General features: G+C 38.7%; 1 protein-coding gene across 3 annotated transcripts; it reads right to left on the bottom strand.

Moving 5' to 3' along the window:
• Positions 1–57,166: 57,166 nt before the first annotated feature.
• LOC122005843 (pentatricopeptide repeat-containing protein At4g39530-like) lies at positions 57,167–69,542 on the bottom strand. 3 transcript variants are annotated; one of them, XM_042561066.1, is made up of 6 exons: positions 69,308–69,542; positions 67,879–67,945; positions 65,179–67,772; positions 64,931–65,025; positions 64,751–64,819; positions 57,167–57,308 (listed from the first exon to the last, which is right to left on the bottom strand). In XM_042561066.1, the coding sequence occupies exons 2-3, from the start codon at positions 67,889–67,891 to the stop codon at positions 65,323–65,325; spliced, it is 2,463 nt and encodes an 820-aa protein (XP_042417000.1). In that variant the 5' UTR covers positions 67,892–67,945; positions 69,308–69,542; the 3' UTR covers positions 57,167–57,308; positions 64,751–64,819; positions 64,931–65,025; positions 65,179–65,322. The 3 variants fall into 3 exon arrangements, with proteins under 3 accessions (XP_042417000.1, XP_042417001.1, XP_042416999.1); XM_042561067.1 differs by lacking the exon at positions 57,167–57,308 and adding an exon at positions 64,384–64,650; XM_042561065.1 differs by lacking the exon at positions 57,167–57,308 and adding an exon at positions 64,384–64,647.
• Between the last annotated feature and the right edge of the window lie 2,547 nt (positions 69,543–72,089).

The raw sequence follows: 72,089 nt of genomic DNA, 5'->3' as shown, positions 1-72,089 counted from the left end.
TAGATGCGCCTTGGACCAGAGCTTGGAGGCGTCTTGGAGTGACTTGGAGGCGCCTTCGAGTGGATGAGGTACGACCTATTCTGTGCTGATCCACGCAGGCGACTCGGGAGGCTTGGAGGCGCCTTGGATGGTGATTGAGGCGCCTCTAACAATGTATAAAAGGAGCTCTCGAGGCAGCAGTCAGATTAACGAATTCCAAGTGCTTCTACTACAACGTGCTGCTCCAAAAGACGCCCTGAAGTGCTGTCACAAGTCTCCGACGACCCTGAGCTCCGAAATTACGATTCTGTCGTCGGTATAATTCTTTTATTGTCATTGCACTTATTGTAATACATCTTTATACAAATCTTTACGCGATATAGTTGTTGCCCACAAAAAGCGATCAACAATCGCGGACCTTAGAGTAGGAGTCGCCCTAGACTCCGAACCAAGTAAAATCTTGGTGTCCTTTGTCTTTTCTGTGTGCTCGGTTTATTATTTCTGCTGCGCTTTCTCGAACGATTTCCGAATTATGAAACACGAATAAGCCACGAGTGCTATTCACCCTCCCCCCTCTAGCATGATCTCGATCCAACACCAAGTCCTTCTTTCTTCCAAGACTTTCGGCCACCAAGGGATCAAAGCTAGGAACACTACCTCTTGTTCTTCTTTCTTCCTTGCAACCCGCCAGCCACAAGATGGTTGAAGCCTCTTGATGTCGCCGACCTTAGGTGAGAAAGCAAAGGGAGAATAAAAATATGAGAGGGCCAACCACAAGGAGAATAGAAGAGGAATAAAAATTGTGTAGATGATTATTTCCTCTAATGCACCATCTATCCTCTTTTATAATCATTGGTAATGGCTAAAAAGGAAAGATTTTAATAATAATTAAAATCTCTCTTTTAAATTTCCTATTGTGGATGGTTACAAAAGGAAAATTTTAAAATTAAAAATTCCCTTTTAAAACATGGTAGATGACTACAAAAAGGAAATATTTTTAAAATTAAAACCTTTCTTTTAAATCATGGTTACAAAAAAAGAAAGTTTTAACAAAAATAAAATCTCTCTTTTAAACCATTGTATATGGCTACAAAAGGAAAGATTTTTTAAATTTAAAACTCTCTTTTAAAACTATGTGGATGACTTCAAAAAAGGAAAGTTTTTAAAATTTAAAATATCTCTTTTAAAGCATTGTAGATGGCTACAAAAAAAGATATTTAAAAAAAATTAAACATCCACTTTTAAACCCATCTTGGTCGGCCCCTTGCTTGGGCACCAAGCAAGGGGTGGTCAGCCCCTTGCTTGGGCACCAAGCAAGGATGTGGCCAGCCATAAGGATGACTACAACAGGGACCTAGAGGAGGAATTGGTTTTGACCTCCTGATGAGCTTGAGTTTTCTGTGTTCGACCCAAACACCCAACTCAAGTTCATCAATAATAACTCATACCACTAAAGAGTTATTACTGAACTACCGTACCAATCCCATATTACATTATGGGCTCCTTATCATGAGTGTGTTAATCTCCCTGTGTTTAAGATATCGAATGTCCATTAATTAAATGAGTTACTGACAACTCACTTAATTAACATCTAGCTCCAAGAGTAGTACCACTCAACTTTATTGTCATGTCGAAACTAAGTCCACCTGTAGGGTTTACATGACAATCTTTATGAACTCCTCAAGGGGACATCATCATCCTAATAAATATAACATAATTTCCTTCTATAATCAACAACACAACATATAAATAATATTATTTCCCAACTTATCGGGCCTATTGATTTAACGAATAAATCTTACCCTTCGATAAATTAAAGAAATAAATACTAAGTACATGTGCTTGTTATTATATCAGGATTAAGAGTATGCACATCCATAATAACAGAGATTCTGTTCTTTTATGCAGTCAGTATAAAAGGAACAACATCAAATGGTCCTGCTTTATACACACATAGTGTACTAGTGTAATTTTATAGTCAAGATAAATTAGCACCAAATTACACTACAATCATTCAATGGTTTGTCCTAATTCATCTTAGTTGCGAGCTTCTATTTATAATTTATAAGGAACTGATAACATGATCTTCTGTGTGACACCACACACCATGTTATCTACAATATAAATTAAATGGACAACTGCATTTAACTAAATGCAGACATTTGACCAATATGATTCTCATTTCAAAATAAATGTTTATACAAAAAGTTAGGCTTTTAGTATACATTCTAACAATCTCCCACTTATACTAAAAGACTATGTTGTCATATATGCTGCCATACATCTGATCCTCATCCCCTCAACATGCCCATCAAAAGCTCTCGCCGAAAGGGCCTTAGTGAAAGGATCTGCCAGGTTATCTTCTGATGCAATCTTGGCGACAATAACTTCTCCTTGCTTTACGATGTCTCATATCAGGTGGTACTTGCGCTCAATGTGTTTACTTACCTTATGGGCTCATGGTTCCTTTGAGTTTACCACTACACCACTATTATCACAATAAATTATGATAATTTTGGGCAAACCAGGAATCATATCTAAGTCAATCAAGAAGTTTCTGAGCCATACAACTTCTTTGGTTGCCTCAGAGGCTGCCACATACTCAGCTTTCATGGTGGAGTCCGAAACGTATTTATGCTTAACACTCCTTCATGTTATGGCTCCACCTCCCAAAGTAAACACATACCCTGAGGTCGACTTACTATTGCCCCTATCTGATTGGAAGTTAGAATCCGTGTAACCTACAGGGAGCAAATCATCTTACTGGTAAACTAGCATATAACCTCTAGTCATTTTCAGGTACTTCAATATATGCTTTACGGCAGTCCAATGTCCTTGTCCTAGGTTATTTTGATATCTGCTAACCATGCCCACGACAAAACAGATATCCGATCTCGTACATAGCATCACATACATTAGGCTTCCTACAACCGAAGCATAAGGAACTGTCTTCATGTCCTCTATTTCCTTGGATGTTTTAGGAAACATCTCTTTAGATAAAGGTACTCCATGCCGAAAAGGTAGAAAACCTTTCTTGGAGTTTTGCATGCTAAAACGAGCTAGAATAGTATCGATGTATGAAGCTTGGGATAAGCACAACATTCTTTTCTTACGATCATTTATTACTTTGATCCCAAGAATATGTCGACATTCTCCCAAATCCTTTATATCAAACTGCTTGGACAACCATACCCTTACGTATGACAACACTTTGACATTGTTACCAATGAGCAAAATGTCATCTACGTATAGTACAAGAAATACCACCACATTTCCGTCACTCTTCTTGTATACACAAGACTCATCCGAACACTGAATAAATCCATAAGACTGGATCACTTCATTAAGCCGGATGTTCCAAGATCTCGAAGCTTGCTTCAGTCCATAGATAGACCGATTGAGCTTACATACAAGATGCTCTTTACCCTTCGCAATGAATTCCTCTGGTTGCTTCATATGGGTATTTTCTTCAAGACTTCCATTAAGGAAAGCTATCTTGACATCAATTTGCCAAATCTCATAATCTATATGAGCGACAATAGATAAAAGAATCCGGATAGACTTAAGCATGGCTACCAGCGAAAAGGTTTCCTCATAATCGATTCTCTCTTTCTGAGTATACCCTTTTGCAACAAACATTGCTTTGAAGGTTTCCACCTTCCCGTCTGTCCCTCTTTTTCTTTTGTAGACTCATTTACATCTAATGACTTTTACACCATTTGGTGGTTCTACAAGCTCCCAGACCTAATTAGAGTACATACATTCTATTTCAGAGTTCATTGCACTTTGCCAAGATGTTGCATCTTTATCTTGGAGTGCTTCATCATATGTCCAGAGATCAAGTTCATGTTCACCAGGGATCAAGTCTGAAGATTTTCCAAAAAACATGAATCTATCAGGTTGCCTAACAACTCTCCCACTACGACGAGACACTACTTGTAATTGTGCATCATTTGTGACACATGTTGCAGTTTCTTGTGGTATCTCATCTTGTACCGTTGGTACTAAAGTAAACGTGTCTTCTCTTATTTCCTCAAGAATAATTTTACTCATGGGCTTATGGTTCATTACATAGTTCTCTTCTAAAAATCGGGCATTGGTGTTAACAATGACCTTTTGATCTTTAGGACTATAAAATAAACCACCTTTCGTTCCTTTAGGATAACCCATAAACAAGCGAACTTCTGTATGTGATTCGAACTTATCAGCATCTCCCTTCAGCACATGTGTTGGACTACCCCAAATCCGAATATAGTTCAGACTAGCCTTACGCCCTTTCCACAATTCTGTGGGAGTAAAGGTTACTGACTTAGAAGGTACCAAGTTCAGAATGTACACTGCTGTTTCCAGAGCATATCCCCAAAATGAATTTGGTAATTCTGAATAACTCATCATTGATCTAACCATTTCCATAAGAGTCTTGTTCCTTCGTTCTGCCACACCATTCTGTTGGGGTGTACTAAGTGCAGACAATTGGGATTGAATCCCGGCCTCTGATAAGTGACTCCTAAACTCTCTTAAGAGGTACTCGCCACCATGATCAGACCGTAGTGTCTTGATACCTTTACCATGACGTTTCTCCACATCAGCCTTGTATTCTTTGAACTTATCAAAGCACTCAGACTTGCGGCGCATCAAGTAAATATACTCATATCTCAAATAGTCGTCTATGAAAGAGACAAAATATTCGAAACCACCTCTTACCTGGATAGTAATAGGTCCACACAAATCAGAATGAACCAATTCCAACGTATTTTGATTCTATACCCCTTGGCCTTAAAAGGTCTCCTGGTTATTTTTCCTTCTAAGCAAGATTCGCAGGTTGAAAAATTTTCCACCACTAATGAACTCAAAGGTCCATCGGCTATTAGCCTTTGAATCCTACTCAAGTTAATATGACTAAGCCTTAGATGTCAAAGATATGTTTGGTTTATTTCCGAAGGTTGCTTTCTTTTATTAGAATTAGAAGATGTGTTATTAATTTTTTTTTTTTTATCGTAGGAGTTATTGGATTTAGAGTATACAAATTGTCAACCAACATACCAGAACAGATAACTGCCCTATTTTTCTTGACAACTACTTTGTCATCAAAAGAAACAGAATATCCATCCATAAATAGTTTAGAAACTGAAATCAAGTTCTTTCTAAAACATGGTACATAAAGACAATTTCTCAAAATCAATATTTTATTTCTATCAAAAGATAAATAAACATCTCCCACTGCAACAACCGCTACTTTTGAAGTATTGCCCATGTAGACGGTAATCTCCCCTTTATGTAGTTGTCGAGTTTTCTGGAACCCCTACAATGAATTGTAGACATGATCAGTGGCTCCTATATTTACACACCAGGTACCGGTAGATAACACAACAAAACATGTTTCAACCACTAGAGAATAAGATATACATTTATTGTTCTCCTTTCTGCGAGGGCAGTCCACTTTCTAATATCCAGACTGCTTGCATGTGAAGCACTTGCCCTTCGGCTTCTTCACACCTATATGCGGCCCAGTCCCTAGAGATCGATTCACTTTCTTCGTTGAACCAATTTGTTTCTTTTTCTTCTTTCCGCCTTTCGGCTTAGAAGCAGAAACATTTTCAACAATGTGAATTTGAGAACGTTGACAAAATATCCCTTCTGCTGCTTGAATTTCTGTCAGAAGTTCCGCCAACAAATAAACCCTTTTGTTTATGTTGTAGTTCAGATGGAACTGCTCAAAACTTTTAGACAGCGTTTGGAGAATGATATCGACCTGGGTTTCCCCAACGATTTCTGCTTCAAGGACTTCCATCTCATTCAAAAGAGCCATCATTTTGAATATATAATCCCTTACGGCTGTCCCCTCAGTCATGGTGGTTGTCATCAAGTTTCTCATAGCCTCCTGCCTAGCAGCCCGATTCTGGTGTCTGAAGAGTTCCTTGAGATTGCGCATCATGTCATAAGCGGTAGGCTTGGCATGATGTTGATGTTGCAACACATTTAACATAGAAGCCAAAATGTAGCACCGCGCCATCTCATCTGCCCTGACCTATTTCTTATGATTCTGAATCTCCTCTTCACTAGAATCGCTATTAGGCAGGCTTGGATAGATCTCAAAAAGTACGAACTTGTAACCTTAAGCAGTTAAGACAATGTCCAAGTTTCGTTTCCAATCAATGTAATTGGGACCAGTAAGTTTGTTTTCTTTCAATATAACAACAAGAGGATTGAAAGTCATTTCAAATCCTAAGAATCACAAAATATTTGGTCAAAATTTTAGAATTTAAAATAATATTGATTGCTCAAACAATATCATTTAAATTCACCAACACCTCAAAACACCATGAATTTTGTATGCCACGATAGTGTGGACGTATACAAATTCAAACATTTGTAAGAGGGGATTTTACCCATTAATTTTATTATCTTGTCAACCTAACTTTATGATAAATAAAATTAATAGTTGATTTTTCTTCGGTCACACAAATAATAGCAGTGGCTCTGATGGAGAGGATACTATTAAATGCGCCTAAGTGTATACCATTACTTGATATTTAGTCCATTAAATAGGATTGTGCCCTTTCAGATGGAGAAGATCACACAAACCTAAATAATTTCCTATAATCATCCATAAAGGGAGTTTGATCTAGTGATCCGCAAACAAATTCATCTGATGTGGAGGAAGACACTCAAAGCCAACGCGCAAGTTTGAATACATCACTTACAAACCAGTAATGGAGACCGTAGAATTTAAATAATTCCTCTCCCACTTAGTTATTTAAAACGAGGAATTTTAACATGCACACACACACAACACATATAAACAGCATAAAAGGCAATAAATATAAAAATAAAATTTCAACTATTATGGCATCATCCATAGTTGTCCTCCGTGTGCCACTAACCCTAGCCGCCGCCAATGGGACATGTCGCCGCGTCTATCTTGCTTCCTTTTCCGCTGCGCCTCTGGTGGTCAAATAGCACCACGCCTCGCAAGGATACGATCCGCGACAAAAATAAAATTTTACATTTATCGATCCTATATTCCACAAGGGAATATACATGTAATCTAAATCAAACAGAATGTAAAATCTTAAAACTAATACAACTCCTGCTGTATTTAATAATTATAATCATGCACACGCATAAAATGCCCTCGACATGCCCGAGGGTCCAAATCACACACAAGCACAATAGGGTCATAATAGTTGGAACTAGGATGCTTGTAACCACAGAGTTAATATATTTGCACATCCTACTATTATCCTGCATAAATTTATGTATGAAAAGTGCATAATTTAACTGAAAACCAAACACACAGAGGCAGAAAACTAGCTCCGATACCAATTGTTGGCGCTACTTAGAATTTCGTTATGTTTCCCCTGTACAAAAATTTGTACAAGAACAGAACTTTTCCTAACAACCCATGTGCTTTTCAGAAGTTAAACCTGGATTGCAAACGAAACTTAACTTTATTAATCTAAGTTCAACCCATGTGTTCATCAGAAGTTAAACCATATTACAGAAGTTGATTAAATATCTATTTCAAAGATTGGTTTCCAGGTCATTGGCGAGGCATTCGACCTTCTTGGGTATGGGATCATCCACCACTTCCTAGTCAAAGTATTTCAAAGAAATTGAATATTTAAACTCCTTACAATAAACCCTAGGTTAAACTACAGAGACCTCAATCAAAACACAAGATCGCTAGCCTCTTGTGTTGGTACTTCAGGATCCATACAAAGGAAAAATAAATTAGTACACAGCGGAAACAATTAGCTAGTTATACCTTTCTTTGTAGCTTAAAGACCTTTTGATCTTCCGCTGTATTCCTCTCCTCCTCTTGGAAACCGTGTGGGCGATGATCTACCAAGACGTAAAAACCACCCAAGTCCTTCTTTCTTCCAAGACTTTCGGCCACCAAGGGATCAAAGCTAGGAACACCACCTCTTGTTCTTCTTTCTTCCTTGCAACCCGCCGACCACAAGATGGTTGAAGCATCTTGATGCCGCCGGCCTTAGGTGAGAAAGCAAAGGGAGAATAAGAATATGAGAGGGTCGGCCACAAGGAGAATAGAAGAAAAATAGAAATTGTGTAGATGATTATTTCCTCTAAGGCACCATCTATGCTCTTTTATAATCCTTGGTAATGGCTAAAAAGGAAAGATTTTAACAACAATTAAAATCTCTCTTTTAAATTTCCTATTGTGGATGACTACAAAAGGAATGTTTTAAAATTAAAAATCTCCTTTTTAAACATTGTAGATGACTACAAAAAAGAAAGATTTTTAAAGTTAAAACATTTCTTTTAAATCATCGTTACAAAAAAGGAAAGTTTTAACAAAAATAAAATCTCTCTTTTAAATCATTGTAGATGACTACAAAAGGAAAGATTTTTAAAACCATGTGAATGGCTTCAAAAAAGGAAAGTTTTTAAAACTTAAAACTCTCTTTTAAAACATTGTAGATGGCTACAAAAAGAAAGATTTTTTAAAAAAAATTAAAAATCCACTTTTAAACTCATCTTCGCTGGCCCCTTGCTTGGGCACCAAACAAGGATGTGACCGGCTATAAGGATGACTTGGGTAGATGTGAGACTTTATACATAGAGGCTACAACAAGGACCTAGAGGAGGAATTGGTTTTGACCTCCTGATGAGCTTGAGCTTCCTGTGTTCGACTCGAGCACTCAACTCAACTTCATCAATAATAACTCATACCACTAAATAGTTATTATTGAACTACTGTACCAATCTCATATTACATTATAGGCTCCTTCTTATCATGAGTGCGTTATGTTGGTTAGTCCTAGGAAGATCGTACCGGTTCCACTGTAAAAAAAATTTGTACAAGTGTTGAACCTTTCCTAACAACCTATTGTGTTCTTTAAAAATTAAATTCGGAATCGCAAACGGAACTTAACATTATTGATTCCAAATTTAACTTATCTGTTCTTAATGGTTTAGATTTGAATCGCAAACGAAACTTAACATTACTGATCCAAATCCACTCATATTATAAATTTAATTAAATATCAATTTCGGAAATTGGCTCCCAAGTCAAACATGACGAGGCACATGACCTTGGGTATGGGAACATCCACCACTGCCTCGACAAAGCCTCTTAACGAAATTCAAGATTGAATTTCCTAAAATAACATTAGGTTTAACCAAAAAGAACAATCGAATCACAAGATCGAAAAAATAAAATAAAAGAAACACAACTTCGAATATCTAATCCGAAAATCTAGAATCATATACCTCTTGTGTTTGGAATTTATACAAAGAAAAACTAGTATGATGCGGAAAATAATTACTAGTTATACATTTCTTTGTATGCAATGACCTCTTGATCTTCTACCGTATTCCTCTTCTTATCTCGGACGTTTTTGTAACGACCACCCTTCTTATTACTACTACTCTCTAAGGATGACCGTTACTTAACTACTAACTCTACTTAACTGGTATGATTAAAAATCACATGGAAACCCTACCGAAAAATTTCGACAGAATCTCCCCTGTACCGGTGACCTTAAACTGACATACATAACATAATATACACAGCCACAAGCGGCTGGAACACATATCAAACACACAAAAGGAATAACATCACCACGCAGTTTAATGAAATCAAATCATGCAAGTAATGAATAGCGGAAACAAAATAAAAACATACAATTAACTAACAGCGGAAGACTAAATGACTCATCTAATACATTCTTAATAAATGACAATCTTAATAAATTCTTAAACTAAGTCCCAAGGCTTCCATAGTCCTGGCATCACACATCATCCGCGCCACCTTGTCGCCTTCCTTTCTATATCTTTTCCTTTCCTGTATCTGCAGTAAGAGGAAGTGTAGTCTATAAGCAAAATTTGCTTAGTAAGCGCTATCTAACTCACAAAATCTCGATATGCATGAGGATATACTGAAATCTAAAACTGAATGCTCAAAAGGAAATCTACTCATGCTCATCTACTAGTGAAAGAAACATACTGAAAGGCTAAACATGTAAAGTAAATCTATACAATCATGCTAGCATAAAGAACTAAACTTACTGAATTCTAAATACCTTCTGAATCTTATTTCACTTGCTTAAAGACTTATTCTTTAATACTTTATACTTATGTAAAACTTGCTTTACTTGTTCAAAAACTTATACTTATAATACTTCAAAATAGTAATCAACTTCTTCTTGGGCCCAGGCATAGTACCATCTTATGCGCGTTCCCTGATAGGTTGGGGTAGCGAGCCACCAATCCTAAAAGAGCAGACCTCGGTCTACCAGGGCCAAGACCTCGGAATTGGACACCTGGATTTGTTTAACGACAACCTCGGAAGTCGGGTACTAGCCTCTTCTTAAAAGTAAAATACTTATACTCTTAATTACTTCTTCTTTAAATGCCTCGGCATTTTAATAGGCACCTTGTGTGCCAAAAATCCCTAAAATCTTGACTTTGGGATCTACTTAAGGCCTCGGCCTTTTCTTTCTTTTCTTTATCTTTCTTATACTTTTCTTTATCTTTCTTATACTTTTCTTAAACCCAAAATACTGTTAGGGTATCTTTCGTATGCATCTATGAATGAAACTAACTATGTAACACATAATCATGCATAGCATACAAAAGAAATCTGCACATACAATAGTTATCAAAAATCTGCACTAATACTCAACAGAAATCTGCATACTAGCTCAATAAAAATCTGCATAATAGCTTAACAGAAATCTGCATACTAGCTTAACAAAATTTGCATACTAAAAATTCTGCATATTCAAGCTAACAACAACTCTGCATTTAAGCTTAATAACAATCTGCTCTTGTAAAATCTGCACTTGTGTATTTAATAAAATCTGCACTTAATGAAATCTGCACTTAAGAAAAGAAATCTGCACTTGGACAATTGGAATTGACTGATCTACTTAATAAGAATCTGCACTGCTCTTCTTAATAAAAATCTAGTAACAAAAAGGGCCTACTGATTACTTCCTAAAACTAAGACGGTTCATGTCAAATGCCTAGCACAAACAAAACTAAAACCTGCTGAAACTTAAACTGATGTAAAACTTAATCTTACTTTACTTGCAATTACCCATAAGTCTCTAAAAAAAACTAATAGGGCACCCAACTACTTAAATAATATCACTTTCCTAGTTAGGATAACTATCCAGAAAAGAGGATATTTCATCATCTCACATGAACCTTTCCATATCCTTATTCAGTAGACATGACCCACACATATCATATTTTGCACCCAACTTATAAGAATGCTGGTAAGAAACAACTAAATGCTTGCATGCATGGGGGAGAGCTACAGGAAGAGAATTCAGGACCTATACATTTATCAATGCGAGGTTCACAAGAACTAAACTAACCTGGAAAACTTAAATCCCATCAAACTCATGTTAGTGTATTTAATACTAAAGCTCCACAGCTAAACCATAGAGGTTAGAAGAAAACCGAATTCTGTACCTTGCACTTATTTGAAACCAATTCTACAACTAGCACCTGATTGCCCTCACTGAAGTATAAGAGCACCACAAAAATATATTCACGATCCTGCTACCTTCTCACAGAACAAAATCTAAAGCCCACATGAGAATCAAAATCGCATTGAACTCGTATTACCACCTACCTGACCAAACCCATCACAAGCTACGATAATCCCAAATGATAGACAATAGAAGAACACATGAACTAAGATCTCAATCTTCTAATCTGCTTCGGAAAAACAAGAAGAAATCATGAATCCGAATCTTCAAATCACGGCAGCAAGGAAAGAAAATCTCGGAGCTATCCTACTGCAGGTGAGTAGCAACTTACCATGGCGTTCTTGGACTTACAACCGAAGCAAAGGCCCTAGGGTTTCCGGAGAAGTCGAGCTCTCGGTCTCTTCTTGTGCTCACGGCTCCGCCTCGACGAGGAAACCTGGTACTGATGAAGAACCTCCGGAGAATCCCCTCGCCGGCCGCCGGAAGCATACCCTAGCTGCTGCTGCGTTTTCGCCGAGAAGAGGTCGACGCCGCGTGAGAAAGAGGGGAGGAGAAGTTTAGGGCACGGGAAAATAATACCTCCCCTTTCTCTCATAACTTATCTCCCTTTTATAACTTAACTATATTACAGGTTCTTATCTGTTCACGAAATAATCGCGGAACAGTTGGTCCGTTGGGTTTTGCTCGAAACCGCGGGTCTGGGCTTCGATTCTCAGCCGCACCCGTTTTTCTCCAATTTATTTTAAATGTTCCAATTACAACTTAAATAAATTCGCTTCCCTTCTTAATAACAAAACAACCGTAGACCAGCTGGTTGGCTGAGTTTGGTTAAGATCTGGTTCGGGTCCGAGGTCTTGAGTTCAAAACCCAGCTTCAACACTCTTTTTTTAAACTTCTTCCTCTTGGTAAAAATACCAAACGAACTCCAAAAATTACATAAAAATACTCTATAAATTCCTAAAAATCTCTAGAATTTTTCTAAAACATTTCTAAATTTTAATAAGGTCTTTTAGAACTCTAAATCATGAAATTTGGGGTGTTACAGTTTTATGGGCAACGATCTACCGAGTTGAGAACCACCCAAGCCCTTCTTCTTCCTCACCAAGGATGTAGAGGTTCGACCACCACCACCAAGCTCCAAGGGATGCAAGAAACAAAGTCTCCTTTCTCTCCTTCTTCTCCTAGCTAGAACCCACCACCAACAAGAGCTCCAAGAGAGGGATGAAACCGGCCACTAAAAAAAGAAGAGAAGAGGAGAAGAAGAAGCTCTAGGGTCGGCCACCACAAAGGAAGAGAGGGAGAAAAATAGAATAGAGTTGTTCGCCATGAAGACACCCCTACCCCCTCTTTTATAATCTTTGGTCTTGGCAAATAAGGAAAATTTAAATAAAAACTTCCTTATTACTTTGCCATGAAAAGGAAAATTTAATTAATTAAAACCAATTTCCTTTTCTTAAATCAAGTGGCCAGCTGCCTCATAGTTCCAAGCAAGGAAAGTTTTAACAAAAAATTTAAAACTTCCTAATTTGTTTCCAGAAATTTTAAAATAAAAATTTTTCTAAGAATTTTTCCTTCATGGTTGGTTATAAAAGGAATTTTATCAATTAAAGTTTCTCTATTAAAACATGTGGATGATTTCCAAAAAGGAAAGTTATCTTTAAAATTAAATCTCCTTATAATCTACAAATAAGGAAAGATATCAAATCTTTTTTAATCTTTTGTAGAAACTTATAAAAGGAAATATTTAATTTTAAACTCTTTTATTAAATCATGAACATGGTTACAAAAAAGGAAAGTTTTATCAAAATTAAAATCTTCCTTTCAATCTATAAATAAGGAAAAATATCAAATCTTTTCTTAATTTTTTGTAGAAACATATAAAAGGAAAGATTTAAATTTTAAACTCTCTTTTAAAACCATGGAATCCACATAAGAAAATTTTAAAAAATAAAATCCTTTTAATTTTATTATGGCCGACCACCTAAGCTTGGACTCAAGCTAGGGCCGGCCACCACTTGGTTCATCCAAGGATTAACTTGGCCGGCCCCTTGCTTGGGCTCCAAGCAAGGCTTGGTCGGTCACCTTAGGATGTGTATAAAGGTGAGTATAGGTGAGTATAATACTTTATAAATAAGAGGCTACAATAGGGGCCGAGAGAAGGAATTGGTTTTGGTCTCTCGATGAAATTAAGCTTCCCGTGTTCGCCCCGAACACCCAACTTAATTTTATCAATAATAATTCATACCACTAAAGAATTATTATTGAACTACCACACCAATCCCAAATTAAATTTTGGGCTCCTTCTTATTATGAGTGTGTTAGTCTCGACAACTCATTTTAATTAATGTCTTAGTCCAAGAGTAGTACCACTCAACTTTATCGTTATGTCGGACTAAGTCCACCTGCAAGATTTAATATGACAATCCTTATGACCTCCTCTTGGGGACATTATCAACCTAGATTACTAGGACACAGTTTCCTTCTATAATCAACAACACATACTATAAGTAATATCATTTCCCAACTTATCGGACCTATTGATTTATCGAGCTAAATCTCACCCTTTGACAAGTCAAAGAAATAAATATTAAATATATGTGCTTGTTATTATATTAAGATTAAGAGCACACACTTCCATAATAACTAAGGTGTTGTTCTTTTATCAAGTCAGTATAAAAAGAACTTACCTTAAATGATCATGTTCAATACACTCAAAGTGTACTAGTATAATTTATCAGTCAAGATAAACTAACACCTAATTACACTACGACTATTCAAATAGTTTGTTCCTTTCCATCTTAGTCGCGAGCTACTGTTTATAATTTATAAAGAACCGATAACATGATCTTCTGTGTGTGACACCACACACCATGTTATCTACAATATAAATTAATTGAACAACTACACTTAACATAAATGTAGACATTTTTGACCAATGTGATCATTTATTCCAAAATAAATGTTTACAAAAGCTAGGCTTTTAGTATACACTCTAATACGTTAATCTTCCTGTGTTTAAGATATCGAATGTCCATTAATTAAATGAGTTACTGACAACTAACTTAATTAACATTTAGCTCCAAGAGTAGTACCACTCAACTTTATTGTCATGTCGGAACTAAGTCCACCTGTAAGGTTTACATGACAATCTTTATGAGCTCCTCAAGGGGACATCATCATCCTAATAAATAGGACACAATTTCCTTCTATAATCAACAACATAACATATAAATAATATTATTTCCCAACTTATCGGGCCTATTGATTTAACGAATAAATCTCATCCTTCGATAAATTAAAGAAATAAATACTAAATACATGTGCTTGTTATTATATCAGGATTAAGAGTACGTACATCCATAATAACAGAGATTTTTCTGTTCTTTTATGCAGTTAGTATAAAAGGAACAACCTCAAATGGTCCCGCTCTATACACACATAATGTACTAGTATAATTTTATAGTCAAGATAAATTAGTACCAAATTATACTACAATCATTCCAATGGTTTGTCCCAATCCATCTTGGTTGTGAGCTTCTATTTATAATTTATAAGGAACTGATAACAATGATCTTCTGTGTGACACCACACACCATGTTATCTACAATATAAATTAAATGGACAACTACATTTAACTAAATGCAGACATTTGACCAATATGATTCTCATTTCAAAATAAATGTTTATACAAAAGCTAGGATTTTAGTATACATTCTAACAAAGAGTGCAACCAAGTTCTTGCTTTATCTTTTATACCGAAAGGGAATGCTAACAATCGAATAACACTGATAGAGACTCCCTCACAACTCACCATATTGCAATAATCTTGAAATGTCTCAAGATGTACACAAGGGTTTTCTGAAATTTCCCCCCTAAATTTATGACCTTGTATCATGAAAATTAATGTTGAATCTAGTTGAAAATTTTCTACTTCGATATGAGGTTGCATAATGGGAGATATTATTCTTGCAGATATGGGTATAAAAAAATTCTTTTAAAGACTTGTTTGGCATTTTAATGCTCATTGTATCTTATAACAAAATTATTATAAACAACAAGAAAGAAAATACAAAATTAATAAAGAAAAGAAAAAAATCTAGATTAACTAAATTACTAGTTAACTAATGTCAATCGAAAATAATTCCCGATAACGATGTCAAAAACTTGATGTGTCAATTCACAAGTACACAGTTTGCCGTCAAGTAATAAAAATATCGATCACACAGGGATTGTTGATTAAATACTATTGAGTTTGCAAAACAAGTTATCTAGACAATCGAAAATTGGTTTGTCACGAATGCTTGAGCAAAAGAAAGAGAGAATGAGCGCAAGTAAGAGAAATGGAGAAGGAGAAGTTGAATTTGTGGGGAGATTCTAAGATTACGATTTCACTATGATGCTAGTTATTGTCCCTATGAATTGTTCATCTCTTGAACTCCGTGCCTATGTTGTTGTAGGAATTATGACCAGAGTCTAGCACAACCCCACGAAGGTCGCACTAGAGAATTTACACCAAGTTCCAACGTCATTAAGTAAAGAAATAGCTCTAGAAAGTCTGATTAAAGAGATACCCTAGGGCCTTCGATCACACAATCACTAGAGTTATCTCATTTACTTCCTAACGTTAAATTAATACTATTAAATAAAGAGATAACCTAGAAAATTTGGTTAAAGAGATACCTTCTGTTACAGGGTCACCCAGTCATATAATTACTAAATTACACAAGTCATTTCCTAACATTAATTTAGGGGAAAACTCATTAAACTCTAATTAACGTCCCTTATAAATAATTGACCTTCTTTTCAAGGTGATATTCTAGAAAGTCCGATTAAAAGGATACTTTCTGTCACAAGATCCCCCAATCATACAATCCAAAGCACCTTCTCTACACGGTAATCGATCCCCTACATTTAAATGTATTGACCACACACACATTCGGTCAAATACATACAAGGCACAACACAATAAAATAAGTTATAAACATATCATTGAACGAGGAAATAACCAAATACATAGTTCATACATCAACATCACATTGCAATTACCCCCTATATCCCAGATCGGAAGAATCTACTTCATTACAAATGAATAACAATCAAGAGACAAGAAGTATAACATCCTATAATCCAAAACACAAGATAAAGAAGAAAGGAATACTTATCAATTCGTTGTTGGTCTTTTTGGATGAATGAAATCTTTACTCCAAAAGTGAGCGGATCATCAAGATCGAAGAGGATAGAGGCTCTAAGGCTCCCCTTGGAGGGGAGAACCCTTCCCCAAGGAGGAGTGAAATCTCAAACCAAAGATGTGTGAAAGGGGGAGAAATTTCCTTATATAGGAGGGGCACATGACTCCCTTGCTTTCTCCACCACACGATCGTGCCAAGGGGCACGACCATGGCATGTGCCCCATAGCCAGAGAGGCACGACTATCCCTCTTGGCACAGTGGGGCCGTGTGGTCACCTGGAAAGTAAGGGGCGTGGTCAAGCCATGTCCTTATCGGAGGGAAGGCATGATCGAGTTGTTTGACACGATATGACAAATAAATTATTTGAGAGATAACCTTATCAATTTTTTTGAGAATTTTAAGAAATTTTTCGAGATTTAAATGAAGTCCATATAACATGTTTTAGGGTATGAATGTATTAAGCTAGGAGAAAGCATGTTTGGATTAACTATTTAAGTTTGAGTTGATTGAGGAATTAACTTAGAATTTAATTAAATTTAACCTAAGTGAGAGATATAAAACTTAAGTTTTATTATCTCTTCATTATTTCCTCACCCGATCCTCTTCTCCTCACTCGATGTCGACCTTGTCTTCCTCCCTTTCATCGTTAGCAATCTCCCCATCCGATCCTGATCTCTTCCTCCCCCCCCACCCATCGCCGACCTTACCCAACACCCCACGCCTCTGTTCATCGCAACGCCTCTGCCCCTTCGATCGCCGCCGTGGACATTCTATCATCGAGAGTCACCGTCGCCTGAAGAGGGAATCAACGCAAAGGAAGACAAGACTATCCTTCCCTTAGCTTGAGGACCCAGCGGAGTAAGGGTTGTTACACCACTAGAGTGGTCTATGCTGGCGGAGCCCTAGATCTCTTCCCCTATCGCACGAATCCCTTGGCTAGAGTGGGATCATAGCCATCATATCTAGATCTCGGCTGTAGTAAGCATTGTCCAACGGCCAGCAACAACCACGACACACCCCTGCACCCTGAGCTATCCCTTCACTGATCACCAGGGGTGTTTTCTTGCCCTGCTACCACTTTAGAGGTAATCGGCTAATCCTAGTAGACAATTTGTGTATAGGGTCTATACTAGGTGTTGATTTGTGGTTGTTTTTGTTGATGCTTTTGGAATTAATGGTCAAACATAAGTTTTGATGAATGACAAGTGAATTAAAGTTAGATGTGTTGTGGTATATCTTTCTACTAAGTGTGCAGGACTTGACTGGTCTGATAACAAGTTGAAATCTAGCAAGGTCTGAAGGACCTGATAGTTCGTGAAGTTCAGATAGGTCAAAAAGTGACTTGATATCTCGCGAAAAGTTCGGCTGGGTCCGCGGAATCTAATAGCTGGCCAAAGTCCAGTTGGATTTGCAGACCTAACAACTGGTGGGAAGACATGATAGACCGTAAGGAAATCAAGTGATTCTGCATGTTAAGGTAAGTCATTGAAGGAGAGAGTTCAAGTGAGGACAAGTCTCAATTAAGGACTTTAGATGCAGGTCCAATTTAGGTTCATTTTAGAAACATAAATTGTGACCGTGACTAGATCCTGGTCTCAGGAAGACAGAGTCTAATTAATACTATTGTTTTATAATTGTACTAACTTTGTTTTGCAAATTAGATATTTTTCTTGTTGAACTAATATGTTTTGTAGGAGTAAAAATAACAAGAAACCTCGAGTGAATAGTACTAAGGTGCCTCCTGGGCTGTTGGAAGCGCCTCGGAGGCTTGGTCGAAGTTCCCACGCAGAAGGGCGCAGAGCGCCTTCCATGCGGATGAAAGCGCCTTAAAGCTTGGCGCTAAAGGCGCCTCAGAGAGACTTGAAAGCGGTTTCGATCGGATAATGCAAAAGACCTCGGCAATGATAAGAAGCGACTTTATCGAGATAAAGTTTTGAGGGTTGAAGGCGCCTCCAGTGGAATTGGAGGCACCTCCAATGCTCAATAAAAGAGAGTCTTAGCCAATGCTCTCAACACAACTCTTCTATAAGCTTTTACGCAATCATTCGACGTTCCGACCGCTCCAACTTCGTGCTGCTGTTCTGCTACGATGCTGCTGCACTCGACTACTGCTAAGAAGTCGTCCAACACCGAGCTCAATCCAATTATCTTCAAAAATGTTGGGTAACAAAAATATTTTTTTTGTACTTAATTACTGCATAAAGAAAAGTGTAGTGTGTTACACTTATCCTCATCTTTTTTATACTCGATTCCCTCTTCTGACAATTCCAGAAGAGGATTATAGTGGACTGTCTGTTGATATAGTCAGAGGGATCGTGTGTCTTGGAGTAGGAGTCATCGAAGGCTCCGAACCAAGTGACTCCTTGAGTTATTGTATTCGTTCTCTTTTTTCGTTTCTGCTTCTATCTTTCCACTGCGTACTCGTTTTTGTAAAATAAAAAAATAGACTTTAAAATACACATGATTCTCTCCCTCTCATGTGCACTTCAATCCTACAAGTGGTAGTAAAACAAAGTTTGCTCTGAATTAGTGCAACCACCAATCAAGCAAGGGGTTTTTTCTTATTCATTTTCGATTTTGAGATTTTCAATTATATCTGAACTGGTACAATTACCCTTTCACATAAATTTTCCTTCGCTTATATTTTTGCTCGAAGTTGGTGCAACACCACTCGAGCTCTATATTTTTTTTGCTCTCTTACACTACTAATCCAAGACCAAGTCTTCGTACTTCTTTCTAATTTTTTGTTTGTGTAAGAATACCTTTTAAATGGCACAAAGCGAGGTCTATAACACTGCTCGTCCACTGCTATACAACAAAAATGACTTCTCCTACTAGAAAAAGAGGATGGAGGTCTATCTGAAAACTGACATCGACCAATGGTTCTCAATTCTACAAGGGTACAAGGAATCAATCAATGAAGCAACTAAAATGCCCCTCAACCTAAAGAACTAGAAAAAGAATGAAGAAAAAGGCACAAATTTACAACAAGGCTGTAAATACTCTTCTATGCAAACTGACGAGGAAAGAACTCAACCGAGTTAGAACATTCAAGAACGCTAAGGAACTCTAGGACAAACTAATCGAGTTGTATAAGGCACCACCGATGCAAAGGTAACAAAGTGAGATTTACTATTAAATAATTTATTTAATATTAAAATGCAGAATGGAGAAATAGCAACTCAGTTACATGCACGAATCAAGGACATTCTAAACGGACTCCACCTTATCAGCCATTAACTGGAGAACATGGATGTAATAAGTGTTAGTATTAACCCTAGTACTAATTATGAGATGATTATTATTAATAAATGACAAAGTTGATTATTATATTTATTTCAATTCAGTGCCGAATGAATAAGTATAATAATATCTTAGAGTAGGAGGTTCTAATCTACAACATATCAATTGGTTGAATTGATAGTGAGATATTGTAGATATACATAAAACACTACTCTTAACTATTCCTAGTCAAGCATTAATATGCAAGGACAATATTAATACGTTGAGACTAACATGTAGGTCAACAGATGACTTAACCTCACAAGTCATGGATATAAGATATTAGGTTGACATATAGGTATATATTAGAGAATATATACTGAATGACCCGCCATGAGAATATTTCATAGATCGTTATATGAGTGTCATAAACATTCTCATGTGACTATTGGTATGAATAGTCCTTAGACTTGAAGTCACTATGGTTCCCTATATAAGGAGTTGTGTACTTTGGTATCGGCAAACATCACATGTAACAAGGTGAACTATAAAGTCGATCACTGGATATACAATAAGTTATGCGGAGAGATATGAGTGATGTAAATGGGATCTATCCCTTCCATATAACGGAAGTAATATCTGTGGGCCCCTTGATTAGTAGGACACAAGAAAGCATGATCATGCTCAAATGAGTCAATATGCGATATTGAGCTTATTTGATTGAGTGTGTCTACTTAAAGATCAAGAAACACAAAAATTGATAAGAGGATGACACGTTCTATGCCTCATTAATCAATTTAGATATCAAGGATAGAAGAATTGAGTCATACAAGATAATAAACACGGAAATGTTAGGTCAGATCTCAACATTCTCGTCATTTGGGCAGCAATGATGCATTGCTAGATGTCACTCATTGCTTATGTATCTAAAATGATTTTAGATACATTGACAATGTTACGAGAGCCTATTGGGTCACACACAAAAAACATGTTGATTTGGAGAGGGATCATGGGGTTAAGTTTAATCCAAATTATACACATTGAGTTACACTCGAATGAATTCGAATTAGACTTATTGAGTAATGGGTTAGACTCATTGATTTATTGGGTTAATGGCTTATTGGGTTAATGGTTAATCCAATATTCTAAATCCAACCCATTAAAATTAATGAATATAAATAGAGATTAATATATCATTAATCAAAGGACGATCAAGAGACAAAAATATTTTTATATTCATTAAATGAATACAAAAGTCATTTGTAAAAATAATCTTTAGGTGAATTAACCTTTTTGGTAAAGTAATATTTTGGTGAAATAACCTATTTGTTAAAGTAACCCTTTTGTGAAGTCACCTTATATAGATGAAGTGACTTTTTGGGTGATGTGTTCTTCTTGGTTTTTGCTCTTCTTCCTTCTTCCACTTTTGGCTGAAACTTCCACAAGAGGTTGCTAGCACAACCTTTGATTATTTTTTTCTCCATTTCGTGAGTTCGTGAGATGGACGAAGAATGTGTTCGTGTGAATACTGTAGAGGTGCAGACGTGTTGATCGTGCTGAGATCTACATCCTAAAGAAACGTTGCTATCGGGATTATGAAGGGCACGCAACAAAGGTATATATCTTTTAACAAAACTTAGTATATGGTTTCATTTGCATGGATCTTCTGGATAGGAACTTATTTTTCCACTGTACTTTTCGGTGTGTTTAGCGCTATAGTTCCTTACAGTGGTATCAGAGCTACTTGCAAAGGCATATACTAAGTTGTAGTAGATTTTGATATGCAATATAGAAATGCATGAGATTTTACTATAATTTACGTGATTATAAGTAAGATTTAGGCCAACAGTCTCGGCTAGAGTTTTGTGGGTAGCAAGGTGGCGGACATGGCAGCAACTCACCCCGCAAGGGGTGCTGCCTCCTTAACCCCCGCCCGCTAACCGGCTAGTAGGATTGTCTTGGCATTGCGACTCATAAGGCTTTATTTAAATCATAGTAGGTTTATGCCATAAAATATTGTGAATGTTATGTGACATGGTGCATAGTTATGACCCTTAACCTCGATGTAATTGGATGTGTGTTGTAATTCATAATACGACCTGCATGTTGTGCCTCTCTCTTTTCTTTCTTGTTGTAAATTTAGACTACCCTCGAATGTAATTCGAAGTTTCTTTAGGTTTTGTAATGTACAAATTAGAAAAGAACAAGCCTACTGGACGACGGTGAAAAGGGATAAGGACAACAACACACGACGACCTTGGAAGCACTTGGAGAAGATGCTCTAACCTACGTTGACCTTATGATCTTCTCATTGGTTTGAGAGGATCATAGAAAATTGGGTCATAACCATGTCATGTTTTATTTGATGCATATATGTGATGTATGTCATGATATGTTATGCAATGCATGCGTAGTTTAATCATGATTAGGTCTCTTTTTTATATATGCCTATCAAAATTTGGTACTCACTTCTAGCTCGATCAATTGTAGTCAGGTTTTGCCAAAGCAAAGTGACTCGATTTATCTTGCTAGAGTGCGATAGGACAATTGTGATGTTCGACTATTAAACTTTGGGTGTGACTTAACTAAGTTGAGAACTTAGAGGCATATCACATATGATGAAATTCAAATTATACTAATCTTGGGTGATTAACCAAAACTAACTAAAGATGAGTTATAATATAGATTTCATAAGATGGGCAAATGAACAAATAATCTTGTTCACCCAATGATACAAGAGTTACATATGATGTAATTGGTAAACGTTGTCTACCTATGTTACACTAAGTCTTGGGTGATTAGCCAAAACTAACTCAAGATGAGGTATAATATGGATCTTGTCCCACATGAATGTCAACGCGATTGGACTTGGAGCTAGTTGTGTGGGTAACACCACATCCATGGCTTGCTCCTACCAAAGCTTTACAATTCAGTGGGAGAATCATTTAATTAAAGGACAAATTAAATGACCTAAATATGATACTTATTTCTACATTTTATTGTTGTAGATCATCATGTCGTCAAATACGTCAAATACTCTCTCTCTAAGATCTGTCCTTGATAAGGACAAGCTCAATGGAGCTAACTTCCTGGACTGATACAGAAATCTAAGAATAGTTCTCAAGCAAGAAAGAAAGTTGTACGTCCTAGAGCAACCTATTCTTGAAGCACCCCCACGACTGCCACTAGAGCTGATAAGGATGCTTATAAGAAGCATCAAGATGATGCATTAGATGTATCATGTCTTATGCTTGCCACCATAAACTCTAAGCTTCAGAAGCAACATGAGAACATGGATGCTTATGATATGGTTGAACATCTTAGACAACTATATCAAGGACAAGCAAGACATGAGAGATTTGAGATCTCCAAGGCTCTATTTCAATGCAAAATGCAAAAAGGAAGTCTCGTAGGGCCTTATGTGCTCAAAATGATCGGGTATGTGGAGAACCTACAACAATTGGGATTTCCACTAGGCCAAGAATTAGTCACTGACCTTATTTTGCAATCATTGCCTAAAAGCTACAATCAATTTGTCATGAATTATAACATGAATGAAATTGATAAGTCATTGCCTGAGATGTTGAGCATGTTGAGAACTGCTGAACTCAACCTTAAGAAGGTAAAACCTAGCACCATTTTGATGATGCCAAAGGGCAAAGGCAAGTGGAAGCCTAAATATAAGGATAAGACCCAAGCCAAAGGCAAGGGCAAGGCTCATGCATTGAAACCCAAAGGTGGGGTTGAAGGAACCTGCTTCCACTATGGTGAAAACGAACACTGGAAGCGGAACTGCAAGTTGTACCTAGAGGAAGTGAAACGGAAGAGAAGTGAGACTTCTACCTCAGTTATATATGTTATAGAAGTCAATTTATCTATTTCTTCTTCATGGTATTAGATACCGGATGTGCATCTCACATTTGTACTAATGTGCAGGGGCTGAGAAATAGTAGATCTTTGATAAAGGGTGAAGTGGACCTATGAGTAGATAATGGTGCAAGAGTTGCTGCTAAGTTGTAGGAATATATTCCTTATTTTGCCCATTGGGCTTGTTTTAGAACTTGAAGAGTGTTGTTATGTGCCTGTCTTAACTAAGAACATCATCACTATTTCTTGTTTGGACAAGAAAAGATTCTCATTTGTAATAAAGGACAAATGTTGTTCCATTTATTTCAATGAAATGTTCTATTGTAGTGCATATCTCGTGAATGGACTCTATGTTCTAGACTTTGGCAACCCAATCTATAACATAAATATCAAACGGTTCAAATCTAATGATTTGAATCAAACATATCTCTGACATTATCGCTTAGATCACATAAATGAGAGTCGCATATCCCAATTCCATAGGATGGACTTTTGGACTCATTTGATTTTGAATCATATGAGGTATGTGAATCTTGTTTTTAAGGCAAGATGATAAAACACCATTTAGTGGACATAGTGAAAGAGCTAATGACTTGTTAGGACTCATACATACTGATGTATGTGGCCCTTTTAGAATAGCAACTAAAGGAGACTATCATTACTTCATTATTTTCACTAATGATATTAGTAGATATGGCTACGTATATATGATAAGACATAAGTCAGAATCCTTTGAAAACTTCAAAGAATTCAAGAATAAAGTACAAAACCAACTTGATAAACGTATTAAGATGCTTCGATCAGATAGAGGTAGGGAATACCTTAGCCAAGAGTTTCATGACCATCTCATTGAGTGTGAGATCATATCTCAACTTACTCCACCTGCCATACCACAATGGAATGATGTATCAAAAAGGATAAATCATACTTTATTGGATATGGTACGATCGATGATGAGTCAAATAGAACTTCCTACTTCCTTCTGGGGGCATGCTCTAGAGAAGGCCACTTTCACACTTAACCGCATTCCATCTAAGGTTGTCATAAAGACACCATAGATGATATGAACTGGGAAGAGTCCCAAGATGTCTTTCATGAAGATTTGGGGATGTGAGACTTACGTTCGACGATAAGTCTCAGATAAACTAGGACACAAATCAAACAAATGCTATTTTGTAAAATATCCTAAGGAAATAAAAGGATACTACTTTTATAATCTCGCACAAGGCAAGGTGTTTGTTGTCAAAACTGGTGTCTTTCTAGAAAGGGAATTTGTTTCTAGAAAAACTAGTGAGAGTAAAGTCGATCTTGAAGAAATTCAAAATGCACAAACTAGCACTGACACCTTGATGGAAACTGAACAAGAACCACAAGATGTTGTGAATCATGATGTTGTTACATCACAAGAAGTTGTGGAGCAACAACTTGTTCAAGTAGCACAAGCTCTACGCAGATCTGATAAGACCCGTCGTCAAACTGAGAGATTTTTTTTTCTCTTGTCTGACAACGGTGATGTAGTGCTAGTTGGTCTCAACGAGCCTACATCTTATCAGGAAGTTGTACAGGGCCCAAATTATGAGAAATGGCTAGAGACTATGAGATCCGAAATGGAATCTATGTACACTAACCAAGTATGGACTTTGATTGATCCACCTAAAGGGATCAAACTCATTGGATGTAAGTGGGTTTTCAAAATGAAGACTGACATGGATGGACATGTGCATACCTATAAAGGTAGATTGGTGGCTAAAGGATTCAAGCAGATTTATAGTATAGAATATGATGAAACCTTTTCACTAGTTGTGATGCTAAAGTCCATTCGGATCATGCTTGCTATTGCTGCTTACTATGATTAAGAGATCTAGTAAATGGATGTGAAAATCATATTTTTTAATGGAAATCTACTCAAGGATGTGTACATGACACAACCTGAGGGTTTTGTAAATCCAGAGCATGCTAGAAAAGTATATAAGTTACAACGATCTATATATAGATTAAAGCAAGCTTCTAGAAGCTGGAATCTTCGATTCGATGATGCAATCAAAGCGTTTGGTTTCATCAAGAATGAAGATGAACCTTGTGTCTACAAAAAGATTAGTGGGAACACAGTCATTTTTCTCATATTGTATGAAGATGACATACTTCTCATTGAAAATGATATCCCTACTCTTCAATCAGTGAAGACTTAGCTTGGGAATTGTTTCTCAATGAAGGACTTAGGTGAAGCAGCCTACATTTTAGGCATCACGATCTATAGAGATAGATCTAAGAAATTACTTGGTCTAAGTCAGAGTACATATATTGATAAAGTGTTTAAATGTTTTGCCATACAGAATTCCAAAAAGGGATTTCTACCGATGTCACATGGTGTGAGTCTTCCGAAAACTCAATGTCCTTCTTCTAAGGAAGAGAGGGACCGCATTGATCAGATTCCTTATGCATCTGCTATAGGATCTATCATGTACGCCATACTTTGTACTCGCCCAGATGTATCGTATGTATAAAGCATGACGAGCAGATACCAGTCAGATCCAGGTGAAGGTTACTGGACATCAGTTAAGAATATTCTTAAGTACTTTAGAAGAACTCAAGATTATTTATTGATCTTTGGAGGCGATGAAGAGTTTATTGTAAAGGGTTACACCAATGCTAGCTTCCAAACAGATAAGGATGATTACAGATCGCAGTCAGGGTATGTATTTTGCTTAAATGGTAATGCTGTGAGCTAGAAAAGTTCAAAGCAAGACACAATTGTTGATTCTACAACAGAGGCCGAGCTGCTTCAGCTATAGCAAAGGAGGCAGTTTGGATTAGAAAGTTTATTGCCGAGCTTGGCATTGTTCCTATTATAACGAATCCAATAGACCTCTATTGTGATAACAATGGGGCTATTCCACAGGCTAAGGAACCTCGCTCTCATCAGAGATCCAAACATATACTACGGTGATTCCATCTCACTCAAGAGATTATCGATAGAGGAGATATGAGGATATGCAGAGTACCGACCGATGCTAACCTTGCGGATCCCTTGACCAAGGCTTTGACACAGAGGAAGCACGATTGCCATACTAGGTCACTGGATATTAGATATTTCAGTGATTGACACTAGTGCTAGTGGGAGATTGTTAGTATTAGCCCTAGTACCAATTATGAGATGATTGTAAAGGACTCCTTTTGTATCATATTTCATTATTAATAAAAGGTAAAGTTGATTATTATATTTATTTCAATTAAGTGCCGAATGAATAAGTATAATAATGTCCTAGAGTAGGAGGTTCTAACTACAACATATCAATTGGTTGAATTAATAGTGAGATATTGTAGATATACATAGAACACTATTCTTAACTATTCCTAGTCAAGCATTAATATGCAAGGACAATAGTAATGTTTTGAGACTAGCATGTACGTCAACGGATGACTTAATCTCACAAATCATGAATATAAGATATTAGGTTGACACATGGGTATATATTAGAGAATATATACTGAATGACCCGCCATGAAAATGTTTCATGGATCATTATATGAGTGTCATAAACATTCTCATATGACTATTGGCATGAATAGTCCTTAGACCTGAAGTCACTATGGTTCCCTACATAAGAAGTTGTATACTTTGGTATCGACAAACGTCACTTGTAACAAGGTGCACTATAAAGTCAATCACTGGGTATACAATAAGTTATGCAAAGGGATGTGAGTGATGTAAATGAGATCTATCCCTTCCATATAACAGAAGTGATATATGTGGGTCCCTTGATTAGTAGGACACAAGAAAGCATGACCATGCTCAAATGAGTCAATATGCGATATTGAGAATATTTAATTGAGTGTGTCTACTTACAGATCAAGAAACACAAAAATTGATAAGAGGATGACATGTTCTATGCCTCATTAATCAATCTAGATATCAAGGATAGAACGACTGAGTCATACAAGATAATAGGCATGGAAAGGTTAGGTCGGATCTCGACATTCTCGTCGCTTGGATAGCAATGATGCATTGCTAGATGTCACTCATTGTTTATGTATCTAAAATTATTTTAGATATATTGCTAACGTTACGAGAGCCTATTGGGTCACACACAAAGAACATGTTGATTTGGAGAGAGATTATGAGGTTAAGTTCAATCCGAATTATACACATTGAGTTAGACTCGAATGAATTCAGATTAGACTTATTGAGTAATGGGTGAGACTCATTGATTTATTGAGTTAATGGCTTATTGGGTTAATAGTTAATTCAATATTCTAAATTCAACCCATTAAGATTAATGAATATTAATAGAAATTAATATATCATTAATCAAAAGAAAGATCAAGAGACAAAAATATTTTTGTATTCATTGGATAAATACAAAAGTCATTTGTAAAAATAACCTTTAGGTGAAGTAACCTTTTTTAGTAAAGTAACATTTTGATTGAGTAACATATTTGGTAAAATAACTCTTTTGTGAAGTCACCTTATGTTAGTTAGAGTCCTGAGCCAATCATTTGATGATTGTATTATGGACTTATTGTATCATATTCTTATATATAAATAAAGGCATTTGTTTTGGTTATTATACTTACTTGTATTGGTGCCAAATAAACTAAGTATAATAGCGTCCTTGAGTAGAAGTTCTCACCTATATCAATCGGTTAGTTGAACCGATAGTGAGATGATATAGGGAACACTACTCTTAATCATTCCTAGTCGAGTATTAACATTCAGGGACAATGTTAATGCAATAAGACTAGCATATAGGTCAATTCGATGACTTGATCTCACAAGTCATGAATATAGAGATATCAAGTTGACACATGGATATGCATTGGAGAATGTATACTGAATGACCCGCCATGAGAAAGTATCATGGATCGTTATATGAGTGTCATATACTTTCTCATGTGGCTATTAGTATGACTACTAGTCCTTAGACCTGAAGTCACCATGGATCCCTACATAAGGAGTTATGTACTTTGGTTTAGTCAAATGTCACCCGTAATTGGGTGGACTATAAAGGCGATTACTGGGTATGTAACGAATTATGCAGAGGGATGTGAGTGATGTAGATGGGATCTATCCCTCCTATATGACGGGAGCGACATCAATATTCTTGATAGAGTGAGACCACGATGTGCATGGTCATGCCCAAATGAGTCAATATAAGATATTGAGCTCATTTGATTTAGTGAGTCTACTTGGAGTTCAAGATTTAGATTGGTCAGAGGATGACACGGTCTATGCCTCACATTGATCAATCTAGATGTCTAGGATAGAAGGACATTTGTCATATATTGTGAGGAGTTACAATTAGTAGTCACAAGGTGATGTTGGATCTCAACATTCTTTTAACTTGGGTAGTAATGATGCGTTACTAGATACCGCTCATTACTTATACTCCTAAATGGGTTTAGGGGCATTGCCAACGTTACAAGAACCTATAGGGTCACACACTAAGGACAATTAGATGGAGATTAGGTTCATATGATGAACTAAGACGATTAGATCCATTTGATGAATCAAATTGGATTAAGAGTAATCCTAATTGGACTAATTGAGTTGGACTCAAGTTGATTCATGTGTTCAATGAGTCTAATTTAGATTATGACTAATTGAATCAATTTAATTAAATGAATTAGATTCATTATATTAAATTGGCTTGAATTAAATGATTGGATTAGATCAACCATGAGAGAGATTAAGTCAAGTTTGACTTGACTTGAGAGGAAGATGAAGAGTCAAGTTTGACTTGATTTTATGTCACCTCATTGGTATGTTGGCATTGAGTGGGCCAATGATGATGCTACACATCATCATGGTTGCTTAAGAGGGATGTCACCTCATGGGAGTTACCAAGAGTTGTGACTCTTGGCATTCCATGGAGGTTACTACATCTCTTAATGTGGCCGGCCACATCAATGGATGAATAAGTTTCATTTTGTGAGTAATTCTCATTCATTCCTTGATCTTCTTCCTTGCTCCAATTCTTCTCTCCCTCTCCTCCTTTCTTGGCCGAACACTCTAGGGGCTAGCACACCTTTGTTTGGCTTCTTCACCTATTGTGTTCGTGTGGATACGCATAGAGAGTTGTCCACCTTGACAACTTGAGATCTGGCACCTTGGACGAGCGGGATTCGCGAAAGGCACGCATCAAGGGTAAAAATCTCTTAACATATAGTTCTAGTGTAGATTTATAGGTTGGTAAACTCGTACTCGTAATTTTGTTTTCGAAAGTTTTTACTTCGCACGGATCCGTGGCTGGGGGTTTCGGGGTTTCCGCGACGCGAAAAGCGGTTTTCGCGGCCCGAAAAACCCAACACCTTATATAGATGAAGCGACCTTTTGGGTGATGTGTTCTTCTTGATTTTTGCTCTTCTTCCTTCTTCCACTTTTGGCCGAAACTTCCACAAAAGGTTGCTAGCACAACCTTTGGCTGTTTTTTTCTCCATTTTGTGAGTTCGTGAGACGGACGGAGAACGTATTCATGTGGATACCGTAAATGTGCGGACGTGTTGATTGCGCTGAGATCTACATCCTAAAGAAATATTGCTGTCGGGATTGCGAAGGGCACGCAGCAAAGGTATATATTTTTTAACAAAACTTAGTATATGATTTCATTTGCATGGATCTTCTGGATAGGAACTTATTTTTCCGCTGCGCTTTTCGGCGTGTTTAATGCTATAGTTCCTTACAATAAGGTATGTCTTGAATTCCTTTCCCGAAACGCATTGTGGGCATTTGTAGTATATGCCTATAAAATTTCAAGGAATTTAAATAAGATTAAATTAAATGAAATATTTGTTGGATCGAGATGCACGTGAGAGACGGGAGGGTGAATCACGAGGTTTTTAAAAACTTCTTTTTTGTTTTGAAAAGTGAGTACGCAACAGAATTAAAATACAGAAACAAAAAACTAAAACACAAGTAGGCATGCAGTTAACTTGATTTGAAGCTTTCGGCGACTCCTACTCCAAGACCCAGATCCCACAAACCTATCGATGGATAATTCACTAATAACCTCTTCCGAAACCACCAAAAAAGAGGATCGAATATAAAAAGAATAGGAACATGTGTAACACATTCACTTTTCCTTTTGCTATAATTAAATATAGAACTGAATTTCGTTAACCAACACTTTCAAAGATGATCGGCTTACGCTTAGAATTGGACGACTCCTCAGCAATAGTCGAATGCAATAACATCGTAGCAAAGCAACAACAAGAAGCTGACGCAGTCAGAACTTTAAACGGATGCCTAGAAGTGATGTGTGAGAATCCTTAGTCAAGATACTCTTTTATTGAGCATGGAAGGTGCCTTCCAGAGCACTAAAGTCGTCTTCAATGCGTAAAATCTGATCTCGAATTGTTCACCTCTTATCATCGACGAAATCTGATTTTATTCGATGGAAGACACCTTCCAAGTTTTTGAAGGCGACATCCATAAATAGTACTCAAGGCACCTTCAAAGCTCTCGAAGGCGCCTCGGGTACTGTTCACCCGAAGGCACCTCGAGTAATGTTCACCTGACGCATTTTGTGCTTCTTTTACACTGTAAAATGTGTTAGTCCAATACTAAAATATCTAATCTCTAAAACAAAGTTAGGACAAAAATAATAAACAGCAATAATTAGTTCTTGTCCTTCCATGACCAGAACTAGTCAAGGTCTCAGTTTAGGGATCCAAAATGGACCTAAACTAGACCAGCGCCTAAAGTCCAAACTTGGACTCGTCCTCACCAGAACTCTCTCCTCCAGTGACTTACTTTCACTAACCAACTTGCAGTGTATTGACTAGTCTCTCGACCCACCAAGTCTTCTCGCGATAAGTCAGGTACACAGACCCAACTGAATTTTGGCCAGCTGTCAGGCCCCGCGAATCCAGCCGGACTTCCTGCCAGATATTAGGGTGACCCTTTTACGTATCTAGGCTTCGCACTAATTATCGAGTCCTTAGACCTAGTTGGATTTTATTTTGGTGTCAGGTCTCCTAAACCCGTCAATCCCTGCACGCATGATAAATGCATTAGATTATAAAGACACCTAACTTAACTTACTTGTCATTCATCAAAACATTAATTGAATCGTTAGTGCAAATTGTACCAACAATATCTCTCTTTTTGATGCAATAACAACCTGAGTTAAAATTAGAAAAAATATATGCATAAAAATATAGTTAGAGAAAAACAATGCATAGAATAACGTGATATGCATAAGTTTATTCTTTGTTTCTTCTCTTGACTATCAATTCTTTTTTTAACTTAATCACATTCTTTTTCTAACTTAATTCCTATTATCCTTCTTAAACATTCATTCATAAAAAAAAGTGTAAAACAGGATGCATAAGTGTTCCAAACTATGAAAAAATATAAATATTCAAGTAAACAAAGCAAGTAAGAAATTTTTCAAAGTGAACATAAACAAATCTACATGTTTATTATAGGAAGGAGTTAATAAAAATTTTCTAAAGTAGTTTGAAAGAAATTTTTAAACTTTTCAAAAGATTATCAACATTTTGAAAATTAAATTTGTAAAAAATAAATCATTTGAAAAACTAAGGGTGTATTTGGTTTGTTTGCATTTTCATTTCATTTTTCAGAAAATCGCATTTTCTCTTTTTTTTTAGGAAATGACTTTTCTGCGTTTTTCGTTTTCTTAGAAAATGACACATGGGTATGCATTGGAGAATGTATACTGAATGACCCGCAATGAGAAAGTATCATGGATCGTTATATGAGTGTCATATACTTTCTCATGTGGCTATTAGTATGACTACTAGTCCTTAGACCTGAAGTCACCATGGATCCCTACATAAGGAGTTATGTACTTTGGTTTCGTCAAACGTCACCCGTAACTGGGTGGACTATAAAGGCGATTACTGGGTATGTAACAAATTATGCGGAGGGATATGAGTGATGTAGATGAGATCTATCCCTCCTATATGACGGGAGTGACATCGATATTCTTGATAGAGTGAGACCACGAAGTGCATGACCATGCCCAAATGAGTCAATATGAGATATTGAGCTCATTTGATTAAGTGAGTCTACTTGGAGTTCAAGATTTAGATTGATTAGAGGATGACACAGTCTATGCCTTACATTGATCAATCTAGATGTCTAGGATAGAAGGACACTTGTCATATATTGTGAGGAGTCACAATTAGTAGTCACAAGGTGATGTTGGATCTCAACATTCTTATAACTTGGGTAGTAATGATGTGTTGCTAGATACCGCTCATTACTTATGTTTCTAAATGAGTTTAGGAACATTGCCAACGTTATAAGAACCTATAGGGTCACACACAAAGGACAATTAGATGGAGATTAGGTTCATATGATGAACCAAGAGGATTAGATTCATGTGATGAATCAAATTGGATTAAGAGTAATCCTAATTGTACTAATTGAGTTGGACTCAAGTTGATTCATGTGTTCAATGAGTCTAATTTAGATTATGACTCATTGAATTAATTTAATTAAATGAATTAGATTCATTATATTAAATTGGCTTGAATCAAATGGTTGGATTAGATCAACCTTGGGAGTTATAATGTCAAGTTTGACTTGACTTGAGAAGAAGAAGAAAAGTCAAGTTTGACTTGACTTTATGCCACATCATTTGTGAGTTGGCATTAAGTGGCCAATAATGGTGTTACACATCATCATGTTTAGAACATGTGTGTGCCACCTCATGGAGGTTTACAAATCTCCTCCTCATTTTAATGGCCACATTAACTGAGAGGAGGTTACAATAGTGGTCGGCCACTTTTGTGATGAATGGAATTTTGATTTCATTCAAGGCATTCATTTTTCATCTTCTTCCTCAAGGTCTCAACCTTTCTCCCTCTCCTCCTCCTTGGCCGAACACTTCATAGGTACTTGCACACCTTTTTGTTTGGTCTCTCCACCTAGTTTGTTCGTGTGGATACTTCCAGAGGATCGTACGCTTGACGATCTTGAGATCCGGCGAACCGTTGGACGAGCGGGATTGCGAAAGGCATCGCATCAAGGGTAACTTCCTTCTCCTAGTGTAGATCTAGATGTAAGAAACTCGTACTCCTAAATTTTGTTTTATTTTACTTCGCACGGATCTGGTGGCTTGGGGTTCGGGGTTTCCGCAACGCGGAAAAGCGGTTTTCACCGCCCGAAAAACCCAACATTCACTTACAGTATCTTTTTGTTCCTCAGCTTCTTAACTTCTCGACCTATTATCTATATAGGTTGACTTTCATAACTGAGATTCTCTTGAACTTGTACCGGCTGTGACTCAATCACTTGGTTTACATCGGGAACATGCTTCTTCAGCATTGAGACATGGAATACATTAGGTAGTTCCAGCTCATAAGCTACCTTGCCAACCCTTCTAGTAATCAGGTATGACCTCATATAACGTGTACTCAACTTTCCTTTCTTTCCAAACCTCATCACTCCTTTCATAAGAGCTACTTTGAGGAACACTAAGTCCCCAACATCAAATTCCAACGGTCTACAGCGCGGAATTTGTAGCGAGATGTCTTGTCTGTCAGCAGGTGAAGGCTAAGCACCAGAGACCTGCAGGATTACTTCAGCGGATTCCAATTCCTGAGTGGAAATGGGAACACATTACTATGGACTTTGTGGTGGGTTTGCCGAGGTCACGACGAGGCCATGACGCGATTTGGGTAATCGTTGATCGATTAACCAAATCTGCGCACTTCTTAGTGATTCGGAAGACTGATTCCCTGGATCGATTGGCAGATTTGTATTGCCGAGAGATCATCAGATTACATGGTGTCCCTTTGACTATTATTTCGAATAAAGACCCCCGGTTCACGTCTCGTTTCTGGCAGAGTCTACAGCAGGCCTTGGGCACTCAGCTCCGTTTCAGTACAGCTTTCCATCCGCAAACAGATGGGCAGTCAGAGCAGACCATTTAGACTCTAGAGGACTTGCTGAGATCTTGTGTTTTGGATTTTGGAGGCAGTTGGGAGGACCATTTGCCATTGATAGAGTTTGCCTACAATAATAGCTTTCATTCGGCTATCCAGATGGCACCGTTTGAAACGTTGTATGGTAGGCCTTATCGGACACCCACCCTCTGGGATGAGGTTGGGGAGGCCCAGCTGTTGGGACCTCATAGAGCTCAGCAGGAAGCACAGTTTGTCCATATTATCAGACGGAGGATGTCATAGGAGCAGGACTGCCAGAAGAGTTATGCTGACCAGAGTCGGAGACCCTTAGAGTTCTATACAGGCGACCATGTATTTCTGCGAGTTTCACCCACGAAAGGGGTGAAGAGATTTGACCTCAGAGATAAGCTAGCTCCACGATATATTGGACCTTTTCAGATCTTGGAGAGAGTTGGAGTGGTAGCTTATCGTCTAGCGCTAGCATCGGCTCTGCCAGGCGTGCACGACGTATTTCATGTATCTATTCAGAGGAGATACATAGCCGACCCAACACATGTGCTGTCTGATATACCAGTTCTCCTTTAGCCTTACGTCACTTATGAGGAGGTTCCGGTACAAATTCTGGACCGGAAAGAGCGTCAGTTGCGGAACAAAACTATCCGATTAGTTAAAATCGGATGACAGCATCATTCGGACGAGAAGGCTACCTGGGAGCTCGAGGATACGATCCGAGCTCGATATCCTCATCTTTTCACTTGAGGTATGTGATTTAATTTACCATTCAACATTTATACTCTTTACCTGTTGTTAGTATTTGCTGATGGTAGATAACGAAATTTGGGGATTAAATTTTTATTAGTGGGGGAGAATGTAAAATACCGAAAAATGACGAATAATGATAAGTGAATTTTCTGGAATTTTAAGAAATTTTTCGGAGACAGTATGGACGAGTTTACGGGGATAAAAACGGAGTCCCGGGAAAGCCTACTTAGGCTACCCCATTTAAATGAGGAAATGTTGATTTTCCTTTTTATTTTTCTTTTATTTTTCTTTATTTCTTTTTCCCCGTTTCCTCTACTGTGCCGCCCTCTTCTTCATCTTCGCCGAGCCCTAACCGCCACGAGAGCACCGCCGGCTCCTCCTCTCGGCCAATCCATCCTCGTCGGCCGACGAGAGCCAAGGAAAAGCCCTATCGCCGGCCACACACCCGACCCCTAGATCTTCCTCTCTCGGCGCCGACACCCCGATACCTCTTCTCTTCTCGCGCCGCCGCCACCTGAGGTCGCACGGAGCAGCACCGACGCGCTACCGCCGACGCCTCGCCGAAGTTTCTTCTCCTCTTCCGAGCACCGGCAGTCGACCAAGCTCCTTTGCCCTAGCGCCGACGCCCCTGCCAAACAGTCGTGCCCTTTTGGTTGTGCCCTAGATCTGATCTCTCACCGCCGCCTATCACGATTGTTGCCGACCATTTGCGCGAGGCCCAGAGGCGACGCTGTCGGCGCAAGCGAGAACTCTCTCGGTCTCACCTCTGCCCAAAACTGTTCTCGTGGATTTCTGCCGCCACCTTCGGGTCTCTCTGCATCGGCCAAGGATCTAATCCTAGTTCTCCACCCGTGCCCTAGACCTCACCATTGGGTCTTAGTTCTTCGCCACCAGTAGCTGGGTGTTGTGGTCGCCGGAGGAGGATCGACGCTAGCACTTCCTCTTCTTGATCCGATTTGTAAGTGTGAGGTAGGTGGTTTTCAGCAAGTGTGGTGAGTCTCTTTTATCTTTGTTTTCCTTCCTACCCGATCGATGGTTGTTGTACTCATCTAAATTGCAGTGGCTTTGCAGATCCATTTAGTAGCATTATGGACCGGTTGAATACCGACCATAAATGTTGATTTTAGGTATTTAATTTGGGAAGACAACAGTTCCATCTTATTCTGATCTCTGTATTGTATTGATTACTGATTGGGCATTAGATCCATGTTAGGTATTTGATTTGGGGCATTCGTTGGGTGGTCAGCAGGTATATCTATTTTCTATGAAGCGGGAATCGTGAACAGTATTAGCACGAACTGTTATATTGAGGATTTGACACGAGACGAGCATCTCGACGTTGGATTTGACTGGATTGGACCTGCTATTTGAAGCGGGTACCTTGACTTATCTTTAATAATGTCATGTTGGTATGTTTAGTAGGTTATAGCCTTTAGTAATAATTATGTTTGTCCTTGATTCGATATGTCGCTACCGGATACCTGTTATATGCTTGTTAGCTCACCTATTATGCATTTTATATTAGTACTCACATGATTATATATTTGTTCATAGAGGTAGTGACATACCCTGCCTTATGATGTTCAGGACCTAGGTTTTTGATACCTTATCTGATCTGTGTACCTTTGATTTGGTTCATTGTCATATGGTACACATTTTATATCTATATATGGATATTGCTATGCTGTTCAGGATATTGTCATGCTTAGTGTCATGCATCATTCGCATGATTGCATGCTGCGCGATAGTCTGCTCAATTATTGTTGAGCACATCGTCAGTTTCATCACTGTCGGTGCTCCGTTGGTCCGCTCATGGGTAGCGTGACGCAGCGTGGTAGCACGTTAGTTTGCTCGGTGGTGCTCCGTTGGGACGCTCATGGGTAGTGTACTGCAGCGTGGTAGCACGCCGGGATCCCTCCCCGTCATTGTGCACTGGGAGATGAGAGCATTGTGCTCCCCCACTTATGATTTGGGGGAGGATAGGTGTACTCCGACAGCATCCCGTCCACTCGGTCACTCATCAGGAGCAGTAATGTCAGAGTGCACGGTTGTCATAGCCCTACCCACTCGGTCTCACCATTGTGTGTGAGATGACTGACTGGCGTCAGGGGTGACCATGTCATTGGCATTATATGCATTGATGCATATACTGATTGTATTTGTTGCACTTATATGCTGCATTTGGATGGATGCATATGTTTGACAAGCATACAGGATTTATGATACTCTCGGTCTGATGACCTGACTATTCTGATAGGAGGCCCTGGTGAGTACAGTTCTCTTCAGCCTTTTTCTATTGTGCATTCCAGCTTTTGTTCAGGAGACTGTACTCCATAGTTGTTACTGTCTGTTACAGCTTACTATACATGTCAACTGGTATCTGCTGAGTTGTTGAACTCACCCCTGTGGACACTATGTTTTTCAGGTACCAAGTTGTTTATGGAGTCGCTTGGAGTATCCTATCTGTCGGTCCCCACGTCACATCAGAAGACTTACAGTTTCCCCTTTATGTTTTATTTGATTTATGTGTCAATGTATTTAGCTTTGTGCTCCGGTTTTGTTTTCTGGAGTGTTGTTATTGTTACGTGATATTTTGTATTGTTTGTTGGTTGTATAAGCCTAGCCGGCTAGCAGTCTTGTATTTTGGTTTTCTATTGTATTCCGCTGTGTTTGGTTTGGTATAGCCGAGTGGGCTGTTAGATCTACATAAAACTGCGTGGTTGTGTTTTTATTTTATCAGTCGAGTAGGCTGCATATAAACTACATGATTGTGTGTATGTTCCAGCCGCCTGTGGCTGATGTATATTGTGTCTGTAGAAATGTTTCAGATTGTTACCCGTACAAGGGAGGTGCTGCCGAAATTTCTTCGGACAGGGACTTCCTCGGGGCGTGACACATCACCCCGATGAAATCAAAATGGTCGATGAGGCCGAATGTCAAGGAGATCCGGGAGCTCAGGATAAGTCTTAACCACCCATCTTAGATCTCTTACCTGTTTATAGTATGCAAACAAATCATCAATATTACTCTGGAAGTTCCTCATATACCACCTAAAATTTTCGTTTCAAACCATTTTCTTTCTATGAGCCTCCATAAATTCAAGCATTCGTGTGCACAACTCTCTCTCACTCTTAAAACAGTCTTGTAGTTGTTTAAACTGCTCATCCTCCATGTAAAAATTCCTAGTAAGTAATCCATTAGTTTGTTCAATATCATGATGAAGAGAGTCAATGATAGGGCCAAACTCTTGAAAATCATATCGCAAAACATCCCGACTAACCGAAGGCACATCTCCACGAAGGGTGTTTGGAAGTGGCCTAATATGTTGCCTTACTAACGTCAAATGCCAATTCTCCTTAACATGAATCGTAGTCAAAGCTGGATTTGGCAATCTAAGTAGAAAATTATCCTTAATCACAAGACTATACCCAAATTCTTCCCGGTGAATCAAATGAGTAGTTAAACAAAAATTTAGATCCATTCGAGAAACATCTTCAATCATTTCAAGACCACTCAAGTCATAGCCCAATACCACTACAATGTGAGTAAGAAAGCCACCTAAAATAATGGGGGTAGGGGATGAAGTTTTTCCTAACTTTACCAAGTTCTTCAAAAAGAAATATCCTGAATTAATAGGTACATTTTCTACCATTCCCCATAAACAATACAAGTCCGAAAGTCTTACAATTCCATCCTTACCACCTCTTCCAAATATCGTGTTTCGTATCATCATATAGACATATCGAAAGTTTGGATTAGCAATACTACTACCATTAGAAACATACGGATTATACCCAGTCTCTCCACCAATTTGCTCCCACAAATTTGATTTTTCAAAAACAGGCAGGATTATGTAGGCTCCATCCCTAGACAAATCATAGCATATATTGAAGTCCTCAAGACTCCATTCAAAGTCATCATTAAATAAACGAAATTTTAGTTTCCCTCCTCTTTGAACATTATCAACAGAAATAAAGCTTAAAATTTCCAAAATAATATGAGAGTAAGTTGGGTACCTTAGGACCATTATGCTGGATCAACCTATTCTATCAAGCAACCAATCAATATCATTTCCAAACCCCAATGCTTCTAAGGTCTCTCGGTCCATAAATCTAGTGCTTAGAATGTGACGTATAGATAAAGAATGAAAACGATGCAATTGATCATCATTAGAGAAACTAATACCAAAGTTGTTCGATATACCCTTAAAGCGTGCATTCTCCTCGTTTGAGACGACCGACACTTCTTTTCCTTTCCTTTGACGAGAGTTCCTTCTTGCGAAGTCCGACTTCACGGATGATCAATTGGAATGAGATAAGAGTGGGAGAGGAGTGGTAGCACCTTGGGAAGTTGGGGGAAGAGAGGAGAGAAAGGAGGTGAGGGGGAGAGGGTGAAAATGGTGGCACGGGCATGCACCGTGCCCTAATAGGACAGGGGCATGGGTTGGGTCGTGCAAGGGTGCATGACTCTTCCAGGGCAAGACCCCCTCTTCTCTCCACTCGGTCGCAGTTGCACGGTCGTGCCAATTGACACGGCCCAATTCTTTCCCTCCTCTGGACTTGTCTCACGGTCGTGCCAATTGGCACGGCCTGAGCTTTCTCTTTCTCTGGCAGTCTCACACGGCAGTGCCGAGTGGCACGACCTAGGCCCTCCTTCACTCTGCATAGGCCACACGGTCATGCAAGGTTGCACGGGCCGTGGCCTTCATTCTATTGTCGGCTTCGCACGGTCGTGTGAGATCACACGGCCAACTCCTTTAGGCTCACTGTGACTTGTCTCTCGCTCTTTCGGTCCCTCTGACGCCTCTACACCCATGAAATGCTCACGGTCAGCTCGTGGAGGCTCTACACATCCTGAAAATGAATACCCAGAAATAAAGAAATAATAAAAAAAAAATGCTCGACTCAAACTTACTAGAGAAATGAAACGACAAAAAGAATGACTTGGGTTGCCTCCCAAGAAGCGCTTGTTTTAGGTCTTTAGCTCGACCTCATTTTAACTCATTCAGGTGGGCGTGGATCTGAAAAGTATATCAACATATCTTCCTCTGCCGGCACATCGTGGAGGTATTTTTTTAAACGCTGTCCGTTTACTTTAAATTCCACATGCTCCTTGCTCCAAATGTCAACAGTTCCAAATGGGTAAACCTTTTTGACTTGGAATGGTCATGTCCATCTCGATTTTAACTTCCCAGGAAAGAGTTTCGATCTTGAATTAAACAGCAGCACTGAGTCTCCTTCCTCGAATTCTCTCCGCATGATGTGTCGATCATGTCATCTCTTTGTTCTCTCTTTGTAGGACTTGGCATGTTCGTAGGCATCCATCCTCAATTCATCAAGCTCATTTAATTGGAATTTCCTTCTGTCTCCCGCTAGCTTTAGGTCCATGTTAAGCTGCTTTATCGCCCAGTAAGCCCTGTGTTCTAATTCTACAGGAAGATGACACGACTTTTCGTATACCAGTCGGAATGGGGTCATATCAATTAGAGTCATGAAAGCAGTGCGGTATGCTTATAAAGCATCATCCAACTTCAATGACCAGTCTTTTCGGGAATTGGACACTGTCTTTTCTAATATTGTTTTTATCTCCCCGTTGGAGATTTCTGCTTGTCCATTGGTCTAGGGATGGTAGGGTGTTGCTACTTTGTGGCTAACTCCGTATTTTTTTTTAGCAAACTTTCAAACTGTCTTTCAATGAAGTGCGAACCCCCGTCGCTGACATTGGTCGCAGAATTGTACAAAATTCTTCGTGTCTTTAAATAGACTTGGCCAAAAAAATCCTGCTTGTAAAATTTTTGTAGCTATTCTTGACACGCCCAAATATCCGCTGTAGGATGCCGAATGACAGTGAAATAGAATGTCCTTGATTTCGTCTTTTGGCACACACCTTCGGTAGATCGTATCTCCGCATTTCCTAAAAGTAGTGGTTCGTCCCATATGTAGTGTTTGACATCTGAGAAAAACTTTTTCCTCTGCCGCCAAGTGAAGTTTGGGGAAAACACTCCACTTGCAAGGTAATTAACGAAATCCGCATACCAAGGAGCTCTCTTAGAATTTACTACAAACAAATGCTCGTCAGGAAAAATATCATTTATGGGCAGATCAAAATCTACGTCTTTTTGCCCATTCAGCCATGCTCGGGACAGATGATCTGCCACAACATTCTCGACGCCCTTTTTGTCTCTAATTTCTAAATTAAATTCTTGAAGAAGCAAGATCCACCTGATCAACCGGGGTTTGACATCTTTTTTATTGAACAGATATCTTATAGCAGCATGATCAGAATACACTATCACCTTTGAGCCTACTAGATAAGACCTAAACTTGTCGATTGCGAATACTATGGCCAACAATTCCTTTTCGGTGGTGGAATAATTCATTTGGGTCGCATCCAATGTCTTGCTCGCATAGTGGATTGTGTGCAGTACTTTATTCTTTCTTTGTCCTAAAACTGCACCTACTGCAAAATCACTAGCGTCACACATGATTTCGAATGGGAGTTCCCAGTTTGGTGCTTAGATTACGGGAGCTGAGATGAGATCACTCTTGATTTTCTTAAAAGCTTCATTGCAGTCATCGTCAAAACAGAATTCAGCATCTTTAATTAACAAGTTGATTAGTGGCTTGGAAATTTTTTAGAAGTCCTTGATGAAACGCCTGTAAAATCCAGCATACCCTAAAAAACTCCTAACCCCTTTTACGTTAAGAGGTGGAGGTAGTTTCTCAATTGTATCTATTTTGACTTTATCTACCTCAATTCCTTGTTCTGAAATCTTGTGTCCTAAAACAATTCCCTCCTTGATTATAAAGTGACATTTCTCCCAGTTCAAAACTAAATTCACCTCTTCGCATCTCTGAAGGATAAATTCACCTCTTCGCATCTCTGAAGGACTTTGGAAAGGTTCAGAAGACAAGAATCGAAGTCATTTCCATAAACTGAGAAATCGTCCATGAACACTTCCATAATCTTTTCCGTGAAATCTGAGAGAATTGTCATCATACATTTCTGAAATGTAACTGGTGCGTTGCAGAATCCAAACGGCATTCGTCGATAAGCATAGGTACCGAAAGGGCATGTAAAGGTGGTCTTTTCTTGATCTAGCGGATGTATTGGAATTTGAAAAAAATCAGAATACCCATCCAGATAACAAAAGTAGGAATGCTTCGCCAATCTTTCCAGCATCTCATCGATGAATGGTAAGGGGAAATGATCTTTCTTAGTCTCCTTGTTTAGCTTCATGTAATCAATACACATCCGTCATCTTGTGACTGTTCTTGTTGGAATCAACTCGTTATTTTCATTTTTAACCACAGTCATTCCCCCCCCCCCTCTTGGGGATCACATGAACTGGACTCACCCATTCACTATCCGATATAGGGTAAATGATCCCAGTATCAAGAAGTTTTAATACTTCATTCTTCACCACCTCTTTCAAATTTGGGTTTAACCTTCTTTGATGCTCGATTGAATTTTTATATCCTTCTTCAAGCAGAATCCTGTGCATGTAGATTGAAGGACTGATCCCTTTTATGTCATCAATGGTGTACCCGATTGCTTTTCTGTGTGTTCTCAGCTCCTTGATCAATCTCTGTGTCTCCAACTCGATCAAATTTGCATTAATTATTACTGAGAAGGTGAAATCTGGACTAAGGAATACATATTTAAGGTTAGACAGCAGAGGTTTTAACTCCACTTGAGGTGGTGCAATCTCAGGCAATGCTGGTTCCTGTTCTAGTAGCCGTATTTCTTCGGTTGCCCCGACTTCTTCTGGCGCTCCCTTGATTTCTTGAGTCATTCCCTCAGTATCATCGTCATCATCAAAGTCCTCACCTACACATGATGTTAAGGTAGATATCAAACCTCCCGACGATTTTAGTAAGACTTCTCTGTTCGTTTTTTCAAGTCGCGAAAATCGTGTTTTCACGTCGCGGAAACCCCAAAAGCCCTAGCCACCGGATCCGTGCAAAGAAAAATAAAATAAAATACGAGTACGAGTTTACAAACTCAAGATCTACACTAGATAAGAGTATTACCCTCGATGCGATGTCATTCGCTATCCCGCTAGTCCAACGGCTTGCCGGATCTCAAGATTGTCAACGTAGACAATCCTCTACACGTATCCACACGAACACACTATGTGAAGAAGGACCAAACAAAGGTGTGCTAGCACCTAGGGTGTTCGGCCAGGATAGGAGAGGGAGAGCAAGAAGAGAGAGCTCAAGGAGGAAGAAGAGTTGATTAGCCTTGAATGAAAAAATGAAATCTATTCATTTTTGTGTGTGGCCGGCCACAATTGTAACTCCATTACAATTAATGTGGTCGGCCACATTAAATGGAATGGAGGTTTGTAACCTCTATGATGTGGCACACACTTAAGTAACCATGATGATGTGGAGCATCATCATTGGTCCACATCTTGCCAACTCACTAATGAGGTGGCAAAAGTCAAGTCAAACTTGACTCTTCCTCTTCCTCTCAAGTCAAGTCAAACTTGACTTAATCTCTCTCATGGTTGATCTAATCCAACCATTTAATTCAAGCCAATTTAATATAATGAGTCTAATTCATTTAATTAAATTGATTCAATGAGTCATAATCTAAATTAGACTCATTGAACCACATGAATCAACTCGAGTCCAACTCAATTAGCCCAATTAGGATTACTCTTAATCCAATTTGATTCATCAAATGAATCTAATCCTCTTGGTTCATCATATGAACCTAATCTCCATCTAATTGTCTTTAGTGTGTGACCCTATAGGTTCTTGTAAGGTTGGCAATGTCCCTAAACTCATTTAGGAGCATAAGTAATGAGCGGTATCTAGCAACACATCATTACTACCCAAGTTACAAGAATATTGAGATCCAACATCACCTTGTGACTACTAATTGTGACTCCTCACAATATATGACAAGTGTCCTTCTATCCTAGACATCTAGATTGATCAATGTGAGGTATAGACTGTGTCATCCTCTAATCAATCTAAATCTTGAACTCCAAGTAAACTCACTAAATCAAATGAGCTCAATATCTCATATTGACTCATTTGGGCATGATCATGCACTTCGTGGTCTCACTCTATCAAAAATATCGATGTCGCTCCCGTCATATAGGAGGGATAGATCCCATCTACATCACTCACATCCCTCTGCATAATTCGTTACATACCTAGTAATCGTCTTTATAGTCCACCCAGTTACGGGTGACGTTTGACGAAACCAAAGTACATAACTCCTTATGTAGGGATCCATGGTGACTTCAGGTCTAAGGACTAGTAGTCATTATATGACACTCATATAACGATCCATAATACTTTCTCATGGCGGGTCATTCAGTATACATTCTCCAATGCATACCCATGTGTCAACTTGATATCTCTATATCCATGACTTATGAGATCAAATCATCGAGTTGACCTACATGCTAGTCTTATTGCATAAACATTGTCCCTGAATGTTAATACTCGACTAGGAATGATTAAGAGTAGTGTTCCATATATCATCTCACTATCGGTACAACTAACCGATTGATATAGGTGAGAACCTTCTACTCAAGGATGCTATTATACTTAGTTTATTTGGCACCATTACAAGTATAATAACCAAAACAAATATTTTTATTTATATAAGAATATGATACAATAAGTCCATAATACAATCATCAAATGATTGGCTCTAGGGCTGTAACTAACAATCTCCCACTAGCACTAGTGTCAATCAGTGTAGGCTCTAACCCCCAATGACCTAGTGTGACCATCATGCTTCTTCTGTGCCAAAGCCTTGGTCAAGGGATATGCGATGTTAGCCTCTATAGGTACTCTGCATATCTTCACATCTCCTCTCTCGATAATCTCTCGAATGAGATGGAAGCGTCGTAGTATGTGTTTGATCCGCTGGTGTGAGCGAGGTTCCTTCGCCTATGTTATAGCTCCATTGTTGTCACAATAGAGCTCAATAAGGTCAGCGATACTGGGAACCACCCCAAGTTCAGTGATGAACTTGCGGATCCAAACTGCCTCCTTTGCTGCCTCCGATGCAGCAATGTACTCGGCCTTTGTCGTAGAATCAGCTACTGTGTCCTGCTTCGAACTCTTCCAGCTCACAGCACCACCATTAATGCAAAATACGAACCCTGACTGCGATCGATAATCATCCTGATCGGTCTGGAAGCTAGCATCACTGTAACCCTTTACAGCTAGCTCGTCATTGCCTCCATATATCAAGAAATATTCTTTAGTCCTTCTTAAGTACTTAAGAATATTCTTGACCGCTATCCAGTGACTTTCACTGGTATCTGCTCGTCATGCTCAAAGCATACGAGACATCAGGTCGAGTACATAGCATGGCGTACATGATAGATCCTATGGCTGAGGCATAAGGGATCTGATCCATGCGGTCTCTCTCCTCTCTAGAAGAGGGACCTTGAGTCTTCGAAACACTCACGCCATGTGACATCGGCAGAAATCCCTTCTTGAAGTTCTGCATGGCAAACCGAAGGAGTACCTTGTCAATGTATGTACTCTGACTTAGGCCAAGCAATCTCTTAGATCTATCTCTATAGATCTGTAACCCTAGAATGTGAGATGTGTCACCTAAGTTCTTCATTGAGAAGCAACTCCCTAGCCAGGTCTTGACAGACTGAAGCAAAAGGATGTCTTTCCCAATGAGTAGTATATCATCCACATACAATATGAGGAAGACAACTATATCCCCTACAACCTTCTTGTAGACACAAGGCATCTTCGTTCTTGATGAAACCAAATTATTTGATTGCATCATCGAATCGAAGATTCCAGCTCCGAGAATTTTGCTTTAGTCCATAAATGGACCTATGCAGCTTGCATACTCTGCTAGTATGCTGTAGATCTACAAAACCCTCAGGTTGTGTCATGTACACATCTTCGAGCAGGTTTCCATTCAGAAACGCAGTTTTGACATTCATCTGCCATATCTCATAGTCATTGTATGCTGCAATAGCAAGCATGATCCGAATGGACTTAAACATCGCTACTGGAGAAAAAGTTTCATCATAGTTAATACCATGAATCTGCTTGAAACCTTTAGCTACCAAGCAACCCTTATAGATAAGTCCATCCATGTCAGTCTTTCTCTTAAAGACCCACTTACACTCAATGGGTTTTACTCCTTCAGGTGGATCATCCAAAGTCCATACTTGGTTGGTGTACATGGATTCCATTTCGGATCTCATGGCCTCTAGCCATTTCTCAAAATCTGGTCTCATCACAGCTTCTTGATAGGTGGTAGACTCATCCTCTATGAGCACAACGTCATCATAGTCAGACAAGAGAAATGAGTATCTCTCAAGCTGACGACGTACCCTATCAGACCTGCGAAGAGGTATGTCTACATGAACTGGTTGTTGTTCCTCAACTCCTTGTGGAACAACATCATCCACAACACTTTGTGGTTCCAGTTCAACTTCCGTCGAGGCTTCAGTGCTATGGTCCGCATCTTGAACTTCTTCAAGATCAAACGTACTCCCACTAGTCTTTCTAGAAACAAAGTCTCTTTCTAGAAAGACCCCAGTCTTTGCCACAACTACCTTGTGTTGACTGGGAATGTAGAAGTAATATCCCTTAGTTTCCTTGGGATATCCAATAAAGTAGTACTTGTCGGATTTGGGTCCTAACTTGTCTGAGACTTGACGTCGAACGTAAGCCTCACAACCCCAAATCCTCATGAAAGACACCTGGGTATCTCTCCCAGTCCATATCCTATATGGTGTCTTTATCACGGCCTTGGATGGAACTCGGTTGAGTATAAAAGTTACCGTGTCTAGAGCATAGCCCCAAAGGAATGTCGGAAGATCTGTGTGACTCATCATAGATCGTACCATATCTAATAGGGTACGATTCCTCCTTTCGGATACACCATTCCACTGTGGTGTTCCAGGAGGAATGAGTTGGGATAGAATCTCACACTCAGCTAGGTAGTCACGAAACTCATGGCTAAGGTATTCTCCACCTCGATCTGATCGAAGTATCTTAATACTCTTGCCAAGCTGGTTCTATACTTTATTCTTGAATTCTTTGAACTTTTCAAAAGATTCTGACTTATGTGTCATCAAGTACACAACCATATCTACTGAAGTCATCAGTAAATGTGATGAAGTACCTATAATCACCTCTAGCAGCGACATTGAAAGGGTCACATACATCACTATGTATGAGTCCTAACAAATCAGTCGCTCTTTCGTAGTGCCCACCAAAGGTAGTCTTGGTCATCTTTCCTAGTAGGCATGACTCGCACGTCTTATAAGATTCAAAATCAAATGAGTCCAGCAAACTATCCTTATGGAGCTGGGATAAGCGCTTGTCATTTATATGACCTAAGCAACAGTGCCAGAGATAGGTTTGGTTCAGGTCATTTGACTTGAACCTCTTGGTATTTATGTTATAGATGGGGCTTTCAAGATCTAGAATGTAGAGTTCGTTCATCAGAGGTGCACTACAATAGAACATATCTTTTAAATAAACAGAACAACATTTGTCCTTTATAATAAAAAAGAAACCTTTCTTGTCCAAACAAGAAACTGAAATTATGTTCTTAGTTAATGCAGGCACATAATAACAATCATCCAACTCTAATACAAGCCCAGAGGGCAGAGATAGAAAATAAGTCCCTACAACAACAACAACAACCCGTGCTCCATTGCCTACGCGTAGGTTCACCTCGCCCTTCGCCAATGCCCTGCTATTTCTCAGCGCCTGCACATTAGTACAAATGTGATATGCACATCCGATATCTAATACCCATGATGAAGAAATAGATAGATTGACTTCTATAACATATATACCTGAAGTGGAAGTCTCACTTCGCTTCTTCTTAAGATCTTCTAGGTACACCTTGCAGTTCCTCTTCCAGTGCCCGGTCTGACCGTAGTGGAAGCAGGTAGCATCCTTGGCGACCCCTCCTTTAGGCTTCAGTGCCTTGCCTTTGCCCTTGGCTTGGGACTTTCCTTTCCCTTTGGGCTTGCCCTTGCCCTTGTGTTTCTGAACCATCAGAACAGAGTGGGCCTTTGCCTTCTTAAGGTTCAGCTCAGCAGTTCTTAACATGTTAAGCAGCTCGGGCAGTGGCTTGTCAATTTCGTTCATATTGTAGTTTAGAACGAACTGACTATAGCTATCCGACAAGGATTGCAAGATCAGGTCAGTGGCCAGCTCTTGGCCAAGCGGGAATCCCAACCTCTGTAGGTTTTCTATGTACCCAATCATTTTGAGTACATATGGGCCTACGGGAACCCCATCTGACATCTTGCACTGAAACAGTGCCCTTGAGATCTCAAATCTCTCATGCCTCGCTTGTCCTTGATACAGTTGACGAAGATGTTCAACCATATCGTAAGCGGCCATTAACTCGTGTTGCTTCTGAAGCTCAGAGTTCATGGTCGCGAGCATTAGACATGACACATATAATGTGTCATCTTGATGCTTCTTGTAAGCATCTTTGTCTGCTCGCGTGGCATTAGCAGGAGGAGCTTCCGGAATGGGCTGCTCCAGAACGTACAGTTTACGTTCCTAGGTGAGAACTATTCTCAAGTTCCTGTACCAGTCCAGGAAATTTGCTCCGTTGAGCTTGTCCTTCTCAAGAACAGAACGCAGAGAGAAGGTGTTCGTATTCGACGTCATGGTTTATCTATAATAGAAAAATGCAGAAAATAAATATCATATTCTTTAAATCATTTAATTAGGCCTTTAACTAAATGATGCTCCCACTGAATTCTATAATTCATGTGGGACAAGATCCACATCATACTAACCCTTGAGTTAGCTTTGGTTAATACGCCCAAGACTTAGTATGATCGATAGGTAACGATTTACCAATTACATCTCTATGCAACTCTTGTTTATAGGATCATTATCCGCAGTCATATTAAAACTTGAGTTAGTTTTGGCTAATACGCCCAAGAATTAATATAAATGTGATTTATGTCCTATCTTTCCAACCATTGGAAGAATGTCCATAGTTGTACTCGATCCAACCGAGTTGACTAGGAATACTCAATCTAATTGAGTTTGTATTCGCTCATGCATTGATAAGCGGGACCAAGATTGTCCCTCCGTACCCTACCAAGATAATATGTGTTGCTCTGCTTTGGCAGATTCAACAACACATGTGATAGGTATCACGGCACGGTAGGCATTAGAGTTGACGTGATTTAGATCTAATCTAAACGATGATGCGTATCATATACTCGATAGATCTAATCTAATCGAAGGGTGCGGTGCATCATGTGCACGACTTAGATCTAATCTAATCGTTAGACACTAATTAATTACTTAATCATGCATCACATATACACAAGCAATTAATTAAATTAATTCGTGATTAGTCATGGTCCTACTACGATTTTCTCAAGCCAATGAGAAGATCGGATGGTCAACCTAGGGTCAACAGCTTCTCAAGCTCCTCCCTTTGACCGCCTTGTGTTGCTCGCGCCCTCCTCGTAACTCCGTCTCGAGTGGACCTTCCACCGCTCCAATTTTGTACGTTACAATTTTGAAACTCGAGTTACATTCGAGTCTAAACTAATTTACAACAAGAATATAAAATAGAGAAAGGCACGACGCGCAGGTCGCGAATAAAAATACAACACGCACATCACATCACGGCACGCAGGCCGTATTATGAATTACAACACATTTATTCCAATCCAATTGGGTCTTTTGGGCCATGACTATCACAAATTATACATAATTCTAAATTATGTATTTTTCTATAATTTTCTGCAATTTTAATACCAATTTTTACAATTTTTACGAGTAAAAATTCCCGGCAGTCCCGTTTAGCGGTTTTCGGGCGCAATCGCGGAACGAATCCCCTTGCGGGGCCAGGAGCAACGCCCCTGTTGGGACCGATGTGCCCGCTAGAGGGGGGGTGAATAGCGTCTCACCCAAATCGATGGCTTCCTACGTATTCGTTAGTGCGCAAGCGGAATAATACAATACAAATTACGAATACGAAAGCTAAAGATAAAGAAAAGAACAAGCAAACCAATGCACGTCGATGTAACGTGGTTCGGAGATGATGCTCCTACTCCACGGCTGTCCGTAAGGTGGAGGATTCCTCAATCCGTCGGTGGATTAGTCCCCGGAAACTCCGGCTAGCTCAAACCGCTCCTTGTGGGTGGAGAAACCTCACCACAACTTCAACCAAGAATACTTGGACACAAGAGATCCTTGAGCACTTTGGTAACTACTAATTAGGCTTTAACCAAGTCTAATTTCGTCACCTTGACCGGCCATCCCAAGCTCCTTCTTATAGAGCTTGGAACAAATCAGTAAGCTGATTTGCCCGTTACCAGTCGACTGGTCCTTGCACCAGTCGACTGGTGCCATCCCAACGGCTCACTCAACGGCTCTCTACAGTGGACCAGTTGACTGCTATAGTCATTACTGCTATAGTGCCGCTACAGTGCTGCTGCAGTAAACCCTAATTTTAGGATTTTGCCTCGAGTACATTCACTCAGCACTCGTTCTCGCCCGACCAACCTAGACCTAGCCTTCTAGCCTCCTCCATCAGCCTTGCGTCCCTCGGATGCCTCCCCATCCTCCACGTCTTGCCTTCTGGAGCTTCCATCGGCCTTGTCATTGTTGTCGGGTCTTCCTTTGCCAAGAGGTCGCGCCTTCGGGACTTCATCCATTGCCAAGTCACACTTGGACTTACGTTGCCAAGACTACATGCTTGGACTTACACCGCCAAGACTCATCCTTGGACTTTCCTCCTTTGCCAAGATCACACTTGGACTTACGTTGCCAAGACTACATGCTTGGACTTACACCGCCAAGACTCACCCTTGGACTTTCCTTGTTGTACCTGTATCCTGCACACTCACAATGCATATCAAATACAACAATAAACCTAACTTAAACCTTTGCCCAAACATCAAAACCTAGGGCATCTAGATTGCTTCAACCATCGCGAGGGTTCCTTAGCGATCCTACAGCGCCTTAGCCAGCTGTCCCAAAAAGTTTTGGGACGAAACCAAGCCGTTTTGGAAAAATCTTCCCGGTAGCCGAAGCCTACAAGTGCCGAAACACTTGTGCTTCGCTTCTACGAGAAAATTACTCATAAAAATCATAAAAAACCTAAACTTACAGAAAATCACAGAAGCTATATTTTTTATAAAAATCAAAAATAAACTCGTACAAGTATTTGCACGTGGCTCTGATACCACTGTTGGGTTTTTCGGGCCGCGAAAATCGTGTTTTCGCGTCGCGGAAACCTCGAAAGCCCCAGCCACCGGATCCGTGCAAAGAAAAATAAAATAAAATACGAGTACGAGTTTACAAACTCTAGATCTACACTAGATAAGAGTATTACCCTCGATGTGATGCCCTTCGCTATCCCGCTAGTCCAACGGCTTGCCGGATCTCAAGATTGTCAACGTAGACAATCCTCTACACGTATCCACACGAACACACTAGGTGGAGAAGGACCAAACAAAGGTGTGCTAGCACCTAGGGTGTTCGGCCAAGATAGGAGAGGGAGAGCAAGAAGAGAGAGCTTAAGGAGGAAGAAGAGTTGATTAGCCTTGAATGAAAAAATGAAATCTATTCATTTTTGTGTGTGGCCGGCCACAATTGTAACTCCATTACAATTAATGTGGCCGGCCACATTAAATGGAATGGAGGTTTGTAACCTCCATGATGTGGCACACACTTAAGTAATCATGATGATGTGGAGCATCATCATTAGTCCACATCTTGCCAACTCACTAATGAGGTGGCAAAAGCCAAGTCAAACTTGACTCTTCCCTCTTCCTCTCAAGTCAAGTCAAACTTGACTTAATCTCTCTCATGGTTGATCTAATCCAACCATTTAATTCAAGCCAATTTAATATAATGAGTCTAATTCATTTAATTAAATTGATTCAATGAGTCATAATCTAAATTAGACTCATTGAAAACATGAATCAACTCGAGTCCAACTCAATTAGCCCAATTAGGATTACTCTTAATCCAATTTGATTCATCAAATAAATCTAATCCTCTTGGTTCATCATATGAACCTAATCTCCATCTAATTGTCTTTAGTGTGTGACCCTATAGGTTCTTGTAACGTTGGCAATGCCCCTAAACCCATTTAGGAGCATAAGTAATGAGCAGTATCTAGCAACACATCATTACTACCCAAGTTACAAGAATATTGAGATCCAACATCACCTTGTGACTACTAATTGTGACTCCTCACAATATATGACAAGTGTCCTTCTATCCTAGACATCTAGATTGATCAATGTGAGGCATAGACCGTGTCATCCTCTAATCAATCTAAATCTTGAACTCCAAGTTGACTCACTAAATCAAATGAGTTCAATATCTCATATTGACTCATTTAGACATGGTCATGCACTTCGTGGTCTCACTCTATCAAGAATATCGATGTCACTCCCGTCATATAGGAGGGATAGATCTCATCTACATCACTCACATCCCTCTGCATAATTCGTTACATACCCAGTAATCGCCTTTATAGTCCACCCAGTTACGAGTGACGTTTGACGAAATCAAAGTACATAACTCCTTATGTAGAGATCCATGGTGACTTCAGGTCTAAGGACTAGTAGTCATACTAATAGCCACATGAGAAAGTATATGACACTCATATAACGATCCATGATATTTTCTAATGGCGGGTCATTCAGTATACATTCTCCAATGCATATTCATGTGTCAACTTGATATCTCTATATCCATGACTTGTGAGATCAAGTCATTGAGTTGACTTACATGCTAGTCTTATTGCATTAACATTGTCCCTGAATATTAATACTCGACTAGGAATGATTAAGAGTAGTGTTCCCTATATCATCTCACTATCGGTTCAACTAACCGATTGATATAGGTGAGAACCTTCTACTCAAGGACGCTATTATACTTAGTTTATTTGGCACCAATACAAGTAAGTATAATAACCAAAATAAATACCTTTATTTATATAAGAATATGATATAATAAGTCAATAATACAATCATCAAATGATTGGTTCTAGGGCTCTAACTAACATTCTCCACACCAAGGAAACATTTTTATACACATCGGGAATGCATACGGATGGACTCCTCTAATTCTGCCTGAGCCTCGCTCTCTATGCGCCCTGATTTATTTTCATCTATCAACACCCCCTTATCCTCTTCTGCTTTAATCAGGTGTAGAGATAAGTTTAGCACTTCTTGTCCTGACCACTCGCTGAGATTTGACACCACCATATGGATTATTTCTTGTGCTTCATCCAAACTTTTTTTCATGAGTGCCCCCCAGCTGCTGTGTCTAGGAGGCTCTTGTTCTGGAACGAGAGTCCAATGTAAAATATGTGAAGAACCAACCAACTCTCAACACTGTGATGTGAGCACTGATATAAAATTGACAGGTACCTATCCCAAGCTTGATGCAATGTCTTTTCATCACGTTGCTTGAAGTGCAGAATCTGATCTCTCAACTGAGCAGTTCTTTTCGGTGGAAAGTATCTGTTTAGAAATTTTCTCTCCAATTCATCCCACGTCTTGATGCTTCTTGGCGGTAGAGTATTGAACCAAATCTTTGTATTATTTCTAAGACTAAATGGAAAAACTGAGTTGTATCGAATCAGCCGGAACTCCCTCAACTCTCAGTGTATTGCAATAGCTGTGGAAATCTAGGAGATGCAAGTAAGGATTCTCTGAATCTAATCCCCCAAACTGATTTTCCTGCACTTTAGAGATGAATGATGGTCTGAGCATAAAATTCTTCGCCGGGATTTCTGGAAACACAATGGGTCCCAGCTCTTTAGCAGACTTTGGTGCTCCATAATCCTTTAAGGGTTTTAACATCATGCCCTATCCCAATAGACCGAGAGCATGAAGTAGACAGACATGCAGGGTAATCGGATTTCCTGCAAGATTAGCTTCGAGTGCAAAAACAATATATTGAATAAAATGCAGAACGTAAAAAAAACAAGAGTAAAATTATTTATCTCTAAATGCAGACGAAAGTAAAGATTAAGGAAAAGAAAACAAAGTCTAGTCTAATCTAGTACGACTATCACCAATGTTATAGACGCAGTCCCCGGCAACGGCGCCAAAAACTTGTTACGATTCCGCAAGTACACGGATTCGTCGTCAGTAATATAAAAGATTGTCGAACCCACAAGGACTGGTTATAAGCACTAGTTAAGGCATACTTAGGATTAGCTACACTATCGATGGTTGTAAGTAATCTAAGAGAAAAGATCGGAGAGCGAGAAAGAGAATTAGCAACAAGAGGAAATCAACCTGGTTAATGAAGAGCTCTAGAAGTTCGGTTTCATTGTGGTGGTCTTGATGTTTCTCATATTATCCTATACTCATTGTCCTTTGGCATGCATTCGCCGGAAGCCTAAGCAACTATCTTTAAGCACCAGACAGAGGCAATCCCTACGAAATCCTGTCACGATTAACCCCTGTCACGAGGGCGCCTCGATAGATCGCAAGGATACGACTCTTACTGATGTTATCAAGGATAGAAATAAGAAGCTAGGTTTGGTCTCTTACTTCCTTGCGAAGGAGTCGCCTCTACTTTCGAGGAAGTACCCTAGATATCCGTGAACGGATTACCCCTGTCACTAGGACCCCTCAGGAGTACGATCTAAGGTATTCTCTCTACGAGGTTGGCAATTCCTGCACAATCAATCAACACGACAAAGAAATCGAGGAATTAAAACAAAGCAAGCAAAATCATCCAATGAATATAAACATGATATGAGTTTTACATCAAACCTATCCACAATTACTCCCTCGTCCTAGAACAAAGACTCTACCCTATAGACGCTAGAGAGGAACTCGAAGACATAGTGAAACTAAACATACAATCCTCAAAAACGAAGAGAGAAAGAAGAAATATGCTTATCCAATGACGATGAGTGATCTCCGGATCCAATCCTTTGTTTCAGGAGTTGAGGTGGTGATGGAAAGTCGCTGGATCGATGTCCTGGACGACGTGGAACGACACCAGAATGAATCTCCTCTTCATCGCTCGCCTCCCAGCTCTCTCCCTCGAGAAAAGAGGTTAAAACCCCTTTTATAAGCTAGGGCACGGCACGGCGGCACGACCGTACAAGGATGGCACGGTCGTGCCCTAACTGGGCTCTGGATGCGCTGAACGGTCGTGCCAATTGGCACGGCCGTGTAATGCTGGGGCTCGGTTCCTGGAGACACGGTCGTGCAGGGTTGCACGGCCGTGTGCTATTTGGCCTCGGTCATGGGGTGCACGGTCGTGCAGGGTTACACGGTCGTGCAGGGTTGCACGGTCGTGATCTGCTTCACCTCTGGTTTGGCTGCACGGCAGTGCAAGGGTTGCACGACTGTGCATATATTCCCTTCTGTTTGGCCACACGGTCGTGCAAGGTTTGCACGGCCGTGTTCTCTGGTTCACTCCGGTGCATCGACAAATGCTGTTTTCGCTCCGAAATTTATCCCTGTCAACACAAAATCAAACAAAGAGCATATATCCGTACAAAAGATTATATATGATGAATACATGATAAAAAAAGGTAATCATACAAAGAATTCGCACGTATAAAGCAAGCGAATGTGCGTAAAAGCATGCATAAACCATCATAATATTTACACACATCAGCAGTCAGAGTGGCTATAACTTGCTGTTGTTCTGCCAATTGTCTCTGCAGCTGAGTTACTACTTCTAAAAGGTTGGGCGATGGTGCAGAGTCATTCGTCTCTGGTTGAGGTTCATTAACTCTCGGCTGTCTAGCCGGCCGTCCTCTGGCCATCTACATATTCATAAACCAACCAGTGAGACATATGTCAGCCCATCATCATTCTTACTTGCTGCCCTTAATACTTTCATGCATAAGCATGCTTAGTTTTACAAACAATTCTAATCATAACAGAAATAGAATGCATAAAAGTTATGAGAAGGTACTTTCTTACTTGAAAGCTGCAGGATCAATACTTGATGTGTGTGGCAGAAGGATGGAACTTTGCTCTGATACCAAAATGTAGCACCCCACCCTTCTATCCTTACCTTACAGGGCAGACATTACTCTTTTTCTTATCTAAATTTTGACATTCTTACTTATTATATACTGCTCAGTCCCGAGGTCTACTTTAAACTTGTTTTGACTGATAGAACGTGACTTAGAACCAAACAGAGCTGGAAGGGAGTCTAGAGCTTCTAGCGGGTCTGGGTCGTGTGGCCCTGACCGACTGTGTAGCCTTACCCGAGAAGGAGCGGTACCTGACCGTGTGGAGATGACCGGCCGTGTCACCTTAGCAGTGCACGACCGTGTGAGGGTCACATGGTCGTGCCACCTTGGCCGAGAGAAAGAGGTGCACGACCGTGTGAATCCACATGGTCGTATCACCTTAGCCAAGAGGAAAAGGTGCACGACCGTGTGAATCCACACGATCGTGCCACCCTGATCGAGAGAGAGAGAGATGCACAGTCGTGTGAATCCACACGGTCGTGTCACCTTGGCCGAGAGGGAGAGGTGCACGACCGTGTGAATCCACACGGTCGTGCCACCCTGATCGAGAGAGAGAGATGCACAGCCGTGTGAATCCACACAGTCGTGTCACCTTGGTCGAGAGGGAGAGGTGCACGACCGTGTGAATCCACACAACCATGTCACCTTGGCCGAGAGGAAGAGGTCCGAGGTCGTGTGAATCCACACGGGCCATGTGGGGATCACACCCTACTCTACAAAAAAGGGGTTGTTCTCCCCTTTATACTTATCTTTGTCACTCTAATTACTGCCAAATTGATAAATTCATCCTAAGCAACTAATGATAGCATTTCATGTAGAGCGGAGAGAATAAAATACTTTAGCACCAGTTCTAACATATTCCAAACAATCACAAGTTCCCAGATCTCCTTCCATTGTTCCGTCACACACACACAAATCACCGCTCCTGCTGCCTCCTCCTACTCGAGCTTTCATTTACCTTTATCTGCAGTATAAGGAAATGCAAATTATAAGCGAATGTTTAGTAAGTATCATCTACTTACAAAACATTTATTAAAACAAGAATAGGCTTTTCAAAATTACTTGGGAAAAACACAAAACTCGCACTTGACAATAATTCACGCTAAAACGCATAATTCAGAAATATGTACATGACACGCATTTTTAAATAGATTTATCATGCAAAACATCAACTTAAAATAATGCTAGCAATGTAAACATGTAATTGAAACATAAGTCTTGTTATACTATAGAGCTCATCCATGCTACACTTCATAACTCAAGTTTTCAAACTTAAGAAGGCTTCTACTAAGACAAACAACGAAATTTGAAAACTTTATATTACGTAACTAGTGAAAATAATAATAAACTTGCTTGGGCCCGGCATTGTACCACTTTGCGCGCATCCTTAATAAGATCCGAGGTAGCTAATCCCGAACCTATCAAGGTACTACTAGACAATCTAAGGGCCTAGGGGCGATCTAGGAGCTCACCCATGAACCTTGTGTCCAGTACATGTCACTTTAAAGTAAAATACTTTCTTTTACATATCGCTTTCTTATACTTGCACTTACTTGTCATTTAAACAAGCACCTTATGTGCGCTTAATCCCCCACACTTATAGGGAAGCACTTTAGGGCACTTTGAATATGCTTCTTAGCCTCAAAACTTTATGGGAAGCAATTCAAGATACTCTAAACATGCTCTTAATCCCAAAACTTCAGAGGGCATCTTATATATCATAACATGTATCTTCTTTAACATGCATAAAACATAACACAATATGTATCTTCTTTAACATGCATAAAAGCATATCACAACATGCATCATCGAAAAAACTTATACTGCAGGTGAGTCGTACTTACATCCTTTCGCTAGATCTTACTATTATAGGGTGTAGGGAAGACAATCCTCTCTTGTACGCCTTAATCTCCAAGTCACCCTTCCCGCGCGTACTAATCCTTGTGAAAACTCTCCTCTTAGATTCTCCTCTTGAAGAACTTAGAACCTCGGAACCCTAGGGTTCTTGGCCGAAAACTAAGAAGAGGGAAGAGGAGATTTCGGCTAGGGAGGAGAAGAGGAAATGAAAAGTTAGGTTTTCTTCTCTTTCCCTTTTATACTAAGTGGAATTTGAAACATCTCTTCATTCATAATCAACATATAATGAATAGTTTCCTATTTCCAATGTGATGTTTTACCACCACCCTAATGGCTACTTAAACTATATATATATATATATATATATATATATATATATATATATATATATATATATATATATATATATATTTATTTATTTATTTCTTTTTGTTCTTTTGGAGGAAAGGAAATTTACAGGTATTACATCTGTCCTTCCATGACCATAAACTAGTCAAGATCTTAGTTTAGGGATTCAAAACGAATCTATCTATTTTCTCTTCTTCTATTTCTTTTTACTCTTTTGGAGGAAAGAAAATTTACGGGTGTTACATCTGTCCTTCCATGACCATAAACTAGTCAAGATTTTAGTTTAGGGATTCAAAATGAATCTATCTATTTTCTCTTCTTCTATTTCTTTTTGCTCTTTTGGAGGAAAGAAAATTTACGGGTGTTACATATGCCCTTCCATGACCATAAACTAGTCAAGATCTTAGTTTAGGGATTCAAAATGAATCTAAAATGGACTATCGCCTAAAGTCCAAACTTGGACTCGTCCTCACCGAAAGTCTCTTCTCTAGTAACTTACCTTCACTTACCAACTTGCAGTTTATTGACTAGTCTCTCGACCCACCAAGTCTTCTCGCTAGTTGTCAAGTCCGTATACCCAACTGGTTTCGGCCAACTGTCAGACCCCGCGGATCCAACTAGACTTCCTGCCAAATATTAGGTCGGCCTTTTGACCTATCTGGGCTTCGCACCAACTATCGAGTTCTCAGATCTAATTGGGTTTCATCCTGGTGTCAAGTCTCCTAGACCCGTCAATCCCTGCACGCTCCGTAAATGCATTAGATTACAATGACATCTAACTTAACTTATTTGTCATTCATCAAAACCTGAGTTAGACCATTGATGCAAATTACACCAACACTATTTTGTGAACTAGAGCTACACGAACATATTAACTCCCAAAAGACCAAAAAAGGTATATCATTCCTTGCAGGGTCTACAAAGAACAAAACCAAGCAAAAGGCATAATCTGAATCTGACTCAGATACATAAGAGCAATTGGTGAACATAGTAAGGAGAATGTTCACCAAGAAGGACTTTAGCATAAAGGACCTTCAAAAGATGATTAAGCCCAACGTCAACAAGTCAAGCATCACCTACTTCGGATGCAACAAAAAGGGTCACTACAAGCATGAGTGTCCAAATATCAAGGAAGATAAACCCAAGAACCTTAAGAAAAAAAGGCACTCATAACAACCTGTGATGAGTCGTCTGCCGAAGAATTGGACAACAACGAATCGAAACAACACAACGATCTTACACTGATGGCAACCAGACCAAAATCAAAAAGCAATTCAGAACAAGACGACGAGTCAAAATACAAGTCAAGTCATGAGTTTGTACTCATTTCCAAAGGTTCCAATGAGGTACAATCTCTTTTATGTAAAAAAATCTTTAAAATTATTCCATGCTTGCATAAAAAGTTATCTTCTTCTGAAAATCAAATAAATAAACTTAGTAAAAAAATTATAGAACTCAAGGAACAACTTAAATCAAACTCAACAACTAAATCAAGTCAATCTGAAAATTCAACTCAAGTTGCTAAATTGGAAGAAGAAAACTCAACCTTAAAATCTAAAGTTGTAAACTTTAAAAGTTTACTTGAAAAATTTACAACAATATCCAAAAACCTAGATCTTATACTTAGATCACAAAGAGTTGTCTATAACAAATCCGGACTCGGATATAAAAATAACTCAAATAAAATATTTACATCATTTTTCAATCAAAACAAAAACCAAACCAAACCAAAGCCTTGAGTTCCAAAAGTTTGTCTAAGTAGGACTCAATCAATATTATATACCTAAAAAAGAAATTCACTATCTAAAACAAAATCAAAATAAACTAAACAATTCAAACTCAAACCCAAAAATAAAATTTAAACCTACTAATTCAAATTCAAACCTAAAATCTAAATTTAAATCAAATAACTACAAATTCAATCTAAACTCAAGCTATAATCAAGTTTATTACAACTATCAACATAAACCAAAAACATGAAACAAACTCAAGTTTAATAATTCAGGAGGAGACACTAAACTAGTTGACACCTCCAAAACAATATCTTATCCAGTAAGGGTAATTAGGACTAGATAAATTGTGGACTAATTTAATTTGACAAACAGTATTAGAAAAGTTTGGGATGATAGTAGTTAGACCTAATGCATTTGACTTAATGAAACTAACCGATGCTACCTTTTATCAATTTAAACTGGTTAGACCAAAGTTTTGTATTAAGTTCTTTAGACAGGACCATTTGAAAAATCTCAAAGCACGTGGTTACTCTAATGATGTCCATGTGACTCACCACAACCTAGAAATTTATTCAAAGAATATCTTCTTGATTAACCCAAAGTTAAACTTGAATCTAACACAACTTAAACTAACCCCTAAAAATCTAACTTAATTTATCTTACAAAACAATAGGATACCTTTATTTGAAAACTTAGACTAGTGAGATGATTAGACCAATAAAATTAAAATTAAAATTAAAATTAAAATTAAACTTAAACTTAAAAATGAAAATAAAAATAAAAATAAAAATAAAATAAAAATAAAAATAAAAATAAAATTTAAAATTTAAATTAAACTTAAAACTTAAAATTAAAATTAACTTAAAATTAAGACTTAGACTTAAACTTAAACTTAAACTTAAAATTAAAACCTAATTAAAAATTAAAAATTAAAATTAAAATTAAAAACTAACATTAGTAACTTAAGTTAACCTTAATTAAAACTTTAATCTAACTTAAAATAAAACTTTAATTAGTAACTCCAAGAAGTTTAATCAAATTCTAAACTAGCTAAACTTAATCAAAATTTAAATTTAAACTTAATTAAAATTTAAACTTAAAATTAAAATTAAAATTAAAATTAAAATTTAATTAAAACCGACCAAGCTTAAGCAAAACTTTAGTTAAACTTTAACAAATATAAGCTCACCTTAATCTCACCTTAATTAAAAACTTAACTAAAACTTAATTAAAGTTAAATACTTAACTAAAACTTTAAATTAAGATTAATTTAAAACTAATTAAAATTCAAACCAAATCATGGTCTCGACAAGACATAAACTAATTAATACTACTGTTTTATAATTGTACTCACTCTGTTTTACATGTTAGATATTTTTCTTGTTGAACTAGCATGTTTTGTAGGAATAAAAATAATAAGAAATCTCGAGTGAACAGTACTCGAGGCGCCTCTTGTGCTACTGAAGGCACCTCGGAAGCTTGGTCGAAGTTCTCGCGCAGAAGGGCACGGAGGTGCCTTCCATGCAGATGAAAGCACCTTGAAGCTTGGCGCTGAAGACGCCTAGGAGAGCCTTGAAAGCGCCTTCGATCGGATAATGTAGAAGACCTCGGCAATGATAAGAAGCGGCTTTGTTAGGAGAAAATTTTAAGGGTTGAAGGCGCCTCCAATGCTCAATAAAAGAGAGTCTCTACCAGTGCTCTCAACACATCACTTCAACAAGCTTTTACGCAACCGTTTCACGTTTCGACCGCTCCAACTTCGTGGTACTGTTCTGTTTCTAACTTTTCCACTGCGTACTCATTTTTGTAAGAAAAAATAGAGTTTTTAAAATACACATGATTGTATCTAACTTCTCTCAAACACGAGTTATATTGAGGCGAGTACTTCTTTCTTGGCCTATTTAATTCATTGAACTTAGTGTATGATTGTCTTGATTGATGGATTAGGTTGTTTTTTGTTTTTATCCTACTTGATACTTATCTGTTTAACCTTAGAGATGATCTAGTTATTTCATATAGAGTCTTGACTTTGGATATCTATATTCTGTTGTATATACACATGTAGAGTATGTACTATAGGGGATATCATGTTGACTGAATAAACATGCTGATTATGCATATGATGTTCAGTGTACACATGATTGATATGTATTATAGGAGTTACCTTGTTAACTGTCCATTTGTATGTTGTGTGTGCATACGTGTCTAGTGTGTACTACCAGCGGAAACATGTTGATTATACATATGTTGTGTGTGTACACGTGTCTGGTGTGTACTAGCAGAGGATGCATGTCAATTATACCTATTTGGGTGAGCACACATGACTAGTATGATTATTGGAGATATTATGATGATTATACTTACGTTGTAGTGTGCATACGTGTGTGGTATGTAATATTGGTGTTGCTACTTACTCTATGTGTTGTTTAGTAGACACCTGTGAGATCTATTCATACTATACACTTAGGTAATAGACAGATCATGTACTGGATATACCTATGTTAATTAGGTTGTTGCATTGATGATGATTACATTGGTATCATGATTATTTATATTATGTCCATCATTGCACTACATGCTGACAACCAAAGTCTCCCTTGTAGTTGAGAGAGTTGTCGATCATTTTTAGCTGCCCATTCGACCATTGAGGGAGAGTGGTAGCTTGGAGTGGAGCTTGTCATATTGTGCCCGCTCCGACATTCTGAGTAATGGTAGTTGGAGTTGTACAGGCCTCATCGTTGTTATGTAGTTAAATAGCTACTTTCCATCTTGCCCATCACGGTCATTCATATGTAGTGGTAACTGGAGATACGAACAGTCGTCACAGTCCTACCCATTCAATCACTTTTAGAGATATATCCGCATTTAATTGAAATATGATTGTTGCATATGGTTGTCATGCTTCATACATGTATATATTGTCAGTTATGTTACTCAGGTGTTACGAGCAGATCTGTTGGTGATTCCTAGTGAGTTTACTGATCACTATACCGTGCGTGTTAGATCCAGATTAGGAATGTACATTCATTATGTCAGTTATGATTATGTGCATTGAGTATATCATTTATGATCATATTCTTATTTTCCTATTGAAACTGTATAACTTGATCTTCATATTTTATATTAATCATGCACTATCTTGTCCATTATCTGCTGAGTCACCCAAACTCACCGTCCTTTTGTATGTTTTATGTTTTTTAGGCAACATATAAACGTTGCAAAGTCGTTTGGAGTATCATGTTTGGCAATCCCACATCACATCTAAGGACGGTCTTTGCTTTCTTGCATTTCTTTGGATTTTTATGTACTTGGCATTGTAATAATTTTGACATGGACTTGATGTTTAACCTTGTGGCTATTTTTGTCGTTTCTGATGGTTTTTATATAAAGTCTAGCCAGCTAGCAGTTTGTCGTTTTTGATTTATGAGTTTTTCTTATGTCTTCCGCTGTATTTATTTGTTTCCAACCATATAAGCTGCTTATTATTATGTTTTATATTCTAACCATGTGGATTGCGTAAACAATTGTGTGGTTGTTAACTCAGACGTGTGGTTTGTATATTAAAATGTATGATTGTTTTTTATTATAGTCATGTGGGATGTAATTTATTATACTTGTACAGATATGTGACTATATATCTAGATTTCATATGTTGTCATAAGGGGAAAGATGCTGCCCATTTTTCGGGCAGGGACTCCCTTAGGGCGTGGCAGGCATGGCTATGTCCCTTGGCACGGTCGGGCCATGTGGTTACCTAGAAAGTGGGGGGCACGGTCGGGTCGTGTCCTTCTCGAAGGGAAGGCACTATTGGGCCGGTTGACACATCCGACCTTGAATGCTCTCTGGAAATGGGCACGACCTACCCCTATTTTGCTCTAGAAACTAGGCATGATCATGCGTCTAGGGCACAACCTACCTGTGGTTCTTTCTGGAGGAGCATATAGTCGTGCCTTTTGGCACGACCCCTGTTACGCTCTTTCAAAGTTGCTTCTATGTGCGTTTTCACTTCATGTTCGCTCCAAAACACGTTCTGTAAATGAAAATAAGAAAAGAGTAGATCTCCAAATAAAAGGAATAGAAATATGGCATAATAACGAAATAAGATACAATAAACATAAAATATACTTATAAAATACAAATAGATACACGTCAAATAATGCCTAAAATATATATAATCTACGTACATCAATTTATCATCTGATAGGGTGTGAAGGAGTTCTGGCAGTTAATGACTGCACTTTATTAACTAATCATCTACAACCTGAATAAAATTTGACTGAATTGGATGGCCAAAAAAAGAGAACCGAGGGTGTTCTGCCCTCAGCATGTTCCATGGAGAACTGGCATCGATACATGCTGCTTATACTGCTTTGTACCGAAGGAAAGGGATGAAAAAGAGTTCAGCCATGCATGATAAATGCTAGTAGCTAAGATTAAGGTAAATGGAGTGTTAAGTAGGCTCCCTTACTTGATAAGTAGGCTCCCTTACATGGTCAAGAAGTTGACACAGCTTCCACAATGGACAGAGATCAGAGCCCTGGAATTGGAGAAGACGAAGTAAAATTACACAGAAAAGCAAGACCTATTAAGATAGTTTTGGAGAGTAAGCGAAAAGAGGCTTCTTCACATGTATCCAAGTGCAATCTACCTGACAACAAAAGGCCTTGTCGATCTGACAGAATAGCTTGGACAGGAAATTGGCAGCAAGGTCTTCAGGTAATTCATGAATATCCAGTACAAGACCTGAAATGCAAAGAAGGAATGTTTCAGTTCTAAATGTACCTCAAATACTCATTGATCAGGGTAAAGAAGATAATAATTCACTATGATTGGGAAAAGAAAATTCATTCGCTGAAATAGGCATTTAGAAACCTCTCCCGTCACAGAATGTTCTACCTCTGTTATTTACTCAGCTTCCTTGCAGCAAAAGGACAGGAAGAGTGAAATTTTCTTGTAAAACAGGCAGTGTGGTAAACATCTCAACAAAGTTATAGTATCATTTTCACCACATGATGTATAATTGTCTTTGGTACTTCTCAATCAATCATAGGTCGACAGTAGGGTAATATCAGAGGCATATCCAACATCATTAATGAGTTTTGTTAGCCCATCGAGTATGGAGTAGATCAGATCCGCTTGCTTATGTTCTCTACCTCTCGCAATGAAAACGTGAATCTCCTTCATCACTTCAATCCAACTGTATCCAGGTTCCTTTGTTGCTAAACAATGTTCCATTTCCTTCCTAACTTCCTCTACATCAGTCCACATTCCCTTCGAAGCAAAAATATTTGACAGTAACACGTAAGGTCCACTGTGTTTGGGATTAGCTGATATTGCCATTTCGGCCGCATACTTCGCTAATTCTACATCACCAAATACTTGGCATGCGCTGAGTAAGCTCCTCCAAATAACTGCGGCTGGTTCAATTGGCATTTTCTCGATAAATTCTCTTGCTTCGTGCACTTTCCCCGCTTTTCCCAAAAGACTAACCACCGAAGCATAATGTTCGTTCCCTGGTACAATCCCATATATGTCTTCCATAGAATGAAAATGATGCAATCCTTCCTCAACAAGACCTGCATGGACACATGCCGATAGCACGCCGACAAATGTTACATAGTTTGGTATGATTTCCTCTTGTATCATCATCTGGAAAAGTTTTAGGGCATCATTTGCATGTCCATGTTGGGCGTATCTTGATATCATTGAGTTCCAACACACGACATCTCTCCCAGGAGTGGAAGCAAATAATGCCCAGGCCTCATTGATACAACCGCATTTTGCATACATATCAATCAAGGCATTCAAAACATGAGGATCAAAGTCAACTCCTGTCTTAATGATCATGGTATGATATTGTAACCCATGGAACAGACTAGCAAGATTACTAGCAACAATGATGAGAGCAACAAAAGTATACTCCGTCGGTATCAAACCAGAAACTTGGAGTTGGTGGAAGAGCTTGAGAGCCTCTTCCCCTTGCCCATTCTGAGTGTATCCATAAATCATGGCATTCCACACCACAAGATCCCTATCCTCCATCTTTTCAAAAACAGCTCTTGCATCATCCACAAATGAGCATTTGGAGTAAACATCAACTAGGGCACTACCTGCAAATAAGTCCAGTGCTGTTCCATCTTTGATCATAAGGCCATGAATTTGTTTGCTCAAGTCTACAGCCAAAAGTGAAGCTGATACACCGAGGAGGCTCACAAATGTCAAAAGACTTGGATTCACTGATCTTGATCTCATCCTATTGAATAGAATAACTGCCTCGACAAGCTTCTCATGTCTAGCATATCCTTCAATCATCGCATTATAAGAGATCACATTATATTCAGTCATGCAATCAAAAACATTTCTTGCATAGTCCAGTGAATTGCATTTGGCATACATATCAAGAAGTCCATTCTTAACATACTCATCACAGTCCAAATTAGCCTTGATTACATACCCATGCACTTGCTTCCCTTGATGTAAGGCAACCAAAGACCCAGAAGAATTGAGAACACTTGTGCAAGCAAACCCATCAGCCTTCCATCCAAGTTGAGTCATTTCTGAAAACAGATTGATTGCATTAGAATCCAATGAATTTTGCATATACCCTGCAATCATTGTGGTCCAAGAGACAAGATTTCTGTCATTCATTGAGTCAAATTGTCTTCGTGCAATTTGTATTCTGCAACATTTGCAATAGAGGTCAATGAGAACATTGTTAATTGAAATGTCCATCTCGGCCCCACTCCTATATAGGTAGCCATGGATTTGCCTTCCACCTTTGAGAAAATCTACATCGGAGCAAGCACTAATGACACTTGAAAGAACAAATCTGTCAGGTTGAATTCTGTACTTCCTCATTTCATCAAATAACTCTAATGACACCCAACTTCTTCCTATCTGGGAGTATCCTGTGATGACTGCCGTCCAGGTTACAGAATTTCTCACTGGGAGCTCCTTAAATATTAACATTGCCTCATCCATGCTCCCAGCCTTTGCATATGCATTTATCAATGAAGTACCCACATAAACATCAACAGAAAAACCAGTCTTTGCAATGAGATTGTGAACTTGGCGAGCAAAATTGAGCATGCGCAACTGGACACAAGCACGCAAGACACTTGCAAGTATGAACTCATTGGGACACTGAAAGGAGGACCTACAGAAAAAGCGAAAGAGAGAAATAGCTTCTCCCCCTTGATCATGCTGAGCATACATGGAAATCATTGATGACCAAGAGATCAAATTGGTAGCAGGCATTCTGTCAAACAGTCGTCGAGCGTATCGAAGGTGACCAGATTTTGAGTAGCCATTGAGAAGAAGATTACTCAGGAATAGGTCAGAATTGAATCCGCTGACAATAAATTGGGCATGGATGGGTTGGAGGTGGTGATGGTGGCTATGATTGCAGTTGCACAGCTGCAACAAATTTGCAAGAGTTTGGGCTTTCAGAAAGGGGTTATGTGAAATGGAGTTGAAGTTTTGTAAAGAAGCTGCATACATCAAGAATATATGAGAGGAGAAAAGATATAGAAGTATAATCTCTTATATAATTCTAGAGAAGCAAGGTTCCAAGTATTTGGACTTGGTTACATATACCTTTTATAGCCATAAATTACAGTTGAAGCTAATAACCAGTAAAGATCCATCTTCACATGACAACCATCTGTCAATACCCAAATGCAACTCTTTAATATGGCAGCTAATTTAAATACATAGCATAGTTGTCTAAAGCAGACCAAGTAATGATCTACATACAATTTGTATTACAAATTGACCTTATGAATAAGAATATTAAAAGAATTATATTTAATTATATGAGATATTACAAAAAAAACGATATCGACAAACCCTAAAAAAGATCTAAAACAAGAAAACCTCCACGCTCAAACTATAACAGATTGGCCTATCATATGGTATGATTCAAATGTAAGCTGAAACATAAACAAATGAGAGACCAGTTGAGGTGGTAGGATCTTTCCCCTGATAGGGCACCAAACAAATGTAACCAAAATAAAAATGAAAAAATCCAACGGGCTAATATAAGTCGTGCATAAATAATATTGCAATATATTGTACAGTTAACAAAATTATATGTGCAAGAAAAAAAACGGACCAAAAAAATAACTATATCATAGGCAAAAGTGAAGAACATACATAACAAAAAAATAAAACATTCGGTTGTAGATTGTAGAAATATCTTATGCTCAAGTGCTACCTTAAGAAAACACATAATAAATTGTAGATTTTTGCTATTGATAGCACAAGGCAGGTACTTGCAAATCTTGCAGTGAAGTAAGATGTTATTGAATGTAAAATTTTTGCATCCTATTTTGGTATGCAATTTTTCTCTTTAATAAGCTTTTGTTTTTCAGATATATCCAAATTTATAAATCTGAATTGATAGCCTTGGTCATAGCATTTTATCTCCATAACACTAAGAATGTTATCTGAACTAAATAAACTCAATCATCAACTTGCCGTATTGCTTCTTTCTAGTCTAAGTATTAGACCCTAAAGTTCATACATATAATGACTTCACAATTACAGTGCCCAAAGTTTCAATAAGGATTCCAGGAGGCTATTCTTACATCAAAGGAAAATAAACATAATGATCTCCTAAATCAGTGATACAAAATTATGAACTCTACCCATGTTTTGAAGTACGTTAGTCAATCCTATATCATTCATGTCAGAAGATCATGGCGTCCATGTATGTGGAATCATACTTGACTTCTTTTGGTCATTTGATCAAAGAAAAAAAGACAAACAGAAACTAAAGATAAAAAGGAAGATAATATTCACTCAAATTAAGAGCCAGAATAGTTTGTCACTGCAAATTCCAATCACAATATCATAGAGAAGAGCTCGTGACACTAAACAGAGACTGTGCTTTCGTGACTCCACCAACAATTTCAAACAAATTCTAAGAATATGATAATTGCATTCAACTTAGGATACTCGAACCCTAGAGAAACGAGCCCACAAATTTACCGAATAACACGAATAACTCAGAGCAATAAGATACCTTTTGGTGATTAGAGGGAGTGGTGGCGGAAGGCCTCCGGTGCACTGACGAAGCCCGGTGGACCGTGTGCGGCGGTCGCGTCAAGACAGTGAGCAATAGCGGCGGCGGCGCGGACCGTACGAACGGAAGAGCAGCTTACGATTCCTGCGGCGGCGGACGCTGGCGTGCGCGGACGAGGAAGTGCCGAGGCCGCGAACGGACAGTACGAATCAGGTCACTAGGTCACGGGCCGATTTGATACCGGTTCGAGTCGATCAATCGCGACTAACCGGTTCAAAATTTGATTTCGATACCGGGGATTCACATAAAAAAAAATAGCTCTCATTAATTTTTTAACGAAAATTAAAAGGATGATTTTTAAAAAATATATGTTTTTATTCTAATATTTAATATTAGAACTAAAAAAGGATAACTTTTTTGATATTTTATTTTTAAATGGAGTGTAAAAATAAGAGGTGCTTTTTCTTTAAAAAAAAACTTATTTTAGGAGACAAGTTAAAATTGTACACTACATTAAACTCAAGAAATTGAGAAGAATATTTTAGAAACGTCAAAATTTTAGCCATTTGCGTGTAAAATCTTTATATTTTAGTTTTTTTTTTTTTTTTTTTTTTTTTTTGTCATAACCCCTTTTTTTAACAGATTATGAGTCAACAATTCTTTCTTTAATCACTTGGACTTAAATCTTAACCGCCACAAAGGCTTGGCCTAGACTAGAAAAAGTCTACGTGGATCCCACGATTTGACCAATCCAGCAGTGGAGATGGACCGGCATTGTTCGATGCTCTGAATCCAAATATGCCGGCGTAGACTGTGCCTTCAAATTATTGGATACCAATCATTATTTTGAGACGACACCCAAACAATGATTAAAAAAACAAAAAGATTTTTTATTACAATTAAAATTATATAAAAATGAGGGGAAAAATAAATAATGGAAAAAAAACAGATGCCAATATCAGTATCAATAACAAATAAAATAATTTAGAATAATATAGTTGATACAGTCATAAAGATGACCCCAAAAAAATAATCAAAGTAACAAAGATCAATTAATATAGAGATTAAAGTTAAATGATCAAAATTACAGAGTCATAGAGTCGGACGGACCTGAAGACTACAGATAAAGTAGGTTTGGCCGAGTGGGATCCCATGTCGGTCGGACGTGAAGGGTTAACCAGACCGTCCGATCGGTCGTCCTCCGTAACTTGTAGATGAAGTTGGGAGTCAAATACTAAGTTATCCGGTCCACCGTCCTTATCATTCGAACTGGCCGAGTGGACATTGGGCACCTCTCCGACAACATGAAAATTGAACGAAGAACAAGTCAGTAGCTGCTCTCTATACGACTAAGCTGGCGATATCCCCGATTGAGTGGTGATCCATTGGCCTACAACGGGGCCCACTTACATGTCATATCATACTCTTCTAGAAGTTTGTAATGGAAATGACAGAGAATATCTCGCTGGCAAATCGTCCTTTAGAAACTTCCAACCTGTCAACTCACAATGATTTGCGAGTTCATTTAAGGAAAAATGTCAGAGTCACTTTATGACCTGTCCTTTCTTAGGAAAGCTTTGGAAAATGTGTTAATGCTTTAAGATGTGTGCACAACACAATAGACACAGTATGAAAGGAGTCTTCATCTGCAGGCGGAGGTAGGCGATGATTCTTATTTGCACACGCTATTCACTACAATTCACTACTTTTTTCTCTTAGATCGAGCACTGACTTGAGCGTCGGAGGGTCAATGCCGGAGACCCCTTTTCTGGCCCAACACTAATTCTCCTCGTGTTGCAGGACATCACAGAGTCTTCGTTGAGTCAATAGCAGAGCCACGTCCTAGCTCACTACCTTCACCAATTTTGAACAAGATTATATTTGACGTCATCTGTGGGAACTCCACCTACATTAGAGACTTGAAGATGGAGGATGTTGGACGGCTCACCACCATAACGCTAACCTAAGAAGAGTTAGAGATGTTGATAAACGCTCGAGTGGCTAAAAATAAGAAAAATTACAACAAGAGGGTTATTCCAAAATCTTTCCAAGTCGGCGACTCAGTAGGGAAGAGAATCAAATTAGTCGGCGATGTCAGCAAGTTAGAAGCTCCATGGGGTGGACCATATAAAGTGATACAGAATCTGAGCTCTATATCTTATTATCTGCAAGATGAAAATAGAAGGAATCTGGACCGACCATGGAGTACAAATCATCTACAGCCCTATCGGGCTAGGTAGTAAGTTTGCGTTGAATTTATGTAAATTGTAAAAATATTTGTTCTATGAATGCAGGAAAATTTAAATGAAAAATTACTAAGTGTCTCAAACTCTCACATCGTTCAACCAAGTTATAAGCTAGTTAAGCTTTCGGATTAAGTGTCCCAAACTCTCGCGCCGCTCGACTGAGTTATAAGCGAGCAAAGCTCTTGCGCCAAGTGTCCCAGACACTCGCTCCGCTTGGGCGAGTTATAAGTTAGCTAAGCTCTCACCCCAAATGTCCCAGACTCTTTCCCCGTTCGGTCAAGTTATAAGCGAGCAAAGCTCTTACGCCAAGTGTCCCAAACTCTCGTATCGTTCGGTCGAGTTATAAGGGAGCTAAGCTCTCGCGTCAAATGTCGCAAACTCTTTTGCCATTCGGCTGAGTTATAAGCAAGCAAAGTTCTCGCACCAAGTGTCCTAGACTCTCACACTGTTCGGCCGAGTTATAAGTGAGCAAAGCTCTCGCGCTAAGTGTCCTAGACTCTCCCATCATTCGGTCGAATTATAAGTGAGTTCAACTC

Source organism: Zingiber officinale, chromosome 7B (genome assembly GCF_018446385.1).
Source record: "Zingiber officinale cultivar Zhangliang chromosome 7B, Zo_v1.1, whole genome shotgun sequence".
In the NCBI taxonomy this organism is placed as follows: Eukaryota; Viridiplantae; Streptophyta; class Magnoliopsida; order Zingiberales; family Zingiberaceae; genus Zingiber; species Zingiber officinale.
The sequence above is the reverse complement of the archived record's forward strand: the minus strand, read 5'-3'. Positions and strand labels throughout refer to the sequence as shown.